The sequence below is a fragment of the Urocitellus parryii genome, chromosome 8, assembly GCF_045843805.1.
Source record: "Urocitellus parryii isolate mUroPar1 chromosome 8, mUroPar1.hap1, whole genome shotgun sequence".
Classification (NCBI taxonomy): domain Eukaryota; kingdom Metazoa; phylum Chordata; class Mammalia; order Rodentia; family Sciuridae; genus Urocitellus; species Urocitellus parryii.
Genome location: NC_135538.1, coordinates 153,499,146 through 153,571,234, shown reverse-complemented (window position 1 = coordinate 153,571,234; position 72,089 = coordinate 153,499,146). Strand labels below are relative to the sequence as shown.

General features: G+C 42.6%; 1 protein-coding gene and 2 non-coding genes across 8 annotated transcripts; all 3 read left to right on the top strand.

Moving 5' to 3' along the window:
• The first annotated feature begins 11,937 nt into the window (after positions 1-11,937).
• Positions 11,938-12,010, top strand: Trnaa-agc (transfer RNA alanine (anticodon AGC)). The gene has a single exon. It is a non-coding gene; the product is annotated as a tRNA-Ala (tRNA).
• Positions 12,011-23,116: 11,106 nt separating this feature from the next.
• Trnaa-agc (transfer RNA alanine (anticodon AGC)) lies at positions 23,117-23,189 on the top strand. Its single transcript has one exon. It is a non-coding gene; the product is annotated as a tRNA-Ala (tRNA).
• Positions 23,190-38,685: 15,496 nt separating this feature from the next.
• Positions 38,686-66,771, top strand: LOC113195965 (zinc finger protein 322). 6 transcript variants are annotated; one of them, XM_077801817.1, is made up of 6 exons: positions 38,686-38,955; positions 39,685-39,854; positions 39,953-40,038; positions 50,186-50,259; positions 50,873-50,935; positions 62,489-66,771. In XM_077801817.1, exon 6 carries the CDS (start codon positions 62,671-62,673, stop codon positions 63,868-63,870), a length of 1,200 nt encoding a protein of 399 aa, XP_077657943.1. In that variant the 5' UTR covers positions 38,686-38,955; positions 39,685-39,854; positions 39,953-40,038; positions 50,186-50,259; positions 50,873-50,935; positions 62,489-62,670; the 3' UTR covers positions 63,871-66,771. The 6 variants fall into 6 exon arrangements, with proteins under 6 accessions (XP_077657943.1, XP_026263472.1, XP_026263470.1 ...); XM_026407687.2 differs by lacking the exon at positions 50,873-50,935 and adding an exon at positions 42,919-42,966; XM_026407685.2 differs by lacking the exon at positions 50,873-50,935.
• Positions 66,772-72,089: the final 5,318 nt, after the last annotated feature.

Genomic DNA, 72,089 nt, shown 5'->3' with positions numbered 1-72,089 from the left:
AGAAATCTATTAATGATAGACTTATTAATGAATCTATTAATGAAGACTTAAGTGGAAGACCTGAATCAACAAAAGTTGTAGAAGAAAACAAGGGAAAAGACATAGGACATTGTTCTGGGCAAGGATTTTGGACAATTCACCAAAATGAGAGGAAACACAACAAAAAGGGACAAATGGGATTTGATTGATCTAAAAACACTCTGCACAAGAAAGAAAATAAAAGCCCAGAGGGAAGAGACTAACTGCCTACTAGTTGAACATACTTGGAAATCCCATGTCTCCTAGGGGCTTACGCTCAGGATGTATAAAAGGAAGCCAAACTCTCAATAGCAAGAGCTGATGGTGTAGATTAGCTGCAGACCATTTGTCATTGGAGGCAATGTCTTGGTTTGAATCCCAGGAAATGCAAACACACATTGAAAATAAAAATCAATTACAGAACACACAATAAAATTTAATTACAAAAATCCCCCAATTAATAAAGGGCAATAGACCTATGAACCCGTATCCCAGAAGACAGCTTGGGAATGTTCAACCTCAGCAATTATTAGCGTAATGCAAACCCAAACCTCGATGACACTCGAATGGCCACTGTCAAAAATTAAAAGGTATCAAAATGTGATAGGAGTGTGGCAGGAAAGAAACCCTCGAACACTGTAGGTGGGAAGGTAAATAAGTACCGATGCTATGAAAACAGTGTTTGAGAATCTAAAAAACATCACAAGTAAAGCTACCACATGATCCATTAATTCCTCCCTGGGTTTAAATCTAAAGGTTTTGAAATCAGCACGTCCGAGAGACCACTGCATTCCTACGTCTATTGAAGGAAGTTCAGCCAATGTCTGGAGGCACCTTAAGTGACCATTGAATAAAGTATAGAGAAAAAAACATATAGTAACATATAAATGATGGAAAAGCACCCATTCATAAAGTAAAATGAACTCCTGTCATTGGTGACACCATCCACTGAGCTGGAGGCACTGTGTGAAGAGAACCAAGTCAGACACAGAGACAAGCACCCCAAGATCTCACTCACAGGTGGAATAGGAAACTTTGATCTCACGGAGTTGAGAGCAGAATGGTGAACACCAGAGGACTGAGGAGGGAAGGATGGGAAATTGGATAAATGGTACATAGGAGCTAGGAGTTCTGTTGAGCTATGATTCAGTGGCGTGATCATGTATTGTTATAGTTAAAGCTTTGTCCCAGGGTTTCATAAACTGACTTCCAGACCACTCACGTATCATCGAATCAAGCCTTTATTGAAGCACACCGGTGGCGGCTGATCAGAACATAAAGCTGTTCCCCTGATCAGCCCCGAACAATTACAAGGGCACTTCTTATAAACCTGAAAACTGCAAAAGAGATGTTCAGGGGATCTAGCCAATGCAAACAAGCCAGGTTACAGAAGCGGGACAGTGCAGTCAAGCGGAGGGAAGCCTAATCAATGACAGTTAGCCCAATCACCCCAGTTACAGAAACAGAGCCCCGTTACCCTAGTTACAGAAACACTACCCCTTTAGGTAGTTCCGTGTTTTTAAAGGTTTCTATAGCAAAAGGAAAAGAACATCTTGCTCTAGTCATGACTCTTCTACTTGGCATGGTTGTTTTACAGGATGAAGTCATAAAACAAAATGGAGTCACATTTGCTCCTATTATCACAGTATAATGGTCTCAAAGTGTACATTTCAAAAAGAGGAATAGGGATTCCTTGTTTTCAGATTATATATATATATATATATTTGAAGATATGTGGGTGTGGGTGTTTGTGTGTACCCAGGTTTGAACATTTTAAAATGCTTATATGTATAGAAACATCTCATGGTACCACATAAGTTTGTGTAAATTAATATCAATCAAATAAACAAAGACCTCTGTGAAATAAAGCTGTTAACAATAATCAATGTAACTCTTATCACTAGTTATGTCACCTATTATGTTAAAAGATGCTGGTATGTACTTCTTTATTTGACAGAGGTCTATGGCCAACCACCCTGTATTGCCTGATCTCCTCTGAAATGCATTAAAGCTGGAGATGACCAACGCTGACCCTGATCTTGTCCACTGAGTCACACGTGGGTCCACAGTTAGACCTCACAAACACTGCTCACAGAAATAACGAATAGAAGGAAGGATGGAAAATCAGTGCCTTAATTTGAGAAACCATTGTAATGTTTTAAAGTATTTTATGGCTGTTATGCAAATACACTTAATTTGTTGAATGTCCAGCACATTGTGCCCTGCTTTGATCAGTATCTGAAATTGTGAAAAGAGAGAATGTTCCTTCCAAGCCACATTTACTTTGTGTGACTTTTGCTTGTTGAACACTATAAATGTTCTCACCACCATTGCTCTGGATGTCTGACATGGGGCTACAGGACTTGGTTGGTGTCTGTCCTTGTGGGATTTGAACTTCCTTTGGACCAGCCCTTCTTTCTATGGCCCTATTCTTCCCTTTTGGAAGGGGAATGTTCCCTCAGTGCCATTGTCTGTGGGGTACATGTAACTTGCTTTTGAATTTTACAGGAGCTCACATCCAAGAGTTTGCCTTCAGTGCCAGGAGAGAGGTGGGACTTTTGGCAATGCTGTTATGGTTAAGTCACGGGAGTCTTGGAGATGGACTGAATGTTGCATTGTGAGACTCCCCTTAGATTGCGGGGATCTGGGTTGTGGTGCTGTGGTTTGTAGTTAGAGCTAATGTCAGGCCAAGCAGTAACGATGGAGGTCTGGCTGCTAAGGCACAGTAAGATCTTGATTAGATCTGAGGGCTCCAATATTCTCAGCATATTTGTACATTTGATAGATGAAAAATTTGAATGTAGTATTGGCTGGTAATTGTAGGTGGATGGTGTGTGGCAACTAGAAGCAGGGTCCTGGGGAGTGACCAGGAGGACTCCATCTGACCTGGTTCCCGATTGCCTGTCCTTGTCTCCTTCCCTGCTGCTGTGAGCTGAGCAGCTTCTCTCTGCCTCCCTGATGCTCTGCCTTGTTTTTATCTCAACAACTGGGAAAGCATTTATAAATTACCCCTCAGAGAGACAAAGAGGGTAGAGAAAACGTACAAAGTTGATGTGTATGGAGAACCAGCAATTCACATTAAATCAGATTTGATTCCTCACAGTGGGTAGACGTCGTCATGGCATCTGCTCACATGAAAGAGCTGGTAAGTGCTCAAGAGGAGCAGCCCAGTCACAGGAAGGAGCTGCAGAGCCCAGGAGATGATGCAGACGTGCCTGCCGCGGCCAGTTGTGCCCAGCCTGGAGCTTCAGGTTTCTCACGTCTCAGAGGAGCTAGGAAGAGCCCCTGGGCACAGGGTGAGTTTGTGTATCTAAAAGCATAAACATAGGAACACGTCTGGACATTGTGAAAGCTCTCTATGCTAAGCCTAAGGCCAACAGCATTCTAAAGGGAGAACAATTGAAAGCATTCTCTCTAAAATCTGGAAGGAGACAGGGATACCCCTTTCACCACTTCTGTTTAACACAGCAATTGAAGCTCCAGCCAGAGCAATTAGACAGATGAAAGAAATTAAAGGGATACGGATAGGAAAAGAAGAACTCAAACTATCGCTTAGATCAGCCCTAAAGCTTAGAAAATAATGCCAAGAATTAACAAACAGAATGTTATCAAACTTAAAAGCTTCTGTACAGCAAAGGATACAATTTAAGAGCTAAGAAGATAGAACCAACGAACCATCGGTATGGGGGAAAATTTTGTGGCTACACTTCTGACAGGATTAATATTCAGAATATATGAAGAATTTAAAAACTTAACACCAGAATAAAATTCAACGAAAAATACTTAGGCATAAATAAAGCGATCAATAAGTGGAAAAAAATGAACTTTTCAAAAGAAGAAATACAAATGTCCAACAAATGTATGAAAATAAATGTTTGACATCATTAACAATCAGGAAAATTGAAATAAAAACTACCATGGAAATTATTTTCACTCCAGTCAGAATGGCATCCACCAAGAATACAAATAATAATAAATGCTAGCAAAGACGGGGGGAATATTTTGCACTGTTGGTGGGATTAGACATTATACAACCACTATGAAAATCAACGTGGACACTCCTCAAAAGAATAGAAATGGATTCACCATATGGCCTGGCTATAACACTCCACCATATTTATCCTAAAGATTTATAGCCAACATACTCATAATCATTCTCTTTGCTTCCTAATTGGGGTTCGCCCTTGCTCCTCTCAGCTCTTCTTCTCCCTTTTACCTGGTAGGCCAAGTCCCCACCATCCATCTTTTTCTCCTGTTTCCCTTGGTTTGTATATTTTTTTCTATCTTTTCTTTTTCTTTCTTCTTATGCCCAATTTTTCTCTCCTTCCCTTTTGCCCCCACATGATATAATAGCAAATTCACTATCTTTGATAGTTAAGTCTTCAACCTATTCCAGATCATCACTACAAGTTTATAATGTGATTGGAGGACCGGTGGAGAGCATTATCGACAAGTTTTTGTTTTCCCTAAGGATGACTAGTCTGAGGCTTTGATCTGAAGTGATCACCGTAAGCAGCTTTAAAGTGTCCTCTCAGAGTATGTGGGAGTGGGAACAGCTGAAGACATTCGCTAAGTGAAAGCATCAGTACCTACATATTCTCACAGTCTGGAGCTCTTCGGGAAAAGAAGTTCCCTAAATAGAATGTGAAGAAAGAACCTATGGAGTGAGAGAAGATCTCTGTCACCTGTTCCTCAGGTAAGGATTAATATCCAGAATAGATAAAGAACTCAAAAAACTTAATGCCAAAAAAAACCCTAATTAATAAATTGGCAAAAGAACTGGCGACAATTCTCAAAAGGAGAAATACAAATGGCCAAAAAAATATATAACCCCACCCAAAAAAAAAAAAGTCCAACATCTCCAGCAGTCAGGGAAATGCAAATAATAACTACATTGAAATCTCATCTCACTCCAATCAGAGTGTCCATGATTAAGAATACAAATGATATAATGCTGATGAGGAGGTGGGGAAAGGTAGTTTAAACCTTGTTGGTGGGACTGCAAATCAACCTGGAAAGCCTATGGAGATTCTCAAAAAGCTGGAGAGGGCGGGGACCCACCGCTAGGCCCTGCCAGGGCGGCTCCAGGTGAGGCTCGAACTCACAACCTCGGGGCGGCTCGCGAGCACACCGCTGTAGAAGTACCGCACGCTAACGGATTGCGCCACTGGAGCACCGCAGCGGGGCCCCGCCACTCCTTACTCGGCCCACACCGGGTCCCAGTGGCCAGGGACCCCGGGCGCGCTCGCTGGTTCCCTGGGCCACGTCTCCCCGACGCGTGCCCCAGGTGCCTGGGCTCAGCGGGGACCCGCCGGAGCCCCGGGACCTGGAGGCTCGGAGCGCCGCTGGCTGAGTGAAGACGGCTGCGTCCGGGAGGCGCGGACTCTGGGGAAACTGCCGCTGTCCCCGCGTGCCCAAGAGGACGCGCAGTGGTCTCCGTGCCCGCCGGCCAAAGTCCGGGGCCGCGAGGCGCGGAGCCCTTCGCTGGCCCCTGGCGGCTCCCCTGCTGCCCTCACCCTCTGCCCGCGCCCCGCCTCTCCCAGCCTCTCCCCTGCGAGGTTCCGTCCCTGGCCTCTCTCCTCCGAGCCTCTCCCGCCCAGGCTTCTCTCCCAGGCGCTCCCCCTGCCCTGGCCTCCCTCCCCAGCCTCGCCGGCCCTCGCCCTCTCCTGACCCGGCCTCTCTCCCCGGCGCCGCCTCCTCCCTGCGCCTCCTCCCTGCGCCTACCGAGCGGGCGGGGTGGTCCCGAGCGGGCGGGGTGGTCCCTGGCAGGAGCCCGAGCTCTGCCAAGTGGCGTCTCTGTCGCGTTCGCCCGGGCTCCCGCCTGACAAACGGGCGGGAAACCCGGGGCGGTGACCAGGGCAGCTGTGACGCTTTCTCGGCAGCCACGCGGGCCACCCAGGGTGGGTGGACGCAGCGCCGGGAGCTCGGTGCGTTCCCGGGGCCACCCACCTCCCGGGACCTGAAACGACCTACACCGCCGGTGGGGGGGGGTCGCTGGAACCCTGAAGTCTCGGTTCTGGGACCGCGAGGTCTCCGAGGGTCTGAGTGAAGGCCTCCCGCTGCGCCCTTCCGACGGGGAGGCCGTGGGCAGGTGCGCGTGCTCGGGGTCAGCCCCTGGGCCCGCGGCGGGCGAGAGCGCCGCAGTTAGGGACCTGCTGGGGGGGTTTGTTGTTGTTGCTGTTTGTTGTTTGCATTTAAAAAAAAAATCCAAACGGTACACATTTAAACTACAAGATGTACAGCCTGATACACAGGTTTTGCCACACATCACACAGACAAGCTAACTGATGTGTCCACGTCCCCCACGGTTTCTCCTGTGGGCCCGGTGAAAGCGCAGGGTCAGCTGCGGTCTCTGGACCCAGGCGTCCCTCACAACTGCGGCTCGACCCTGACCTCTGGCCACCGCGCTCCGGGCCACAGGGCTCGACCCTGACCTCTGGCCACTGACCTCTGGCCACCGCGCTCCGGGCCACAGGCCTACTCCCTACTCCCTTCTGCGTTCACGGTCTTCGGATCCACCCAGGGAGATCGCGAAGTGCTGCCTGGCTCCTTTCCCTTAGTATCACGGTACTGAGCTTCATCCGTGTGGGACTTGTTCCTCCTTTCCCTCTTTAGATCTCTGTTGTAAGGATGGGTAGTTCCCCACGGTACATTCGCTTTACTCATTTCTCAGCTGGCATCTTGTTCACATACCTCAGCTACTGAGAACAGCGTTTCCATGACCTGGGAGTACAGGTGCACTGGGGCCCTGATTTTATTTCCTTTGGGCACTTACCCTGAAGAGGGAGGACTGGATCCTGTGGTGGGCCTATTTTCAATTCCTCAGGGACCTCTGCTGTTTCCTATAAGGGCAGCACTTACTTGCATTCCCACCGACTTTTTCTCCACATCCCCACCAATATTTATCTTTTATTTTGTTGATATTCACTGTCCTAACAAATATGAAACCACAGGGTTTCAGTTTGCATTTCCATGATGGTTAGTAATAGTGCGGGTTCCTTTCACATACCTGTAAGCCATGGGTATGTCTGCTTTAAAATGTCTATTCAGGTTCTTTGTCCACTTTTAAATTTGGGGAGGTTGTATGTGCATATTTCTGTTTTGTTTTTCCCACTGAATTGTGTGTGTGTCATATATTTTGGATATTAGCTTTTAGAAGACATAGTTTGCAAATATTTTTCCAATATCGTTTCACATTATTGATTAGTTCCTGTGTTATGCAGAAGTTTTTTGGTTTGATGTAATCCTATTTATATTTGCATTTGTTGCCTGAGCTTTTAATGTCCTATCCAAAAAATTAAATAAATCATTCCCAAGGCCAATTTTAAGGAGCTCTTTCCCTGAGTTTTCTATCTTCTAGGAGTTTTATAGTTTTGGGGTTGTTTTTTGTTTTGTTTTGTTTTGTTTTGTTTTATAGTTTTGAGCCAATGTTTTGATATGTAACCCATTTTGAGTTGTTTTCACATACAGTATGAAGTAAAGTATGGGTTTAATTTAATTATTTTCCACATAAATACCCAACTTTCCCAAGATCCTTTATTGAAGGAAGTTTCCTTACCCATTGTGTATTCTTGGCATCCTTGTGAAAAATCAATAGACCACCCTATGTGCTTAGGTCTATTTCTGGGCTTATTCTCTTGCAGGAAAATGAGATAAGTAGGTAAATTTGTGTTTGATAAACCTGGTATTACACTTCTCAGGTGATTACCATGCCTATATGAAAAGTTAGCAAGACTCTGACCCAAGGTTCAATCATGTACCAGTATCATCCTGTTTGGGTTACTATGCTTTTATAATACTGATTGGTACATTATAGTTATACATTATAGTAGAATTTATTGTTACATATTTGTACATGCAGACAATATAGCAATATAAGTTGGTCAGTTTCATTCCCCGAGACTTAGTAGTGTATTTTGAAGTTAGGTAGTGTGATACCTCCAACTTTGTTCTTTCTCAAAATTGCCTTGGCCACTGGGGTCTTTTGTGATTCTATAACAGGGACTTAGAAAGGCTGACTTTGCTAAAAGCACCTACTCTTGATTTAGGCCTACAGATGCCCAATGAGTAACTAAAAGCAGGATAAAACTTGACATCTGTCTCCTTTATTACCTTGAACCTTGGGTCAGAGTCTTGCTAATTTTTCATACAGGCATGGTAATCACCTGAGAAGTGTAATACCAGGTTTATCAACACAAATTTACCTACTTATCTCATTTTCCTGCAAGACTGGGAACACCAAGAAAAGAGTAACCAAAACATTTTCAAGATTTGTGGGACATTTAACTGCCAGTCGCCTGAATTGACACTTTGAAGTCTGCAGTCATTTCCCCAAATCTGCAGTCACCTGCAGAACCTCACAGATCACCCCATGATAAGATCACCCCCAAATGGGAGCAATTATACCACAACAGGAAATGAGGCTGCCACCCCCCAGCAGAAGCAATAATCTCTGGATAACCAGACGCCCCCTCAAGCTATGCAGACTCCTCTGAGCCACCTGGGAAGAACCAGTCATGTGATAACTAGCTATGCGGTCACCACCACCCCTCCATAGAGTCCCCCACCCTGCCTTTGCTCTCCTTTTTGATAAAACCTCTAAGTTCTGTCAGTCCCTTGAAGATAGCTCTTTGGTGACTGCAGGCTTGCTGCCTGTTCTTCCTGGCCTGGCATGATTAAAGTTCTTCTCTTCACCACTACTGGCCTCTTTGATTGGCAATATTGGGTCAGGTGGTTGAACCTGGTCTGTTGGAACCTTGAGTCCAGTGCCATGGCTGAAGGACTCCTCCAATAACAGTTCCATGTGAATTTTAGAGCTACTTAATTTCTGTGAAAAATATCATTGGAATTTTGGTAGGAATTGTGTTTGATCTGTGTATTGCTTTGGACAGTGGAATCCCATGAAAATAGAAGAGAGATCAGTAGGACAGAGGAGGGGACTGAGGTGAGGGAGTAGGGTGGGAAAAAAGGTGGAAGGTGGAAGGAAATTGACCAAACTATGCTGTGTGCATGTATGAATGCAGCAGTGAGTTCCACCTTTATGGGTATCTATAACTTCCTGGTTGTCAAAAGTGCTTGTGGACACAGCAGGGGATCCAGTCATACAGACACTTCTGTACTCATGCTCCTGAGCAAGGGGTACAATAGAAAAACTAAAACAGACACAGGGACAGAGGGGGCACCAGTCAGTAATAGTGAAGAGCATATGGACAGGGGAGGAAATAAGGAAAAGAAGAAATTCCAGAGACCATAAGAAGAACAAGCCCAAATTCCCCCACCAAATGGGATCTATCCCAAGGATTCAAGGACAGTTCAAATATACAAATGAATAAATGGTATATGTACATTAATAAAATTAAGGGGAAAACCATATGACCATCTCAATAGATGCAGAAGAGCATTTGATAAAATTCAACATCCTGAAAACTCTCAGCAACTTAGGAACATAATAAATGTACTGCAATACAGTACAGGCTTTAAATGGCCTGCCCACATCTACCAGCATGCTTAAGCGCCCAGGAAAAGTGAACCCATGCCCAGTCTGGCCATTTCTATTCAGCACAGTATCAGGTACCAAAAGAACAGCAAAAGCAAGAAGACAAGAGGGAAAATAAAAGCCACCCAAACTGGAAAGGAAGAGGTTGAATGGACCCTGTTTACAGATCACCTGAGCACACAGAAAGCCCTGAAGAATTAAAAAAATATATACATACTGTTAGTATAAATGAATTTAGTAAAGTTTCAGGATACAAAATCAACACAGAGAAATGAGTAGCATCTGTGTCCACTAACAACCAAAATACTTGCAAAAGCATTTTTAAATCCCATTTACAATAGCTGCAAAAAAGTTAAAAACTTAGAAATGAATTCAACCAAGAAAGAAAGGGAAAAAAAGCTGCACACTGAAAATAAAAAACATTAATGAAAAAACTGAAGACACAGGTGTGTTAGAATGCCAATATTACTCAAAGTAATTCATATATCCAGCGCAATCTCTCAAAATTCCAATTTCATGTCTTGTAGAAATAAAAACATCTTAAAGTTCATATGGAAGCAAACAAAAGGCCCCCAAATAACCAAAGTAAGCCTCGGCAAAAAAGAACACAACTGGAGAAGACCTCACAGTACTTGACATCAAAATATTCTACAAAGTTATAGTAATCAAAACTGTATGGTGTTGGCATTGAAATACAGACTCACAGACCAACAGAACAGCATAGAAAGGCCAGCAGTTGATCTTATCATTTACAGTCAACTTATTTTTGACAAAGATGCCAGGAACACACAGTGGGAAAGAACATTGTCTTTAGTAAATGGTGCTGGAACAACCGAATATCACCAGCAGAAGAATGAAATTGGACCCCAGTATCACGCCACATGAAAAACCCAAATGGATTGAAGACAGAAATATAAGATTGGAAACTGTTAAACTTCTAGAAGAAAACACAGCAGAAACACTCCATGACGTTACTCTGGGCAATGAGTTTTTTAATAGGACTTCAAAAGTTTAGGCAACAAAAGCAAAAATAAATAAGTAGGATTACATCAAACTCCAAGCTTCTGCACAAGGAAACAATCAACAGAATGAGGAGATGACCCACTGAACCGGAGAAAATATTTACGATGCATACATCGGATAAGGTGTTAATATCCAAAATGTATTTAAAAAACTCAAACAACTCAACAACAAGTAAACAAATAACATGGTTTTAAAATGGACAAAGTATCTGGACAGACATTTCTCAAAAGAAGACAAGTGGCCAAGAGGCATGTGAAACTCTGTTCAACATCACTAATCATCAGAGAATGCAAACCCCAACCACCAGATATCATCTCACACCTGATTGAAAGGTTATCATAAAAAAATAATATTTGTTTTAAAAATACATGTTGCCCACTATGGAGAAAAGTGGATTCTTGCACAGTTTTGGTGGAAATGTAAATTGGTACAACCAAAATGGAAAACAGTCCAGCAATTTCTTTAAAAGTTAAAAATAGAATCACCCTATGCTCAAGCACGCCCCCTGCTGGGCTTGTACCTAGGAGGAGGGACACCGGCAGGTCTGGAGACGTCGCCCTGGGGTTCACTGCCGCCTTATTCCCAACAGCCAAGGCACAGAATCAACCCACGTGTCCATCGACGGATGGGTGCACAGGACAATGTGGTAGGGATACGCATGGAGTCCATCCAGCCTTTAAAATGAGGAATCCCTGTCGTTTCCAAAGACACAGATGGACCTCCGAGTCACAGAAAGTCAAAGGGCACCCATCTCCCTCACAGGTGGAATCTGAAGGCGCACGGGAGCGTAGGATGGAGGTTCCAGAACTGGGAGCGGGTGGGGTGGAGGAGGGAGTGGGAGGAGTGGTCAGAGGACCCCAACCTCAGCCAACCGCGGGTACAGCACGGAGGCCCGAGACGGCCAAGACGGACTTTGCCCCAGTACCCACGGAGCTGGAGCAGTGCCGTCTCACCAGCGGGACCCGTCATCCCTGGGTTAGGCGCAGGGCCAAGCTGCAGGCGGTGCACCCTGAACACACAGGCTCGCTGGTCAGTTCAATAGTGAGCGCACGTGTCCAGCACCCAGCCCGAGAGGAGAGGTCGCGTGGAGCTGCGGTGCCCACGCCCGCCCTGGAGCCGTGCGCCGCCCTCGGACCCCACGCCGGGGTCCCGCACCAGCCAGGTGGGCGGGCGCGCCTTTCCGGGGATCCTCAGGGGTGGCAGGTACCAGGTCTCCCTCCCTGGGGACCCAGAGGGCCGGCCGGCTCCAGCTTCGGCCCTCTCCAGTAGGTCTCAGTGGAGTCTGAGCTCGCGGATCGGCCGTGACGGTCGCGGAGGGGGGGGGGGGATAACAGGGATAACAGGGCGTGGACCACCGCGTCTTCTCCCAGATAAACCGAGGCGCCAGGCTCGCGGGAGCCGGGGGATTAGCTCAAATGGTAGAGCGCTCGCTTAGCATGCGAGAGGTAGCGGGATCGACGCCCGCATCCTCCACTTGGCTCCGGAGAAAGTTTTGGTCAATTTTGGACAATTCTTCGCATCATGCCAGCAGGGTTCCCAAGAACGTGCTCTAACTACGACAGGCGACCCTCCCCACCCACCTGTTACCAGGGAACCCTGGGACCGCGGGGCGGTACCTGGGTGCAGCGCTTACCCGCTGCCGTCAATGCCAGGGGTTTCCCACTGTCCTTTCTCCTTTCCTAGAAGACCACACGGGCCCGAGCCCTGCCCTGGACCTTGGCTAGGGGTACTGAGTTCCCTGTCCTAAGCCACCCTCCAGGGAGGACAAAAGGGACCGAGCTGAGCGGTGGTGGGGTCGCTGGCCGCATTCCAGAGGTTTTGTATTTGGACCTGGGTTCCCCAGTTGACTGAGTTCTCTATCTTCTGAAAACAACAAGGAAGCATCAAAAAGGTGGACGCAGTGGTCATTTGGACGCTTAGAACACACCAATGAAGGAACAGCAGCAGAAATAAGAAATACCTGGGGAAATACAATGGGGTTTTTTTATTCTGCTGTGGGTTAAAGTGTTTATGGTGATTAAAAGCAGAAGTTGTAATATTGTCTGAAGGAGATTAACTGTATCTAGACATACTACATAGATAACAGGTAAAGGGGTTAAATGGTGATGAAGTTTCTGTATCCAACCTAAATGGCAAGATGTCTATTTTAAGAATACTTAGACGTTTTACCCACATATGGCAGGCCCTAGACCCCTCACAACGTTAAAATAAGCCTAAAAAAAGAGGCAGGAAGAGAAACATAGAAGAATAAAAATAAAGGAACAAACTAATAAATTATTACATAGTAGGTCTACATACGAATTTTGTTAGTAGTAGTGTTAAATGTGAATGATCTAAATGCGACCATTAAAAACCAGAGAAGCCAGGTGCAATGTTGCTGAGCCCCTGGGGAGGCTGAGCGAGCAAGTTCAAAATCAGCCTCAGCAATTTAGTCAGGCCCTAAACAACTTAGCCAAACTCTGTCTCAAAAGAACAGAAATAAAAAGGGCTGGAACTGGGACTGAGGCTCAGTGGTTAAGGTCCCCTGGGTTCAATCCCTGGTACAAAAAGGAAAAGAAAAGAAAAAAAAGCAGAGGGAATTTTGGGAGGGCTGAGATTGAATTAGACCCCGAGGGACAGGTGACTTGTGACACAAGCAGGACAAGAATGGCAAAGGTCACATGCCCTTGGCTGTGGCCCCCAGTGGCTGGTGACCGGTGGGGAGGCAGGAACTCTGTGAAGGTGGAGACTCCTTCAGCTGCAGCATTGGCTGACATGACATGACTTCTTTAAAGGCTGGAGATTGGTAAAGCAGTGGTGATAGGAGAATGGGATACTTTGTGAACTGCCCCGCTGGCCTGCCTTCTTGGTGCAGCCTGCAGCATCTCATCATCTGAACGTTCTGAGTTCCAACCTCAGAAAGAGTGGGTGCTTCCCACACCCACTCCCCACCATAAAAAAGACTATAAAATGGGGAGTAAAAGCAGCACCTCCCCCCCCCAAAAAAAAAAGCCCACGACCAAGGATTTCAGGTGAAGCAGAAGTCAGTTCCCAGTGGTTTGATAAAATGAGTAGTGAAGAGACACTTACTTTACACCCAAAACCCACAAGTGTTTGGTTGGTTCACTTCTCCACCTGCAGGCAAATTCCCCTCCAACTAAATGCTTTGAAGGTCACCCTACCACAGTTAGGAGGACATATTTGCTGATGTTCTGGGTGCAAAGACTCAAGAGTAAATAAAATACAAACACATGTGCCCTCCTAGATCTACATCCAAAATTGGGAAGAAACAGATGAGAAACGAATTAAGTGCATAGCAACCTGGGTGACCTGTCTGCTGTGGGGGAGTCATTAACCAGCAAGGGGTCAGGAGAATCAGGGAAGCTACCAGTCACCTGAAGAGACAGTCTCCTCCTTCTCCAGTGGTATTGAGTTTCCTGACATGGTCATTAAGAGTAAGTTTTGCCTACCAGGGCCACTGGGGATGTGAGAGCTTTGGTTGGACTAATGGAGCCTGGGGCAGAGTCAGAGTAATAGGGAGCACTCAGCCAGCATGACCACTGCTCTGGTGTCCTTCTCCCTGGGAAAGCTGGCTTCTCATCTGAGCTTGCATCCTAGGTCACTTTTATTTAGGGGAAGAGAATCTGTAGATTGAGCTTAGAATCCAGAATTCTCTTCCTGGAAGGAACAGCCTTCCTCTGAAGTTTTATATTGTCTCTGGGTGAGTTAAGAGCCCTCATTTGGCTAGAGTGCTCTTTGGGAAAACCAGGGAATGTCATCATCTCTGTGTGCCAGGGCTTCAGGCCAGGGAAGAGTGCCCTGAAAGTCAGGATGGAAAGCAGAGACTCTGCGGTCTACACTGGAGGGGATCAAACGGTACCTGTGTTGTTTTCACATCCACCATCCCAATGCACCAGAGCACTTGCATATCAACCTTAGGAAAGAAGAAAGAAAATATGTCCCTGTCAGGATGGCAACAGCCTTTCCCGTTATTTTAGAACCAATTCACACAAGTAAGAGTGTTTCTACTCAAAATTTTACTGAAGGTTCTAGCCAGGACAACTGGGCGATAAGCTGACATTAAAAACATCCAAGTTGGAATGCAAGAAGTAGTATATCTCTTTTGCTGATGATATGACTGTGTATATAGAAAATACTTAGGAATCTACTTTAAAAGATTTGATATAACAAAGGAGTCCATCAAGATTACAAGATACAAAGGACTGAGAATATAGCTCAGTTGGTAGAGTGTTTGCCTTACATGCACGAGGTTCTGGGTTCAATCCCCAGAAACACACACACAAAAAGATGATGAGATATAAAATATTGATTGTATTACTATACACTAGCAATGAGCCATGCATAAGTAAAGTTAAAACAGTTTTTTTTAATTCTTTATTCAAGAGAATGCCATACTTTGGAAACATTAAGGAAAAAAATCACAAAGAAGTTTTATTCTTACAACTACTTATAATCATTAAAAGAAATTGAACAAGACCTAAAAATTTGAAAAGATATGCCCAAGTTCAGTATTCTCCAAATTTATCTATTCATTAATGCAAGCCATATCAAAACCTCAGATGGCTTTCTTTTTTAAAGAAATTGCCAAGCTGATCTCAGCATTTATGAATAACTGCAAGAACTCAGAGTAGCCAAAACCATCCTCAAGAGGCAAAACACAATTGGTGAACTAATATTTCCAGACTTAACACTTATAGTAAAGCAACAGTCATCAAGAGTGTATAGTACTAGCATCAGAATAGATAATATTGAGAATCCAGAAATAACCCTCAGACTTACAGCCAAGTGATTTGAAATGGGTGCCAAGGCAATTCAATTAGGAAATAGTGGTGTTTTCAACAAATGGCACAGAGGTGATTAGAAATCCACACACAAAAGAGTGAAGCTGATCCCCCTCCTCATACTATATTCAAAAATTAATTCAAAGTTGATCAAATACCCAAGGGTAAGAGCTAGAACTATAAAACTTTAAGAAAACAGGACCAAGTCTACTGGGAAGTCAAATGTTTGGTCATGTTTGCTGTTGTTTTTCTTTTTTAACTTTGTGCTAGTCAGCTTATTCACTGCTGTGACCAAAAGAACCTGACAAGAACAATTAGAGAAGAAAAAGTTTACTTTGAGGCCCACAGTGTCAGAGTTCTCATTCCACAGAGGGCTGACTCCATTCCTCCGGAGCCTGAGATGGGGCAGAGCATCACTGTAGAAGAGTGTGGTGGAACACAGTAACTCAGGACATCACAGGAGGAAGCACAGAGAGACAGTAAGCTCAGCTCACAAAATAGATACAAAGGCACACCCCCAATAACCCACCTCCATTAATTATACTCCAACTGCCTATAGTCACCACTCAGTTAACCCCTATCAGGGGATTAATGCACTGATTGCGTTACAGCTCCCATAACCCAATCATTACACCTCTAAACCTTGCATTGTCTCACAGATGAGCTTTTATATTATTGTTATCTAACATGGTTTGTTTGTTATCTAAACCACAACAACCATAACCTCAGAGTCAGAAATAAACCTAGTCATCCTAATTTACTTGCCAATGGTTGATTTAGGCATGGGCACACAAATGTGACCAACCAGAGGACAGGGCAAATCTCAGAAAATTCAAGGAAGATTTTCTTCGATTACATTAAGCCACACAAAGGGAAACAGAGATATTTCTATGGACTTTGCCTTGAGATTGTGAGACTGTAGAGAAAGCAGCTGGAGTTTGAGGGCTGTATGTTGAGGATAGAATCAGTGAATTCACCAGTCCTATAGCTTTCCTTCCCTGGGTAATATTTGTTGAATGCAACTATGAATCTCACTTATTGTTAAAAGGCCGGTAACTGTCTATATTCTGTATGTGTCTGCAAAAACCAAACAATTTAATAACTAGTAATTTTGTAAATATTAATTCCAAGTCGTTCTCATAATTTGAATTTAGAAAGATTTCAAAACCAGTCATTTTGATGCTGTAGAAATTATGGATTTGAGATGCACCATTCTACTATAGACCAGCGAGGCAGAAATTCCCATCACTTAAGAGGGCTCTCTTCCATATCAGTCTCAGTGAAGTTCAACCTTTGTAAAGAAATCAAAAGGTGACAGAAGCAAGGTGCAGAGGCAGAATGTCCCCTTGCCCAACCTGCCAGTTTTATATCAATAGGTTACATTAGGTCACTGGCATTATTGGTACATTATTTTTTATTGTATCACTACGGTTATTTATTCTGCAGTTACAGTCTACAGTATAATATGTAATGTTAGGTGCTTGTGTAGCTCTCAAGACTAAATCCATTGTTTGAAGTTACTGTTAGGTGGGCAGGTCCAGGAGCAGCAGAGCTTGGTGAAACATTGTAGTTATGGAGCAAGCAAGTTCCTTTAGTCCCAGGAGCTGTGTACCTGAGATCAAGGTCCAGCTAACAAGATTCCAGCACAGAGCCTCCTTGTGGAGAGCGTTGCTACAGCAGCTAGGCATCCTGTGTCTGCACAGAAACTTTCCCAGCAGCTAGGCATCCTGTACTTTTGTACACTTTCCCAGCCACAAGCATGCCACAGCCATGAAGTCATCAGAGACCCCAATCCCAAACACAGAACCCTTACAAACCTTCCCCTGACTTTTAATGAATGGGGCATGCACACAGAGCCACTCTAAGTCTCAGGGTTGCATTCAGAGAAATGAAACCCATCACCATACATTGTAGTCTACTGCCCATCTGACCTAAATATGCCACGTGGATGCAGGCAGCATGGATCTCACAGCCCTGAGAAGTCCACTTGGAGCATGAAACGCTCTCTTTCCTTTATGCCTGCATACAATGTATTTCTCAGCCTTCATCCACTTGTGCAGACTTTTAAACATGTGTAGCACTAAGCCATAAGCACCCTGTCCCCAAAGAGCTTATTGAGGAAGATTGCCAAGAAATGGGAATTCCCTGTAAAGGACACAAAGCAGAGGTGTGCCTGGATGTCTGGGAGTGCTGGGAGGGAAACAACTCAGAAACCAGGGAGGCTGGGAGAGGGATGCTGTCTCCCAGAAGGTGGCTTTGGATCCATCAAAGCAACTGGACAAGCAAGCATAGGTGAGGGCACCAGTGTTCTGCATGGGTGATCCCCGAAGACCTGCATGTCTAGAGTCAAGTATGGAAAGTGAAAAGAGGACAAAGAAATGCAGAATGGGCCAGAGGCAGGCCTGGGTTGCTCTGAGAGGTACTAGGCAGCCTGCCCATCCAAGGACAGCTCTGAAGAAACCAGCTGATACACGGTTTAGGAAGCCCCCTCAAGAGCCAGTGTGGCTGGGGAAGAGTTAGACACCTCACAAAATGCGAAGGATGAAAAGCCCAGGTTTTACTCCTGTGTGTTTATCCCTGGGGCTCATGGGGTTTCCTTCTGGACTCTCCACTCCTTCAGCATAGACTCCTCCTCCCAGGACACCAAACCACACAGTGTATGCTTGCTCCTCCTCTCTGTTGTTTGTTATCTCAGCACTTGTTGCTCTTAAAGGAATATAAAATCTCAGGTGGCCTGTTCTGAAGGAAGCCTTGCCGTCATTCGCACCTGGCTCTAAGCAATTGAGCTAAAGAGGTGTTAGAGTCTGTAAACAAGTCAAAATAACACCTGGTATTTTGCCAGGGGAATGTTAGAGCCGTAAACAAGTCTGCATGGTGCCTGGCAAAATGCCAGAGGGAGTGGTTTGAGAAGTAACAAAAGCGAGCCATTAAGTGTAGAGATTCTTATTGGTTGACTGATGTATCTAGTTTATGCTAATTAAGATAAGCTGTGCAAAATGTATAAATAGCTCTGTTGTCCTACAATAAACGGCTCCTACTCCTGCTGTATCAATGTACAGAAGTTGTTCGTCACCCCCCCCCCTTATTCTGCTGCAGCTGGACTGCTGCAAAGAGGTCTCTCCTTAGGTATTTAAAGGTCAGTATCTCCATCACCCAGGGAAGTCTTCTCAAATTCGTGTTGGAAAAAGTTATGATTCCTGGATTCATCCTAAGGCGGGAGTTCAAGACCATCATCTGCTTCAGCGGTTCCTGAGGAAGGGTTTCCATGACCACCTCAGAGAAACTGACGCAAAACAAAATCACCTCCCCTTCCTCTCCGCCTGCTCTCAAGGTAGACAGAAGTCGCGCTGCGGGGCCTCTCTGTGGTGGCTTCTAGCGCGGGACGTCCCTCTGTGTCTTCGACACCTTTGCCCCATAGCAAGAATCTTATTCCCCCCAATGCACTCCGTTTTTTCACCAAAACAGAGAAACCACTCTCCTATTTCTAACTGAAAAGGACTAGATAAGAACGCTCAATGACAATCCCCGGCTTACTTTTCATTTCTTAAGAAATAAGCTGAGTCTGTTGACACCACACACACACACACACACACACACACACACTCAACTTTAAAGTCCTTGCTCATGGTCTTGAGTTGCGAGAGGGTTCCCGGGCGCTCCTCCTACTGCTCCTACCCAGGTTGACACATTCTGATCCACAGAAAAAAGTCTCTTCACCACGTGCGGAGCTTACTCCAGGCTGGTGGCCCGTGGTGCAGAGAGACGGCGGCTCCTCGGGATTCCCTGAGGAATTGCGTTGGTCGGGAGTAACCCGGTCCGCAGCCCGCGACGTCCGCAGTCCCAGGGACTCGGTAGTAAAACGCACAGCAGATTCGTTTGCAGTCGTTGCCCAGTCCAGCCCACTGCCGCGCTCACCCCCGACGGCCAGGCCCTCCGCCGGGCCGCTTCGCCGACACGCTGCGGTTCCCCGGGCTGTGGGCACGACTCGCCCCTCGCCAGTCCCTCTCCCACCGGCTGGCCTTTCCGCCCCACGTCCGAAGTTTCACCCTCTCTCTCCTTCCCTCACGGGGCTCGGCTCGGACCCCGGCTGGAAGTGCCCTTCGGACGGGAAGCTGGAGGCCTCGGAGTTGAACTGTGGACAAAGCCCCGAGCAGCGACGGAAAGCGACAGCGACGTGATGGCGGAGCCAACTTCCCCATGCCGTCCGTGTGGTTTTAAAACCCGCACCCGAAAGGGGGGGGGGACAGGAAAGAAAACCCCGGGAAATCTAGAGCTGGTTGCCCTCACAAAGCGCCCAAAGACCCTCCTCCCGTGGCCATGGACGACCTCGCTCGCTGCCGACCTGTGAGCCACTCCTCAGCGACAGCAACGCCAGCCTGGAACTCCGCGCAGCTCAGCGCCGGGGCCCGACTTGCCTGGGACCAGGCGGGCGCCTAGCTGTTTCGGAAACTCCGCGGAACCCGCACTTTGCTCCGCTCCTTCTCGGCCTCTCGGTCTCCGGGTGACGCCTTCCGCGGGAGAAGGCCGTCAGAGGGATCCTTCCCTGCTAGCCCCCGAGGCCGACGTGGGTGACTCACTCCAGCGATCATCCCTCTCCACGAGGTGAGCCCCCTAGAAGGCGAGAATGTGAGAATTTTGAAGGAGTTTTAAGTCCAGAAAAGAAGAACCTCCAGCCCCAACGCAAAGACCCTGCGGCTGCTGCCAGGCCCGGTCCCCGCACCCGCGACCGCGGGTTTGGGTGCGGCCAGACCTGGCATTGTCAGCGACCCGAAAGAACCCTGACTTCGGCCTCCGGGAGAAGGACGGGGGGGGGGGGCGCTGGCGACGTTTAAGGTCGGCGGAGAGGCCAGAGCCCTGTTCTCGACGCAACCCGGTGCCCGCTGAGGTGCTGGGCGGGGAGGGGCCGTGAAGGAGCCCGCTCCGAGTCCCGCGCTTTTCCCCTCGGTGCAACTAACAATCGCCCTGAGATCTTCTTATTCTGCTATTCGGGGCAAAGAAGTGGGTACGACCCCAGGATTCTGCAAGTGCCCAAGATCAAGAAGCGAACCTCAAACTTAACGCAATGAACACGGAGTCAGCCGAGCCCTGCGCGCTTCCCAGCACCACGGTAGAAAGGGGGCGTCCCAGCTGGTTCTAGGACTGACGAGCAAGCGCAGGACGTGCGATCCACCTCTTTAATTTATCCGTTTGCTCTTTAACATTCTTATTTGTAAAACTAGATTGTTGTTCCCGATTCGCTAATGGACCTCTCAGAGCTGAAGTCCTAGCCATACGTAGCTTGATCCCGTTGGGAAGAAAAAGGACAAATTGAGGGGTGAATTTGCAAAAGCCCTAGGAGTCACAACACAGAGAGCGCACCAACCATGCGTTACAAGGACATAAATTCAAACTGTTTTAACACCAGCCTGGTCAAACCCAAATCCGATCTAACATCTCTGAACAGATGTACCCATTCCATGACTTACTGTCCAGGTACTGGGCCAGGAATTCACCCCCGCGGGTAATCTCACCAGGTCCTGCTGAGAAGGGTCTTTACAAACTCCAACCTAAAACTATTCCATGAATAACTCCACCCCCAAAACTTTTAGAGCCTGTCCCTTTTTTAGGAGGACTACAGAGATCATAGAGGTGGGCTTTTTTTGACTCAAGTTTAATGAACTCAACTTAGTAGGATCAATTTGTTTCCCTGGTCTTTTCTTTTGCAGGTGGGAAGGTCCTACAAAATGTTGATTCTGATCCATGCCTATGGGCATTTACAGACATTTCCACTCCATGGTCATGTGATTAATTATCACAGAATGAGTTTCTCAGTCTGATTATGTCTAAAAAGTATTAAATTCAGCAACCTGATTTCCTCTGAAGTAACTGCTAAATTCAACTATCTGAAACTGATCTATTAGTTCCATGTCCTGGAATTAAAGGAGGTAATAGGTTATAAGAGGTCTCAGTCCCTAATGAAGAAATCACCACAAAGACACCATGCGGAAGACGGGGAATCCAACAGCACCTATGAAGGATTGATACACTGTGGATAGAGGAGGTTGTCCTAACTATGAAAGATTAGTTCAGTATCGGAAAGTCAATCATTCCTAATGCATCACAATATCAGGCCACCATTCATTCATTTGGGGGGATCTAGTATGCTCTTTAAGATTGTGGGAGGAAGAAAACATGTTTTTTTCTCACTACTTCTATACTGGGAGTGGAGAGGAATAAATGAATGAATGAATACATGACATACACATTTGAGATGCACACAAAATAAGATGTGTGGCCAGTAAGCACATTAGATATTCAATAACATGAATCAGTAGGGAAATGCAAATTAAATTCAAACACAAACAATACTGCATGTGAACTAGAATGGTCACAGTTAAAATGACTGATAACTTCAAGAGCTCAAAGCATGGGAAGAGACTGGACCTCTCACACTTTGATGGTGGTAATGTAAATTGAATCAACCAGTTTGGGGAAAATACCTGAGAGTTTATTATCAAGTTTAGCATATCCTTTTATTCAATCCAACAATGACCTTTTCACCCAATTGAAACAAAAGCATATGACCACAAAAGCCCTCTACATGGATTTTCATGGCAGCTTTTTTCGAAGTAGCTAAGTGTCTATCAGCAGGTAGAGGAACACTGATTTTCTGTCAAACTCTACAGGGAAAGGTAAGCAGTTTTAAGAAGAACATACACTGGTATATGCAACAATATGAATAAATGTGTCACACACTGAGTGACAAAAACAGACGCAAAATAGTGCAAACTGCATGAAATTCAAGAACAGACCAAACTCAGTGACATTGACAGACATTCTACAGGCAGGTAGGTGTGTGGCAAAGGTGGGTGGGGAGTTGAACAGCAAGAGCCCAGAGGAAACACTCTGAGATGATGACTTTGGGGGTTGAACTGTGTCCTTCCAAAGGACATGTTTAACTCCCAACCCAGCACCTCAGAAATAGGACCATCATAAAGACTTAATATGAAGCCCCTCTTAGAGTGGGCTCAAAATAATATGGCTGATGTCCTCATAAAAAAGGGGAAACTCTGATACAGAGACAAATAAAGCAAAGAGGAAGGGGATGTGAGGACCCAGGGAGGAGACAGAGTGGCAGGGGTGACATACCTAAGCAATGGAACCCAAGACCCTTGGAAAACACCAGGAACCAGAAAACCTGAGGCGGGATTCTCCCTTAGAGCTGCCAGAAAGAGGCCAGCCCTGCAGAAACCTTGGTCTCCGACTCCAACCTCCAGAACCAGGACAGTGTCTGTTTAGCCCTTGGGCTTGGGATCTTTACTATGCCAGCCGTGGGAAACCGACAGAATGGAAATACCTCTAAATTCAAGGATCTGATGTTCAATAGATAAGCACCACATTCCAGATTCAAGGAGGAAGTGGGTAAGAAATGATATCGGTTCCCCTAGACGGAGAAAAAATATAATAGATACAAAAGACATTTGAGCTTATTTCCATATATGGGGTATGGCTTGGGGAAACGCGCTCTTGGTGCCATCAAGAGAGCATTTGGAGTCACTGAGCTAACTAGGGGCCCTATTCGCCTTCATCTCAGCGGGAGAAAGAAACCGAGTGAGAACTAAGCTCCCCGACGTCTGTCCTGGGTCTCCCTTTGCCGCTTTCAGTCATTACCTCCCAGCTCTGCTGCTGTGTGCTGGGCCGCGTCCGGGCTCGCCTGCTGGGAAAGCTTTCGGACGGTCTCAGCAGCCGGGAAGGAGAAGCGGGGCAGGGAAGGAGATTGTGTCCTGGCTGTAGGAACAGCCGGCAGAGGCCAGCGCGAGGGGGATTAGCTCAAGCGGTAGAGCGCTCGCTTAGCATGCGAGAGGCAGCGGGATCGACGCCCGCATCCTCCAGCTTTTGTCCCCTCACTCCACACTCCCTCTGTCCTTGGTGCCTGGTAAACACCTTCACCAGATTTGCTTCTGGCTCGGTGCCGCCCTGAACTGTACTCTTTTTGCGAAATTAGAGAAGAAAATCATATGTTACATACAGAAACAAAATAGGGAAGGATTAGTACATGCCTTACACTCACAGGTTTGTCATGTTTGAAAGCATCAGCTACAAGTTAATTTTTTTTTTTAATGAGAAAACCAAATGTTAAGCCTTTGGGTACAAAGTGTGAGGAAACAGCCTGGGAGTTGTGTGAGGGGGCACAAGGGTCTGGATGATTTTGATTTTATTCACTTTGACAAACCATGTTCAGCTCAGAATGCATAAGAGGGCGTTTGATCTTTGCAGACTGGCTGCAGGGGCTTTGCCGTCCTTGACCCTACGGTCAAGACTGCCTCTCTTCCATTCTTTTCTCCTTTTCATCACTTCTGTTCTTTTGATTCCTTTTAGCTCTGCCTATGTTGACTGCAATAGAAAAATAGTTTTATCGATGACCTGTGCCCCATATTCCGTCCTTAGGATATGCAGCCTCATAAACTGGGACCATGAAGGAAGGCCCTCCTGATGGAGCCCCAAACCCTCTGCAGTTTCACGAAGGCCGCTGGCTAATATCTGCACCCATAAACCACTCTGAAAGTAAGAATGGGGCTGGACCACAGTAGTCGTTCTCCCTACAGATCATGGGCCTCATCCACGCCTGGTGCTCAGAAATGCTTCAGGAACAAATCTACAGATTAAAATTCTCAAGTGTTCTCTTCCTGGACTCCTCCAAGTTTCTCCATCATTCCCAGAGTCCTAGAGCAGGAAAGTGAGTTTAGCCTCAAGAATGTGTGCTCTAGAAAATGTAGGAGTTCTCCACCACCGACAGCCACCCAGAGGCTTGGATCAACAAAGAGACAGGGGCCAGGAGTTCAACGTGTTTAAATGAGATACTTGGGTCAGAGCTAAAGGCTGTGATAGACACGACTCTGTGGTCAAATGGGTTGATTCCATGTCCACAATTAGAGAGAAATATGGAAGGGTTTTTGCCTATTGAACTTGGGCAGGGGGAGAGAGGGTAACCTTTCTTTCAGGTAAAGGAAACTGCTATTTCAGACTCAATGTTCCCACACCTACCCAGAGCTAGGATGAGACTGACAGCAGTGTTCTCATTCTCGAACTTTCCTTACAGTCATTCTTTAGTCCAACTGAGGCAAGGCCTGCACTCTCACTTAGACTCAATAACCTTTAAAATTCTCCCAGCCACAAACTAGTTATCTCTCTGTAGAAGAAAAATTGGATCCTTATCTTTCATGCTGCACAAAAATCAACTCAAAATAGACCACAGACCTAGGAATTAGATCAGAAACTATGCAAGTCCTAGAAGAAAATGTGGGGTCAATGCTCCAGAATAGGCACAGCATAGAAACAAGCAACCCCTTTCTCAACAGGACCCCTGAAACTCAGGAAATAATGTCAAGAGTTCGTTAAGGGGATGAGTAAAATAAAAAAGTTTCTGCACAGCAAAGGAAACAATTAGGAATGTGAAGTGAGAGTCTATAGAAGGGGAAGTATCTCTTCTAGCTACTCTTCTGACAGAGGATTCATGTGTAGAATATACTAAGAACTAAGTTTTTTAACTTCAAACCAAAAATCAATTATGCAGTTACTAAATGGGCAAATGAATTAAACAGACACTTCTCAAAAGAAGAAATACCAATGGCCAACAAATAAATGGAAAAATGTTCAACATCGTTAGCAATCGGGAATGCAAATCAAAACTACACTGAGATTTCACCTCAATCAGTCAGAATGGCAGTCATCAAGAATACAAATAATAATAAATGCTGGAGAGGGTGTGTAAAAAAGGAACCCTTTGACACTGTTGGTAGAATCATAAGTTAGTACAACCACTATGGAAATCAGAATGGAGGTTCCTCAAAAGACTAAGCATGGAACCGCCATATGATCAGCTATACCACTCCTCAGTATTTTTCCTGGAGAATCAAAGTCATCTCACTATAGTGATACATGCATACCCCTGTTTATAGTAGCATAATTCACAATAACCAAACTTTGGAAACAGCCTAGGTGTCCATCACATATGACTGGATAAAGAAAATGTGGTATATACTGAGTAATTGAGTTTTATCCAGCCATAAAGAAAAATAAAATTATGTCATTTGCAGAAAAAAATGAAAAGAACTTGTGTACATGATGTTAAGCAAAATAAGGCAAACTCAGGAGGTCAAGAATAGTATGTTCTACTGTCATATATAACGAATTAGAACAAATTTATAATTAAAATTTTAAAAAGAGTCTTTTTTTTTTCATATGCAGAAGCTGGAAAGGAAAAAAGGAAAAGGTGAGTGTGGATCTCATGAAGGGAGATCAGTAGAGGGACGGGACCAAGGGTGGGAGGGAATGAGGGAGTGGGGAAGTGCGGGGGAGTGGTAGTGGCCGGATCGCATCGTTACATTGAGCGTTGTATGAATATGTGACATCAAACTCCATAATTAGGTCCAACTATAGTGTAATGTACCAGGAAAAGAAAGGCGGGGTTCAAAAACAAACAACAACAACCACAGCAACAAACCCTCTCCCAGCCGCTGGTCTTCCCCGCTCCGGTGCGGGTCTGTGTCTCTGGGACGTTGAGGGGCGCCGGGCTTCAGACACTCAGGCTTCAGTGGAAGGCAGAGAGGGATCTGCGTCCCGCCCGCGAGGTGGCGCGGGTGGCTGAGGCGGGTCTGAGGAAAGAGGCCGCTGCACCCCTGCCCACGACCGCCGGGGGCCCTTCCCGCACGGGAAGGATGAGAGAACTGGCATGAACTACTACTTCTAACGACACCGAACTTTAACATTTGTCAAAACCCACAGAAACTCTAAGTGACAGCCTCACCCCGGAGCAGCCCCAGGCAGCGCCTCCACCCTTGGAACGGAGATCAGGAAGGTGACACTGTATCCCCCGATCTGCCTTGGGGATCCCTCTTACTTTACGCGCGGGGCTAGCGGGGCTTCGCCCCAGGCAGTGACTCTGTGCTCAGTCTCACCCTGTCTGGGGACCTACGCGAGTCCCCGCGGCCGGGAACTGGGAAGGTGGCCCGCTTGTGCCGCGCGCTCTGGCCGCTCGGCAGCGGGGGATTAGCTCAAGCGGTAGAGCGCTCGCTTAGCATGCGAGAGGTGGCAGGATCGACGCCTGCATCCTCCAGGCCTTTTCCTCCGCACACCTTTACCTCCCGGGGTAGCAGGGAACGCGCTCGAGGTAGAGCGTCCAGCATTCATCAGCCTCTAGGTTTGACCCCCAGTACTGAGCCCCTGCGCGCGCACGCACACACCTATATCCAATAGATGATGGAGTTTCTATAGGATGAAAGAATTGGCATGAATTACTACTCTGTATGATACCTAACAGTTGTCAAAACCCATGGAATGTACAGCACAGAGAGAACCTTAATGTTATTTAATACATTAACATGAGTCCATTTATTATTTAAAATGTAACAAATATTGCACTGGGAAACAGTAAGGGTGATGTGGCTTGTGGGAACTCTCTACTTTCTGCTTAATTTTTCTTTAAACCTAAAACTGCTTTAAAAATAAAATCTATTAAAGTAATAATGTTGCATTCTTTTTCTCTTACTATTTTCAAAATACAATGTATATTTTACACTTACGGCTCACTTCATTTCATCTGAGCTACATTCCGAGCACTTTACAGCCACATGCTACCAGGTCGAGTAGAACCACCTTGTGTAGTTCTTTTCTCCTGGTTTTGACTACAGCTACTATCTGAATTCTAGAGGACCTCCTCTCCTGAGTTCCAACCTTCATCCCTAAATCCCTCACTGAAAATGTTTACTTGCACACTGCATGAGTATTTCAGGACTAACAGAACATGATAATAACCTAATAATTTATCTTCTCAAACCTCTGTAGTTGAAGAATATCCACTTGGGAGAAAGGCACCAACCAGTATCCATGAAATTCTCCAAGTCAGAAAACATCTGTAGTTTTTTTCCACAACAAAGCCTAATGATTCTACTCATATCTAAATTAGGAACATTAGCTTCTTTATATTTCCCCCCTTTAATAACCCAAGCTAATTTTGTTCCAGGGCCTTTGCATAACTATTGCCTCTTCTTAGAAGGCTCAGGAGTCTTCAACGTACCTGACTTTTCACATTTTTTAGATTTCTCTCAAGATGATTTCCTTAAATCATATCAAATGTTTCACTTCCATTATATCTGGAATTATTAGCTGTTTTATTTTTAGTGTTGTCTCCTTACACAGAAATGTGAGGCTACTGTCTGTCTTGACCATGGCTGAATTATCCAGCATGGCAGGTGATACAGCTAAAGCCAGCCTGTATTAAATGTGTTGCAGGAATGAGTGAGTGTAATTTGCTCTGTAAATTTGTTCAGCATCTTTGCCAGGCTTGTGATAATGCTCTAACTCTTCCCTTGACTTTTAAACTTGACTCATCTCTAACCATCTCTTTCACAGGCACCACTGTTGTCTCCCCCCCCCCTTAATTGTAGATGGACACAATACCTTTATTTTATTTATTTTTATATGGTGCTGAGGATCAAACCCAGTGCCTCACAAATGCTAGGCAAGCGCTCTACCACTGAGCCACAACTCCAACCCCACCACTATTGTCTCTTAAAATGCAAATTTGGTCATGTTACAAATCCAGTATAACATCATTCAGTGGCAACATTGTGCTTCAAGAGAATGCTCAGAGCCCCTCAGCTTCCAAAATGTGATTCACCGACTGTTCACTCTCTATGGATTCATTTCTCTGGGACCTTGAACTTGCCTAAATCCTCTTTTCTAAGTTAGCAGTTTAGCTCCTCATCCCATAAAATGAAATTGCAATAGTTGCCTTGAAAATGATCAAAAGGAATGGGGTGAAGAGATACAAACATCGTTTTATATTTGCTGATTATAACAAGGTGCAACCTCAAGTAATTACTGCCAAAGATTTGGCTTCTGGGAGAAAAATATGAAAAAGTCAGGTGTCCAGCTGCCTGACTCAGACTCAGTCAACATTTGCTAAAACCACAAGTGTGCTCACACATGCCACTAAGAACACAAAGGACAGTGCTGCTTATTCCTTGGTTGCATTATTTAATTTTACCTTTATTTTTCATTTTGAGGCTTAAAGGCTTAGGAACATTTCCTTCCATCATTATTCTGGGTTCCTTTCCCTACACACAGTGTACCCCTGATCCCTACTCCCTGACCACACAGGTCTGTGATCTCCCAGGCAGGAGTTGCTATGTGCCCAGCTCTGGGCCTCTCTCCTGGAAGGACCTGACTGTTGGGTCTGCCCCAGTTGAGCTGCCTTAGCCAGGGTGTAAAGAATCATCCCAAGTTCCTGCCTGTAGCAGACTTCGGCAGACACCTGATAAGGCCAGATAAGACTACCAAAGGAAAAAGTGGTCTAAGTCCTGGGAGGAAGAAAGAAAGGCACTAGCCTCCTCCAGGCACCAGTGGAAGTAGGTGTTGGGAAGACCCATGGGTAGAGGCTGCCCATTTCTGTCCTTCTTGGTGTTTGTAACCCCAAAGAACCGCCTGTTTCTGGGACTCGGGCTTTCTTCCAGCCATTTTCAAGGAGCTGTCATTCCTGTCCCAAAATGTGAGCATAAAAACATTGGGTCATTTGAACAACTGACACTTTCTCTGAGAATTGTCTTTACTATAGGCAAAAAGCCACTCTAGCATATGTGGTATATTTTCTTCATGACCACAGAGGACCAGTTTATTTCACTGTCAGTGCATTCCAAACTTTGTACCACACCTACAGAGAGCAGTTTGGCAAATCTATTGAAGTTACACATATCCTTTGACCCAGCCACTCCACTTCTAGGAATTCATCTTATAGAAACCCTTAAACATGTGCCAGGAAATGTACATATGAAATTACTAATTGCAACACTCCTTACATCAAGAGACTGGAAACCCATAAATGATGTGAAGTATGGTGAAACAGAAATTCAAAATCCATTGATAAAAACAAGTATTTACACTGTATAAAAAGCTGTCAATTGCAAAAATTACATTTAGGTACTTAAGATAATTCATTGTACATACTTTAAGTAGCTTTAGAAACACACACAAGCATTTCAGAACACTGTTCGTATTTTGGTTTGGGTATCAACTGCCTGGGAACACTTGGGTCACCTTTTGAAAAAACTTGAAAATATCAAACTGTGAATTTGTTATCTATCCAAAAATACACTAAAATTTTAAATAAAGTAATTATCCTACACACTATGCTATTTTTTTCAAAAGAAAACCAAAAAGAAAAAGTGAATTCATTGTATTCTTTATTCCCAACCTCAACCAAAGTCTCTGGACTCCCCACAGCAGTCTTCATCTATAAGGACAATTTGTATGTCCAGTCCAGGAACTGAGTATGTTACAGTCCTAAAACCTTGATAAAAGAGATTTTCAAATTATTTTCCAATCCTGGTGGCACTTTTCACTTTTATCCACCAGATGCTGAGAGCAGGGATAAGGGTTGGCTCAAAGCGAATGATTAATTTTTTTGGTCAATTTATTAATTTATATGACTAAAGACCAGGATCAATATTTAAAAACGGGACATACCAGACAGAGATCATGCACCATTTCTCAGTAGGTGCCCCAAGCCTTCCATAACCATGAGGCTCTTTTGAGTACAGGATTAAAAATGAATCCATGCAACTTGTTTGGGAATATTTTGGAGAACTAGTAACCCTACATCAAAAAAAGCTGGAAATCCAGAAAACAGTCCATTCTTGGAACGAAAATAAATGATTCCTAGAATCTGACCAGGAGACAGCAGTCATTGCTGTCTTATTGCAGTGGGTGGCGCTTCAGTTTCCAAATCTAAAGGTTCTGAATTTGAATCTCAAAGTCAGCTTTTCACGTGCAGATAGTTATCTTTGAAAACGTTACACCAGCCACCTTCTCCACCTACAACTGATATTGGTCGCGCCTGCGCCTTCTGGGGTGCAGCCCCATGTGCAGCGAAGCACGAAATGTCCAGGCCCCAAACATATAGGTGCCAGCACTCTTCCCTTTCATGGGCGAACCGCTGGAACCTGGGTGGCCGCCTCGGAGTCATACACCGGGATGCAGATGCAGAAATCACAGACTTTTTGTTGTTAATTTCCTGTTTTTTATTTTATCACACACAGAAGAGGGAACATCTGTGTAAATCCGTTCTTTCTGCTTTCCCCCAGTTTCCACGCTAACACTGACACGGCTGGCCCCTTCTATAGAGGAGTCCCACAGACTACATGTGCTACGCCCGAGGCCCGGGGAGGGAGCAGGAGATGCAGGTCTGTGCCGGGCTGAGGGTCTGGGTCTCAGGGATGCGCTGGCTTCGAGCTGCCGGAGAGCTCTAATGACAAGATCTCTGCTCCTCGAGTCTCTATGAGGTTTGACCTGACAAACAAGGGCGGCCAATTGAGTTCTGTAGAAGCCAGAGCGTGGACTTCGGACTTGGGGAAGATCCGAGGTGCAGAGTGGCTTCACCGCAAAGCACCAGTTAGCCAAAGGAGGGTCTGATCCCAGTGGAGCCTGTAGAAAACAAGTCTACGCAGCAGAGGGACAGTGCAGCGCTGGAATGTCTGCCCTTATCTCAACTGCAAAGCCAGGCCTGAGCAAAAGCCTCAGGACCTTCAAAATCATAAAAGGAAATGAGGAGGCCAACGCTATTTTCATAACGTCAAGACCATTTACTATGAAAAAGGCTGATGGGTGACAGTCCTGCGCTTCGTGTGGGTCACGGCAGCCACACTCTGTGATGCCAGTGGTCACCAGGTCCACAACCTGGACAGCTGCTGGAGACTGGAGAATATGTTCGTTTTAATAAGTCTCCACCTTGAAGCACTCATCTTTCCAGTATTCTGTGTGTATAAATGGTAAGTGCAGACAAAGCACCTCTTCTAGGTACCTAAATAAGACGCTTGTCTTGGTGGCTTCTGAGCTGTGAATCCTCCGAGCTGTTTTGTTTCATTGCACATCATCTATATTTGAAAGAACAAGTAACAGTCAAAACTATAACAAATGCAAATTTTGGTTATTGGCATTGTCTGGGGGGAGGGGGAAAAGAGACTGGGGAAATAACTGGCAGTATTTTTTCTTTATTTATTTTAATCAGTTACACATGACAGTAGAATGCACTTTGATACATCATACATAGTTGGAGTATAATTTCTCATCCTTCTGGTTGTACATGATGTAGAATAAAAAAAATAGCATTCAAGTGAAATTCTTCATTTAGATAACTTTAAGCTTTTAACATCCAATCATTTTTCCTGATGAGACTGTATTAATGAATGTTCTTTTATACTTGTTTGATATTATATACTGAAATGTTTTGACACTTGGAAGAGCTAAATACCTCAGTGAATCAATATTACCAAGATGTCACAAAATCACACATCAAAGTTAGTGATATCACTTTAGACTCTATGTTATTAACCCAACCCTAACGAAATTACCACCTGTCAAATCAAAAATTCAAAGAATGTCCATAATTACCTGGAAAATATGATTTAAAATGTGTTTAAATCATACAATGTGAATTGTATATAATTAAAATGTGATTTTTCTCTGACCACAGAACTGTGCAATGCCACTTTTTTCCTATTTATAAAAACATATCTCAAAAATTTAAATGTGGAAACAGAAAAATATAGCTGTCTTCCAATAAACTAGTCAATAAAGAGTTAAAAGTTGTTCTTTTTATGTTTGCTTCAAAAATACAATATAGGTTGATCATTATTATTTCAAACAAAACTAACAAACATTTTAAAAGTTTCAGTTTTTATTTTTAACATAGTAAGTATTGATAGAGATCATCTACAAAGACCTTTGGGTTCACAATATTTTTAATGTGTCAAAAGAATATTACTTATAGTTTCCTGATCAAGGTTCTGGGGTTGTTGAATACACAATCAGAATGACTTTCTTCCCCTCCTCCAACCTGGTTCTCTTTCTCTATTTTCTGCTATTATAATTTTTTTCTTAATTAATGCCTTTGTGAATATACATAATGGCAAACTTCACTATGGTATATTCATATATGCACATAGGAAATTTAGGTCAAATTCATTCCACTATTCTTCCTAATCCCTTCCCCCTCCCCCTGAATCCCCTTCATCTAGTCTACCAATCTTTCTCCTATTTTAATGGAATTTCACCCCCTCCACACTTTTTGTGGACCCCCTCCCCGCGCCTTTATTTTGGACTAGCTTCCAAAATTGACTTTTGGGATCTGACTTATTTCACTTAGCATAATATTCTCCAGTTCCATTCATTTACTAGCAAATGCCATTATTTCATTCTTTATGGCTGAGTAACACTCCATTGTGCATATATACCACATTTTACTTATTCATTCATTTGTTGAAGGGCACCTAGGTTGGTTCCGAAGCTGGGCTATTGTAAATTGTGCTGCTAAAAACATATATATGGATGCCTCCCTACAGTATGCTGATTGTAGAGCTTTTGGATCTATTCTGAGGAGAGGTATAACTGGATCATACGGTGATTCCATTCCTAGTTTTTTGAGGAATCTCCATACTGCTTTCTGGAGTGGATGTACTAGTCTATAGTCCCACCAATAATATATGAGAGTATCTGATCCCCCACATCCTGTTGTGTTCTTGATAACTGTCATCCTGACTGAAGTGAGATGAAATTTCAATGTAGTAGTTTTTTTTTTTTTTTTTTTTTTTGTACTCAGAATTGAACTCAGGGGCACTTAGCCACTAAGCCACATCCCCAGCCATATATATGTATATATATACATATATATTTTTTGTTTTAGGTGGACACAATATCTTTATTTATTTTTATGTGGTGCTGAGGATCGAACCCAGTGCCTCGTGCATGCCCGCTACCCCTTGAGCCACACCCCAGCCACCCCCAGCCCTATTTTGTATTTTATTCAGACAGAGTTTCACTGAGTTGCTTAGCGCCTCGCTTTTGCTGAGGCCGGCTTTGAACTTGTGATCTTCCCACCTCAGCCTCCCTAGCCGCTGGGATTACAGGTATGTGCTTCCATGCCCAGCTGTATTTCTTGTTTTGATAATCAAAATAACTTTTACAAGTACAAGGGTCCTAACACCAGAAAGCCTGAGAAGTGTTACAGAATACTTCTACAATCTCTCTTGAATGTCTCTCTTCCTTCTCATTCCATCATCCGTTCCACTCATAATTTATTGAAGATATGGCCTATCTCAGGTCTACATGAAGTTTGAGGGTCCAGAGGGAATGGAGCCATCCCTTCACCTTAGGAAGTGACAGGATAAGCAAAGTTTCAGTTCCTGGTTCTTATAGCAAAATACATTCTCCTAAATATTTCATTTTGATAATGTAGAGAACTCTTCAGCTCATACAACTTTACTAGGGCTGCCATAACAACCTGGCAGAGTGGTTAAAACAACAAGAATTTTTCCGCATAAACCTACACAGAGGCCTATATTTCTGTATTCTACCTGACAAGAGATCTGGCCTGTATCATAGAGTAATTATTCTCTATAGCTGTCACAGGGTCGTTTACCCTTTGCACCAAGGGAATCCCAGAGATCACTTTCAAAACAGATGTCCAGATGTTGCTAAATGTCACCCGTCAAAGAAATCTTATACCCAGTATAGGCAGACATGTCCAGCAAGAGGCTGGCCATGAGTTTGAAAGCCAAGACAGAAGCTTGACTTAGTTCCTTGAGTTCTCCTTGGGAGAGAGAGATGTTCTGTGAGGAAGGAGTGGGGGCATTAATGAGATAGGACAAGATATATTCAGGAATATCCTTCTACTATTTCTCCCCTCCAAACTTGAGTTCCTTCCACTTGAGCTCTTTTGTGAAGAGACCAACAGACATACCAGACATGTGGCCTCACAGAGAATAGGTCTTGTGCAGACCCAAGAAGGTGGCCATTGGCAGGCTAAGGAGATAGACCTTAAGAGAAAGCAAACCTGCCGACACTTTGACCTTGGACTTCTAGCCTCCTGGACTTTTGAACAGAGCCTTCAGATATGGCCAAATCTCCACTTGCTTTCGTCCAGATTTCCAAAAAGAAGTTTTGCCTTCTCCATTCTGTCCTTTTTCTGTAGTCTTCTCTGATGCCCACTGCCCTGCACCACTGCCCAGCAGAATAACTCAATTTCTCCAAAGTGCTTACTTGTCTGGTATATAGTCTAGTGAATTAAACCAGGCCCAAGGATAGAAAATCAGAGTTCAACCTGGTGGACAGTGGATAATGAATAGAAAAGGAACCTGAGCTTAAGATTTTGTTGAATAAAAAAGAAAGTCACTACTGGTGGTTGTTGACTTCCAAGATTACAAGACTAGTATTTTTACCCATCGACTTGCTACCTCTAAACTAAGCATATTTTTACTTCATTTTCAATTATGATTTTAAAAGGTAAGAATCAAGTTTTTAATTTTTGTTTCCAGTGCTCAGCTAGATTATATGGTAGATGCAAATAGCACGGTTTAAAGATGAGCTCTCTAAATTAACTTTACACCAACTTGCTCATTCTTTTTATACCTGAGTGGGAAAATCTGATACCCCAGAAAATCAGGTGAAAAGCAAAATTCTAGTTGAACTTTTAATGGTGATTCATTTTTGAAATGTTATTAACTTTGCATCAAATCAGGATTTTTTTTGTGAAAATGTAACTCCTCTGAACCAGGTTCTGGTAAATGAGAACAGACTGGGAGCTTGATGAATATGGTACATGTGGCCATTTGGGGCTCCTCCCTCCAAATTCCACAAATAGGGTTACAATGACCAAAGCAATAAAGATTATCTTTCCATTTAAGGCTGATTCCTTTTCCTTACTGCAGATTCCAGACTCTGTCCCGTGGGCTTCTCTTTATCAAATGCCCCTTTCCTGAGTTTTCATTCTTCTCTACTGACGTTTTCCTGTTTGTAATATACTCACATTTCTCCCCACGCCCCGCCCCCCAAGCCCTAGGCCCTGTCCCTGTGTGGGTCCTGAGTCCTATGGCAGTTAAGGGCTCTCTGTTCTCATTCATAGTCAAGAGTTGTTTGTAACATACTCACATTTCTCCCCACTAGGCCTCTTATCAGCTGTATGGTTCTTGCTTAAATCACTAAACCTCCCTGAACCTCATTTTCCTTTACTGTAAAATGGGGCTATTTTATTAAATCTCATAAACTGCTTGATAATTCAAGGTTTAATAGAGCATTTATAACAGTGTTTGGGACATAGTTCATATCATGTAAACATTATCCAAGTCTTTCATGTTTAATCTCATCTAATATCTCTGCAACACTGCTGACAATACCTTCTTAAATGAAATGTTCCTCCCTTAATAATGACCTGTCTTTGTTTTCCTCATTTGCTTGCTGCTTATTCTTTTTTTTTAAATCAAAATGTAAAATGTCATCATTGTCTTTATTTTTTGGACACACGTTTATTAAACAAACCAGTTTTACATATGTAACTGTAAAATCTAAAGAAACAGAATAAATTTTAAAAAAATATTTATTTCTTAGGTGTAGATGGACTTAATACAATGCCTTTATTTTTATGTGGTGCTGAGGATCGAACCCGGGTCCCGCCGGTGCTAGGCAAGCACTCTACCGCTGAGCCACAATCCCAGCCCCTAAATTTTTAATAAATTCCTCATCAATGTAGTTCACTTTCAAAGAAATGTTTAATTGGCAGAGTAGAACAATGTGTTTCCACATGCTGATTGATCAGTGCAACACTGACAATTACAGTTAACATAGTCAAGAAGCTGAAAATTGAGATTTATGGAAGACAAACTTAAATCCATCTGTTTAAAAAAAAGGGGGGGGGATAATTTAAACTTGTAAATCACACACTTTTCATGCAAAAACAACTACTTTTAATCCCTATTTTCATCTTAAATGACCATTGAAGAATTAAACAATTTTGGGAAAAATTCAGTAAAAATTAAAAAACTAGTAGTATGCATTTAAAAACTGCTAATAGGATAAATAAAACCAAATACTATTTTTCACTATACCATGAATATTGGCACTGTTTATTTCATATTCATGTCAGTTTCAAAGCTTAAAAATCCTAATAAAATTAAATGGTTTGATCAGTCCAGTTTTCTTCAACAAAGGAATCCCTTACTTCTAGATTACAGATTTTAAAAACCGAATTATTGCCTTTGAATTTTCATACAAACAAAATACAAATGTATTTCTTTTATGTTGGTGGTACTATAAAAGGCAAGAAATTCTGTTAATGTTGTCCTTAAAAGTACAGAATTAAAATCATAATAGAATCCATCTAGTGCACCCATAAGTGTGCGTTTTGATTTCACATCCTTTTCTCATAAAAACTGAGAATTCATAATACACATCATGTGGATATTTTGGGGTTAGAAAACCCATGGCTCTGGGCATTTTAAATAATAATTCCTGAGTTTCTTCACTCAGGAATTGCATACATTTTTACCTTCCCTCAAAATAAAACACTGATGATACCCTGGCAGAAAAACTTACTAAATTATCTTTAAAAGTAAAAAAGCAACATTATTTTCAATTGTCTGAATAGAATTATTATAAATGTTTCAACTTTCACAACCCAGGCTTTTTTCTACCTAGTTTCAGGCACCTCATGGTTCTCACTCCTTTTTTCACCCCAGGCTCAACAGCACCAATTGCAACATAAATGATAGAATTTGAGGTCATCCACCTCACTAGAAAGAAAAAAAAAAAAAAGGAAATATGTTTCCTGTTTCTGGGCCACAGTGAGGTCAGTCATTTGTCCGTTAGCAACACTTCTTCCCATCTCCTGCTTGTACACTTTTTCTGTTCTTTCTGCAACATTCCTTCAGGTATAGAAAGTCTTCACTGCAATGCCCCAACTTGTCAAACAGCTTTTTCCAACCCTTTGCCCAAAGATTTTACTGAAGGCTCATATTATTAAATAAGATCTTCTGAAAGCACCTCTGGAATTCCAACTTGTGAGCCAAAACTGGTTGCTTCCACAATCGCCAGGCAGTGCTTCTATAGGGGACGTATAAAGAAAAACATGTCCTTGGACCCAGCCACTTCCAACATCTTAGCTCCCAAACACAGACTGTCATGTAGTTAGTGTCTTTCTTGTACTTATTCCGAAATGATTCTCATGGGCCCCTCTTCTCCAATAATGAAAATTTAAATCTGGATATTTCTGGTTAATTTAGGGATACCACTAAGAAAATTAGTCTCCTCTACAGGCCACACTGAGATGATTAAGGATCAGTTCCTACAGCAACCCAGTTAAGATGTGTCCTGTTACCACTGAGTTCCATGGCTATCTGTCCTTATTCTCTATCCCTAGCTCCACACTTACAGAAAACAAACAACAACAAAAACAACAAAAACACTTCTTAAAGATGTTTAACCTCAGGGATAGCTGAGCTAGTTCCATACTTGAAATTCCAGGAAAGGTTTTCATTTCCTATAAAGCCCACTAATTGGGATCTTATTCTAATATTTCTGGGACTTATTTCCTGTCTCCTATGCAGTCTCACATTCAGTTAACTCTTAGTTTATATTCATTTACCATACTTTCTCTTCTAGTCTTTTCTGACCTACGTTCCCAGACTGCCCTATGCAACTTCTACCTCACACTATTTTTTTCTAATTTTTATCTGTTCGTTTCAGTTAACATGACAGTAGTATGTATTTTGACATTTCATATCTACACGGAGTATAAATTTCCATTTTTGCCTCATATTGTTTTTGACACCTAAGGTCTCTATACTAGGTTGTGAGTCTTAAAGAAATGGAACTGAGTCTTACTTGCTTTTAAACTCCTAATATCCAACATAGTATCAGGTGCTTAATAAGTGGTATATACGTGACTGCATGACCAAAATGATAAGGAAGGGAGGGAAAGGGAAGGAGGGAGGAAGGAAGCAGGGAAGCTGTAGTCCTCCGCAGAAGACTGCGCGTGCAGGGGGTGCTGTCCCGCCCCCGACCCCAGGACCAGCTTCAACCCAGTTTCCCACAGTCCTGGCCCTCAGCCTTGCCCTCCGAGGTCTCAGGGCTGTCCACAGCTCCCTCCACGGGACAGCGGGCCAGGAGCACGCACTACGGAAAGCCGCAGGAGGTCTCGGCTCTGCTCCGGCCGGCCGAGAAGCCCCGCCAGAAGGGCCGGGACCTCCGCAGCCCTCCGCACCGCTCCCGCAGGGGCGCCCAGTGTAACCTTGGCGGCCGTCAGGGATCGAGAGCGCCTGCGCGCCTCGGAATCTGGTCCCGTCCACACCTTGGCTTGCGTCTCCACGGCTGCAGCATCCAGCGGGCTCGGGTCCAGGCCTCAAGACCCTCACGCTCCGCGCCGCCCCCTCAGGAAGCTTACCCATCGCAGCCGCAAACCGCGCACGCGCGCCTGAACCCGCGTAGGTCCCGCCCCCGACGCCCGCCTCCATTGGCCGAGAGGCCCGGCGGCCCGTCTTGGAGCGGGCGTCACGTGACTGAGGGCGGGGCTGAGGCGGCTGCTTCCCAGCTGGGCCCGGAGGGCTCCGCGCTCAGCCGTCCCGGTCGGCCCCGAGACCCCGCGGACTGCCGGCCCCAGCCGAGCGGGGCGGCGGGAGTGGCTCTGGCTGTTGTCGGCTTTCCAGGCCCGCTCGCCTTCCTTCCGGAAGCCGGGTAGTCGCTCCCCGATGCCGAGGCTGCGGTCGCCGCGAACCGGATGCGAGCCTCTGAGACGCACCGGAAGTGTCCTCTGAGGCCGAGGGGCGGCGCGGGCGGGTGAGCTACGGGCCCTTGTGGGCCGGGCGGCGTGCGGGTCTGTGCGGGGCGGCGCTGGTGAGGCAAGGCCGAGCCGGGCCCGCGGCGTGTGGGGTGGCGCAGTGCGGGGAAGGCCGGACCCGGCCGGCGGCGTGCGGGGCCGATCGGGAGCGGACAGCCTCTGCGCCTAGCGGGTCCTGCGCCCGCACTCACCGGGAATCGTGGAAGGCCTCAGCTGGTTGAAAGCACGGTCGCCGGGGGTGAGGGCGGGAGACGCTGCTGCAGGCGGACGCGGCTTTTGCGGACGTGGACGGCCCCTGCCTCCTGTGCGGCGGCGCCTCGCGCTGGGCCGAGCCCGGGTGGTTCGTCCTAACCGTTGCCTGGTGGACACCGGCATCACAGGTAGCTGTTACCTACACTGGTCACGGCGCGTTGCCGTCTGTAGGATCAGAAGAAGGGGTCCTTGACCTGGAGGTTGACAGAATGACGACCAAAGCAGTTGGCAGAAGGAGAGGGATTCAAAGCGGAAAAGCAAGGCCTCGGGCTTTGTTAGGAAATCGAATGCCGAGCGAGTCTTGACATTCTGTATGGAGCAGGTCAGGAAGGAACTTTCTAGCAGGTTTGCTTACAGGAAAACCATGTAGGCAGTGGTGGAAAGAGGTGTAAGGTACGCTGCAAGGATGCTCACCAGACTGGAGAGTAAATGCGACCAGTATTTATTAATTTTTTTTTGTTGTTGTTGTTTTCCAGCGCTTAAGATGAAACCGAGGGCCTGCACGTGCTAGGCAAGTACTCCACCACGGAGCTACACCTCAAGTCCTCTTATTATTTAATTTTGAGACGAGGTCTGGCTAAGTTGACCTGGCTGCCCTGAACTTGTGATCCTTCTGCCTTAGCTTGCCCAGTAGCTGGAATCAAAGGTGTGTGCCATGGCGCCTAGTTTGGGACCAATATTTAAATAGCACTGGAAAAATTATAAGTCTCACGAAGTTATCTTGAACGCTATTTTTTCTTTTAGGAGAGGGAGGACTTGAGTATTGTGAATAGTTCTGGTCTAGAGACCTTTTAGAGCCAAAAGGAATACAGTCTTGAATCTTTCTTATGGTAAGTGGCATACCAGATTTTTTGTATATTTTCTTCTTCTTCTTCTTTTGGTGGGGGCGGGTTGAACCAGGGGTGCTTAACCACAGCCCTTTTTTTGTTTTATATTTTGAGACAGGGTCTTGCTAAGTTGCTGAGGCTGTTTGATTTTGTGATCAGCCTCCCAAGTTAAGCTACCAGGATTATAAGCCTGAGCCACCGGCCTGGGGTTTGTTTTGTTTTGTTTTGTTTTTGTAGTACTGGCCTTTTATTTTGAGACAGGTCCTGCCCAGATTGGCTCAAACTTATGATTCTCCTACTTCAGCCTCCTGAGTTGTTGAGCTTAGATGTGGGCCTCACCTGCCCTAAGCCCTGCGTTCATATATAACTGTGGATTTGAGGGTAGGACAGAAAAGAATGGGAGAAAACCAGTGGAGAAAGAATGTTCCTAGCCCTTAACACAGTAAAGCTGTAAGACTGAGCAGTGTGCCCTATCAATTCAAGAGTGTGTTCTAATTCTTTCTGTCTTGCCAGCATTTTCATGATAGACTTACAGTAATTGCTTCTTGATTAATATGCCACACAAAGAACGTAATATGCCCAGTGCTTAGGCAGGCTCTGGTGTCAGAAGATATATACTTAACCCCTAACTAGCTTTTGGGGGTGATTAGCTAACTGCCCTGAGCATCAGATTTTCTATTGAAGATACACACATTGGTATTAATATCTCTTTTATGGGGTTCTTGGGAAGAATAAGTGAGGTAATCCCCTGTAATCAATGCAAAATAAATTAGCTTATTCCTAACCAAGGGCCTATAATGTAAGCATTATTTATTTTTTAGATAATGCTTTAATTAATGACTTTAATTGTCTCATACATACTTTCACTATAAAGATAACCTTGAACTCTTAAGCTTTGTGATTCAGCCTGTCTGCTTGGGAGGCTTTTTTTGCCTGTCTGATGATTTTGTACACTTTGACCCTGCGCATGAGAATACCAGTCTCTTCCTAGGATGGAGAAAGAGAAGCGTTGTAGAGGGAGGAGGGTATTTGGGTTTGCCTGATGGACCAGTTGGGTCTACTGGCATAGCCTGTTGTATTGCTACTGGAGATGAAAGGATGATAGCCCTTTTTTGTTCTGATATTTGTTTCTTCATATTTTTTATTAGCAAATGTATTTTAGATGGTAAGGATATTGCAGTGAAAAAAAGACTAGATCCTACCCTTAATAGATGTTACATTCTTTTTTCTTTTAAATCAGTTGGTGTATTTATTTATTTATTTATTTATATTTATTTTTTAGTTCTCGGGGGACACAACATCTTTGTTGGTATGTGGTGCTGAGGATCGAACCCGGGCCGCACGCATGCCAGGCGAGCACGCTACTGCTTGAGCCACATTCCTAGATGTTACATTCTAATAGGAGAATCAAATAAATGAACAAAAATAAAATGTGTATTACAAAGTAGAATTGAGAAAAGTGCATGAAGAGAAATAAAATAGGACAAATAACTTGTGCTATTTTTAGATAAAGGTAGTCAAGATGTGCTGCTTTTTGAGGAAGTAATTTTCAGGCAGAAACTTGAGTCAAAGGAACAAACAACTTATAGCAATTAAGCAGAAGGAAAAAGTGGTATCTCTGAGGTATCTTGTGAGACTGAAGGGAGGCAGAGATGACACATTTTGTAGGGCAATAAAAACTTTGGCTTCTGTCTTGCCTGCATTTTCTGAATGTGATAGGAAACAGCATTTAAACTAGGAAAAATGTCATGGTCTGCTTTGAGTTTGATAACCCATCTACATTGTATAGATGCTGATATTTCAAACTTAATACATGAATGGGAAATTAATATCTTTATTTTTTCAATTTTTTTCTTCTTGGTGCCCCATACTTTCTTGGTTATTTATGTCAAATGTGATACTTTAGATTTATTACTTTAGGGAATAATTTGATTAATTTGCCAGCCTATGATCAAACTCAGAAACCTTTATATTGAACTCTCCTTTTGAACTTTACCACATTTCAAAAGACAAAATACCATAAACCCATCATTTTGTACCACCTATTTGTCTACATGCCTGCATATCTATTTAGTTACGATTCTGAATTGAAATTCTTCCCTTCTAACATTTCTGCATATATTTTTCCCCTAATATTGCCATGTCTTTCTATTAATCATTAACTGGCTGAGTCTTTTTATTTAGTTTATTATCTTAGTGGGTTTTGAGCCAGACTTGATACAAGAGTCAGGTACAAAGGATGAGCTCAATAAATGTTAGTGGTTAGCGTATGCCTATAATCCCACCAATATGGGAGGCTAAGGTAGAAGGATTGCAAGTTCAAAGCCAACCTCAGCAACTTAGTGAGACCCTACCTCAAAATTAAAAAAAAAAAAAAAGAGGACTGGGGATGTTACTCAGTGATTAATTGCCCCTTATCTTGGTTCTCATTGTAACGCCTTGAAGCATGTGTATTACCTATTTTATCAAAGAAGTTGGGAAATTTAAGTAACTTACCCAAGTTCTTCCATCCACAAAGGAGCACAGTGGGAATTTGAACCAAAATGTGATTTCAGAGATTAACCTTTTAATATTGAAATAATTTCAGGGTTTTTTTTTATAGTTGTAGTTGGACATAATACCTTTGTTTAATTTATTTATTTTTATGTGGTACTGAGGATGGAACCCAGGACCCCACATGTGAGCCCCACACGTGAGCGTTCTACCACTGAGCCACAACCCTGACCCCCTAATTTCAGATTTTTTTTAATTGCAAAATAGTACAAAGAATGCCTGTATAACCTTCACGTGTGTTCTCTAAATGTTAACATTGTATCACATTTGCTTTATGATTTTATATGTCTGTATATACACACAGATATGTACTTTTTTTTTGTTTTTAAGAATTTGAAAGTGATCTGAGGACCTAATGTCTCTTACACTGTGAAAGAAGTAAGTCCTGAAGTCCTAACTTCTCTCCTATGTGTACATGCACAGTGCTACTAGCTACCTGCCATTCTTGGGAGAATTGAGAAAATAGTTATTTAAATATATTTTCTGTAGTACTTCATTCTCTCCTGGAACCCTAATTGAGGAAACCTACCTAAATACTCAATTGCTTATCACATTTCAAAAGACAAAATACCAAAAATATTTCCTTCAATTAACAATATAATATTAAAATCAAGAAATAAACATTCATATAGTACTATTATCTAATCTCCAGATAGTATTCAAATTTAGCCAGTTGTTCCAATAATGTCCTTCTTAGCAAAGGAGGGGTGTCTGTGGTCCAAGATCTAATCTGGCATTATTCGTTTTGTTTAATTATGATGTCTCCTGTATTGTGTGACATATTCTCAGACTTTGATAACCATGGCATTTGCTGATAAGAGTATCCCTTAGTCTGGGAGTGTCTCCGGCTTCCTTGGGTGGATTCAGGTTCCTCTTTGGGGCATGGTGCCACAAAGGTTCTGTGTTCTTCTCTGCACAATGTTAGAAGGCACCTGGAGTTGCTTTATCTCGTCACTGATGAGGTTGACCTTGATATTTTGGATAAGGTGAAATCTTTCCAGTTTCTATACTGTGAAGTTATTCTTTATGGTCTTTGTGACTAGGAAATGTCAAGAGTTTTATATCTTGGGCTGGGGATGTGGCTCAAGTGGTAGCACGCTCGCCTGGCATGCGTGTGGCCCAGGTTCGATCCTCAGCACCACATACAAACAAGGATGTTGTCCGCCGAAAACTAAAAAAAATAAATAAATAAGATATTCTCTCTCTCTCTCTCTCTCTCTCTCTCTCTCTCTCTCTCTTAAAAAAAAAAGAGTGTTATATCTTGATCATCATAGTCACTTGATCATGTAGTCACTTTTCACTAACTAGACTGTTGTCTGAGACAGTACTCTTCTTTTGATTAGACATGGTGATTTTTTTAAAAATTCCACCATTTCTTTTACATGTAATTGCTGGCTTTTCTATGTAAGAGACCATCTTTCCACTTATTTATTCCTCTGTGAGTACAGATGCCTGGATTCTTGTGTTAGTTCACTGCTGTCATGACTTGTTTTGTTCTACTGTGTCTTTTAGATTTGCATGGTGGCAGCTCCTTCATCTCAGTTCCTGGGTTGTTGTGGTACATCATTGCTTTTTGAGTACTTCCTTACTTTCTGGCCCAACAGGCTATTCCAACCTCATCTTATAGCTTCCAACCCTATAATCAGCCATTTTCCAAGGAATCCTCTGTTTCCTTTCCATGGAGAAACCAAAATCTTGGTCTTGGTGTATTCATTGCCACTAGGATTTCATTTCTGTGACTTTTCAGCAGACATTACTAGGAAAAAAACCACGGACATTTCACACGTACAGTACCTTCCTGTCTTCTCTCTGTGTACTTGAAATTCTGAACTCGTTCTGATACCGGTCTCTGATTCCAGTTAAACAGTAGAATTCATTCTAACGTTTTCTGTATCTGTAATTTCCCTGACAGTGGGGAATCTGGGTGGCATTTTTACCCTATAGCACATCCATATTTACTTATTTGTTTAATCCCAGGATGAATGTTTAACTAGTATATCCTACCACCATGAGGAAAGAAAACAAAAATACCAATTAGTTTGGTAATTTTTTAATGAATCTATTTATTTATTCTAATTAGTTATACATCACAGTAGAATGCATTTTGATTCATAGTACACAAATGAAACACCATTTTTCACTTCTCTGGTTGTACACAAAGTAGAGTTGCACCATTCGTATAATCATATATGTACCTAGAGTAATGATGTTGGCCTCATTCCACCTTCTTTCCTACCATCTCCCCTCCCCTTCTGTCCCTCCCCCCAGCCCTTTTTTATATTTTATTTAGAGACAGAGTCTCTCTGAGTTGCAGAAACTGGCTTTGAAATCAGGCTAGCTTTGAACACGAAATCCTCCTGCCTCAGCCTCCCGGGCTGAGGGATTACGGACGTTTGTGTTGCGCTGGGCTCTCTGTAGTTGATTATGGTTATTTATCTTTAGTTTGAATTTATATAGTCCCAGCACTGCATTACTGTGTTTAAGCGTTGTTCTACCCTTTTCTTGATGGTTGTTATTCATTTGAAATACAAACACATTTGGTTTTTAATTGTTTATCTTTTCTTAATTTCTTTTTGGCCAAATAGACATTCATATAGTTTTAAATTTCTTCTTTCTTACATAAAAGATGGCATTTTTTTGCACTTTTCTTTTTAAAATATGGTAGAAGTCACTCGACTTTGTTCATAAAGATTTCACTCAATTCTTTCTTATATCTGCATAGTACTTTGTTATGTTTGGTTATACCAATCAATGAGTATGGAGAGCTACCTCCAAAATGCATGTAGCACAGGGTCTCCCTCTGCTGAAGCCCCATCCTGGAGTGGTGCATTGGTGAACTCTGCCTGGAATGAACCTGTGTTGCCATGTTGTCATCACACAGACTGCATAGTTTACCTTAAGGTTGTATGCTTTGGGATTTTGACAGATGTATATAGGTCTATGTCTTCCCTTTGTTCTAAATGGCTGTTTTCCACCTATTTATCCCTCCCTTCTCACCGGGTAACCATTGAACTTTTTTACTGATTCCTTACTTTCACCTTTTCTAGAATGTCATATAGTTGGAATCACATAGCATGTAGTTTTTTTAGATGACTTCTTTAATTTAGGAATATTCCTCCATGTCTTTCTGTGGTTTAACCTCTTCTTTTTAGTACTATAATAATCTGTTATTTAGATGTACCACTCTTTATTTATTCATTCACTTACTGAAAAATATCTTGGTTACGTTCATGTTTTAACAATTATGAATAAAACTGCTATAAACATTTGTGTGCAGCTTTTTGTGTGGACAGTGCTTTTCAGCTCACTCAGGTAAAAATCGGGGTTTGTGATTATTGGGCTAGTGTATGTTCTTCCCACAGTCTCACCAGCATTTGGTTTTCAGCCATGCTAATGGATGTGTAGTAGTACCTCGTTGCTGCTTTAATTTGTAGCTCCCTGATAATATAGGGTGTTGAGCATCTGTTCATATGCTTACAAGTGGTGACTTGTGTGTCTTCTTTAAAGAAATGTCTTTTATGTCTTCTCCCTTTTTTTCTTGCAGGGGTTTTTTGTTTTGGGTTTTTTGTTTTTTTTTTTTTTTTTTTTTTTTGGTTTGTTGTCTTGCGGTACTGGGTGCTGAACCCAGGGCCTTATGCCTATTAGGCAAGCACTCTACCACGGAGCTATATCCCTAGCCCATTTTATTTTGAGACTGGGGCTCACTAGTTGACCAGGCTGACCTTGAACTTGTGATCCTGCTGTGTCAGCCTGCCCAGTAGCTAGGATTACAGGCTCTGTACCAGTGCAGCACCTGGCTTCTTATTGAATTATACAAATTTGTGTGTGTGTGTGTATAAAATTGGCTCTTATCAGATTTGTCATCTTCACGTGTTTCCTTCCAGTGTGGTTTGTCTTCTCATTTTCTTGACAGTGTCTTTTGCAGAATGGAGGGGTTTTCATTTTAATGAAATTCATCTTATCAGTTTGCTTCCATGGATTGTGCCTTTGGTATTATCCTTATCCATAGTTATCTAGTGATTCTTTTATGTTATCTTAGAAATTTTATAATTCTGTTTTACCTTTAGATTTAAGTCAATTTTTGAAAACTAATTTATTTAACAGTTAAAATTTGTGTGTGTTTATTAATGTACAAGATGATGTTTGAGATGTATATACATACACACATACATCAGGGAATGGCTAAGGCGGGTGTTTAATGTATTATGCACATATTTTCTTGTGGCAAGCATCCACTCAGAAATTTTCAAATATCACTTTATTGACTATTAATAACTATAGTCACCAGGACATAGTAATAGATCTCTTAAACTTAATTCCTAAGTGAAATTCTGTATCTTCAACTAACATCAACCCAACATCTTCCACTGAGCCACTAGTAAACACCCACTTTGCTTTCTGAAGTAAAATGAATTTAGTTTTAGCTTTTTTACACTCTGTATTAGCGACATTGGGTGGAATCTTTCCTTCTGTGTCTGCCTTAACTCAGTTAACATTGTCCTCCAGATTCATCTGTGTGGTTTCAAATCAAAGCATTTCTTTTTCTGTAAAGCTGAATAATATTTCACTATTTGTAGGTAAGACATTTTATGTATCCATCTATTCATTGTATGATCCATTTTAAGTTAATTTCTATAAAAGGTGTAAATTTTGTGTCCAGGTTAATATTTTGCATGTCCAGTTATTCCAATGCCATTTTTGAAAAGTTGTCGTTTATTATATTTCCTTTACTCCTTTATTAAATATTGGCTTTATTAAATATATACTTAATGTGTATCTCTTTAGCTTCTCTGTTCTGTTCCGTTGATCTATTTGTCTGTCACTGGTACCCTGTCTTGATTACTGTAGCTTTATAGTAAGTCTTTTTTTTTTTTTTTAGTTTTTTTAAAATTTGTTCTAATTAGTTATACATGACAGTACAATACATTTAAGCACTTTGATATATCATACATAAATGGAGCATATTTCTCATTCTTCTGATTGTACATGTTGTAGAATGACACTGGTCATATAGTCATATGTACATAATGTAATAATATCTGTTTCATTCTACTAGCCTTCCCACCCCTGTACCCCCTCCTCTCACTCCCCTTTATCTAATCTAGAGTAACTCTGTTCTTACCTAGCTCACCCTCCCCTTATTGTGAATTAGCATCCACATATCAGAGAAAACATTCAGCCTTTATTTTGGGGGGGATTGGCTTTTTTAATTATCATGATATTCTCCAGTTCCATCCATTTACCAGCAAATGCCATAATTTCAATCTTCTTTGAGTAATATTTCATTGTGTATATGTTCCACACTTTCTTTATCCATTCATCTGTTGAAGGGCACCTAGGTTGGTTCCATAGTTTAGCTATTGTGACTTGAGCTGCTATAAACATTGATGTGGCTGTGTCACTGTAGTATGCTGATTTTAAGTCCGTTGGGTATAAACTGAGGAGTGGGATAGCTGGGTCAAATGATGGTTCCATTCCAAGTTTTCTAAGGAATCTCCACACTGCTTTCCATGGTGGTTGCACCAATTTGCAGTCCAACCAACAACGTGTGAGTGTACCTTGCCACATTTATTGTTGTTTGTATTCTTGATAATTGCCATTCTGACTGGGGTGAGATAAAATCTTAGAATAGTTTTGATTTGCATTTCTCTAATTGCTAAAGATTTTGAACATTTTTTCATATATTTGTTTATTGATTGCATTTCTTCTTTTGTGAAGTGTCTGTTCAGTTCCTTAGCCCATTTATTGATTGGGTTATTTGATTTTTTTGGTGTTAAGTTTTTGAGTTCTTTGTGTATCCTGGAGATTAATGCTGTATCCTGAGGTACATGTGGTAAAGATTGTCTCCCATTCTGTAGGCTTTCTCTTCACGTTATTGTTTCCTTTGCTGAGAAGCAGCTTTTTAATTTGAATCCATCTCATTTATTTGATTCTTGATTTTACTTCTTGTGCTTTAGGAGTCTTATTAAGAAAGTCAGATCCTGGGGCTGGGGTAGTGGCTCAGTGGTAGAGTGCTTGCATGAGACACTGGATTCAATCCTCCGCACCACATAAATATAAAATAAAGATATTGTGCCTACCTAAAACTAAAAAATAAATATTAAAAGAAAGAAAGTCAGGTGCTCCTAAGCTGACATTATGAAGATTTAGGCCTACTTTTTCTTCTTTTAGGCACAGTGTCTCTGGTCTATTTCCTAGGTCCTTGATCCACTTTGAGTTGAATTTTGTGCATGGTGAGAGAGAAGGGATTAATTTCATTTTGTTGCATGTGGATTTCCAATTTTCCCAGCACCATTTATTGAATAGGCCAGCTTTTCTCCAGTGAATGTTTTTGACACCTTTGTCTAGTATAAGATAACTGTATTTATGTGGGTTTGTCTCTGTGTCCTCTATTCTCTACTACTGATCTGTATTTCTGTTTTGGTGCCAATACCATGTTTTTGTTTTTGTTTTTTTGTTTTTGTTTTTGTTTTTAGTGGTGCTGGGTGTTGAACAGTTTGGGGCCTTGCAATCCAGGCAAGTGCTCTATCGCTGTGATATATCCTCAGTCCTTTTTTTTCCCTTTATCCCCTTTTCTTTTCTTTGCTAAAACTGATCTTGGACTTATTGATCCTTTGGCCTCAGCTTCCCCCCCAGGGAGCTGAGATTACAGGCATGTGTCACTGCACCCAGCCCTTGGCTTGCTCTGGATGTTAATGGAGATGACGCCAGATTTTTTTCACTTAAGCTACTGGGCTTAGATTAATCAATTTATATTTTTTCATGTTAGAAACCAATGTTCATTAATTCCTACTCAGGGTGTTTTCAGCAAGAATGAATGTTGTTTCTGTTGTGAATAATTGTGCAGCATCTGTGGAGATAATTATATGGTTTTTCTCCATAGATCTATTAATATAGGGTATTATGTTAATAGGCTGCCAAATGTTGAAGGATTTCCTGATACTGACCCAATCTTGCATTCCTTAAATAAATCCTACTTGTTCATGGGGTATTATTTTATTAATGTGATGTTGATCTTTGTTAGTATTTCTCATTAATAGTGATATTGGGCTGTACATATTTTTGTGCTCTCTTCATTGGATTTAGTTGTCAGTGTTATTTTTATTTCACATACAAAAATGTTGTGATTTTTTTATTCATTTTCAGTCTTTCAAAAACATTTTTGAATCAGTGGGCTTATTTGTTGTTTTTAGATTTGTTAAATTTCCCTTGTGAAATAATCTGTTACGATTAGTCTGTGCAAGTCAGTATTTTAAAACTTTCTATATCTAGTAGGGTTGATATTTGATAAGTTATGTTTCTTGAGAAAGCAGTATATTTCAAAATAAAGATTTTCAAAATAAGCAGGATTTTTATGTATAATTAGTTTTGTTGTTTTTCTTTTCTCTAGTTTTATTTTTGTCCTTTTTTTTTTTTTTAAGAGTCATATGGGATGGTTTAGGAGTATGGTTATTCTCTACACAGTTGAGTTTGAGGGATTACATACAAAAAATTTATCTCCTCCCCCTCATTGTTAGATCCTTTGAGAATAAATGAGCTAATGATGAATCCTCCCACTTACAGCTTTTTGTTCTTTTCATGTCCTTGTGTTTTACAGAATGCTATCTGCCTTGAGAAATCAAATTCTCAGGACCAGGAAGTAAATGCAGCTTTTCTTCATCTAGATTCTAGGTAAGCTAAAGTTTCTTCAGTCTTTTGAAATGTACCTTCTCTCTCCCAGACCAGGGCCTATCCCTGTAACATTTTGGTCCTTTCTCCTTATCAGGTAAGGAGTGAGTCAAATTTCAATGAGAATCATTCATGCACAGCACATTGTTAAGCACTAACTTTATGCCTAACACTTTATACTGGAGAAAGAACACCAAACAAAATAAGCGCCCTTTCCAAATTTTAACAGACAATAAACTAATAAGGGAATTATATTGTTGAGAGCCACAGCCGAAGGGGCCCCAGCAAACTTCCAGAACCCAGAAAAGTTCCAGCTGCCAGCTGACGATTGGCTCACAGCGGCCCCAGCAAACTTCTACCTGTCAACTGATTGGCTCCTCTGCGGTGATGCTCATTGGGCTGTTTCCCCGCCCTTTTAGACCACGGAGCTGCTCATTGGGGGGCTTTTTTGGCTCCCCCCACATGACCCGGCCAATTGGCCTCAAGAGCAGGAGGAGTGGGGGAGGTAGAGAGGCTTGTGGGAAGCCAGTGGTGGCAGTTTGGCTCTGAGGGTTTTCCTGAAGAGCTGTGTGGTTTGGTGTGTGTTCTAAAAATAAAGTTCGTTTCCTTTGACAAGTGGCTCCTGAATTGTGCCCAGCCAGACTGCAGCATTTGGTGGCCCATACAGGAATGACTGAGGGTAAGTGATAAGGTAAACTGCTCGCCCCTGAGGGCAGGGCGAGAGGATGGGTAGCCATTTTAAGATTCTTCTTTTGTTTTGCTTCACTTTTGTTTTAAGTTGCCTGTCCCTGGGGATGTGTAAGATGGAAGAAAAACCGCTCACATCTGAGGAACAGATAGGGAGAAAGGATGGATGGACATTTCAGGAGGATAGAAAGGCTTATATAATGATTTTTTTGTTGTTCCAATTTTGTTTCACTCTGTTTCAGTTTTGTTTGGCGTTATCTTGTTGGGTTGTATTATAGTAGAAAAATTCAAGTAAAAGAGAAGGTCTCTCAAGCTAGTCAGAGAAAGAAATTCAAGTGAAAAAAAAGGTCTCTCGAACTAGTCAGACAGAGGAAAAAAATAAGTAAAAGAGAAGGTCTCTCGAGCTAGTCAGACAGAGGAAGAAAGTTTAGAGCAGAAAAAGCCATCAGGGGAAAAGTTACAACAGGAGACTGCTACTCACACCTTTCTATCACCAGAGGACGGAAGTGTCCAACCAATAACATCACCTCCATATGCTGGGAGGCCCCCAACCCCTGCAGTTGATAGATGGGATCCTGAGACAGGATCTCAAGTATTAACATGCCCTGTATTTGAGTAGGCAGGAGGGCAGCGAATTCACCATGCTTTAAATTTCAAAATAGTGAAGTAGCTAAAAGAGGCTGTAACAACCTATGGTCCTCAAGCACCCTTCACTGTAAGCTTGATCGAATCCATTACCAACTTGAACATGATGCCAGCAGATTGGGCTAATATGTAAAGCTGTGCTAAATGAAGGACAATACCTGTTATAGAAGGTTGCCAATGAGGAATTTTGCAAGGAGATGGCTAGGCGAAATGCAGCAGCTGGTTATCAGAGAAATCTAGATATATTGTTAGGAAAGGGACCTTATGAGGATCAGCAGCAACAAATTGCATATGATCCTGGCATATACTCACAAATTGCTGCAGATGTGGTTAGGGCATGGAAGACTTTACAAGGACATGGAGGTTTACAAGGTCAATTATCTAAGGTAATACAAGGAGTTAATGAACCTTACGCTGAATTTGTAGATAGGCTTATTCAAACAGCTACCAGAGTTTTGGGGAATACAGAACAAGCAATGCCATTAATAAAACAACTGGCTTATGAGCAAGCGAATTGTTGGTGCAGAGAAGTCGTTAGACCATGGAAACATGAAGATTTAAACACATATATTAAATTATGTAGAGACATTAATGAACAAGGGCAAATCGTGGCAGCTGCAGTACAACAGGTTTTAGATGCCAGGCCAAAAACATGCTACAATTGTGAACAAACAGGACATTTTAAACGGAGTTGCCCCATAGGAGGAGGGTTTAACAAAACTAGGTATCAAAGGAGTAGAATACCAGGTATTTGCCCACGATGCCGTAGAGGGAGACATTGGGCTAATGAATGCCATTCTCAAACCACCATAGAGGGTACTCCATTATCAAAAAGGAACAAGGACCAGGTGTTTACCCACGATATCATGGAGAAAGGCATCGGGCTCCATTGCCAAAAAATGGACAGGGGGGCCCAATGCTCCGGGGCCCAAGACCACAAATATACGGAGCACTAGAGGAACCCAGCAACCCCATCAGGGTAGTGCCCAGGACACATTGTCCATTAAATCTCTCACTAGACAAACCAGAGGAAGCACAGGATTGGACATCTGCGCCTCCGCCAGAACAGTACTAACTCCAGAGATGGGAGATCAAATCATTCCCACAGGGGTAAAAGGACCTCTTCCCAAAGGAACAGTAGGCTTATTATTGGGACGCAGTTCTTCTACTCTAAAAGGACTTATCATGATAAGTCCTGGGGTAATTTGCTGCAGTCCGGCTGCAGCAAAATAGCCGGGGGGTGACGAATAACTTGTGTACGTTGATACAGCAGGAATGGGAGCCGTTTATTGTAGGGCAACAGAGCTATTTATACATTTTGCACAGCTTATCTTAATTAGCATAAACTAGATACATCAATCAACCAATAAGGAATCTCCACACTTAATGGCTCGATTTTGTTACTTCTCAAACCACTCCCTCTGACATTTTGCCAGGCACCATCCAAACTTGTTTACGAACTCTAACATTTCTCTGGCAAAATACCAGGTGTTATTTTTGACTTATTTACAGACCTTAACAGTAATTGATCCCGATTATGAAGGTGAAAAAAAAATTATAGCCAGTTCTCCAAAGGGTATATCAGTAATTTCACCAGGAGATAGAATAGCACAGTTACTAATAATACTCAGCCTACATGATAAATTTTCCAGATGTATTGTAGAAAGAGGTTCCAAGGGATTAGGCTCCACAGGTGTGGATTGGGCTATGCTTTCTTTAAATTTAGATTGTCGCCCCATGCTAAAACTAAATATTCAAGGACATGAATTTAATAGGCTACTGGATACAGGTGCGTGTGGGCCACCAAATGCCGCAGTCTGGCTGAGCACAATTCAGGAGCCACTTTATATAGTATGTTAAGAGGCAATAAAGACCATGAAGAAAAGTAAATCGGTATAGGGACATAGGTAATGCTGGAGTATGGGTGAAGATATGGTCATTGAAGGAACTGAGAGGAGCCATGCAAGTAGCTGGAGGAGAAAGGCTGTAGACAGAACAGAAGGGCAACAGCTCCAAGTGGAGTGTATCTGGATGAGGAACATCTGGGAAGCAGTCATTATGGGGAGGCGGCCAGTGCCTCATTAGGGGGTTCTTCTTCCTGTTCAGGAGCATGTAAGCCACCTAAGAAATTAAAGTCTAGAATAATTAGGAACCAAAGACAAAAAGTCAAAAAGAATAGTTTTGGGGGGTAACGTGAGATACTGGGGATTGAACTCAGGGGCATTGAGCCACATCCCCAGCCACATCCCCAGCCCTATTTTGTATTTTTATTTAGAGACAGGGTCTTTCTGAGTTGTTTAGTACATCGCCATTGCTGAGGCTGGCTGTGAATTCATGATCCCCCTGTCTCAGCCTCCCGAGCTGCTGGGATTACAGGCATGCACCACCAAAGGGAGCTTGGAGTACCTAAAAGATCCAGCCCACACAGAAACTGGAGCTGGACAATTAGAAAATGATTCCCGTGGTTTATTTAATGGAGTCCATCAAAGTCAGGGGTGAAACATCTTTATCGATTTTGTTTGGATGACCTATTGATGATACGGTATGTTGAAGTCACCAGTATTATTGTATTGGGTTCTGTTTGAAATTTAATGTCAAGGTTTTTTTAATGTAATTAGGCACACTTGAAAGAAAAGTGGCTCAGGACTAATCACACACACCCAGGATAAGAAGTGGGTTTATTTTCAGGAGCCTGACGAGGTTGCTGTGCCAAAAGAGAGGGACAGCAGCAGCAACTCCCCCTTGAATGTTACCTTTATACGCTAGAATCATGGCCACCGGCTAGGGGTGGTGGTTTTAGCCTTGACTGACAAAGTGAGCATCCCCTGAGCTTGTGGAAGGCAAGTTTGTTTCTTGGGAAAAAAGACAGGCAGTTTTCCTATCTCTCAGCAGGGGGGTGAAGAAAACTGGCAGGTCCCTTTATCTTCTCAAGGAGAGAACAGGGAAACCAGTATGTTCCCATCTCAGGGGCTGGTAAGTTGTCTCCTATGTCTCAGTGAGAGAACAGGAAGAAACCAGCTAGTCTCCAGATTGGTAGGTTGTGTCTCGGGCTAGTTTCTATTACTTGGGAATAAGAACAATATTCAAAAAGTGGGAGTGGGGGAAAGGAAGGTGGCCGCAATTATGCTAACACTGACATTTGGGACATATGTATTTTCTGTTGTTATATCTTCATGTTGGATTGTTCCCTTTACCAGAATGTTGTGGCCTTCTTTGTTTCTTCTGTTTGATCTTTGCTTGAAATCTTTGTCAGCTATAGAGTATAACTACGCTTGTTTCCGGACTTTGTTTGGAATGTTTTTCTGTTCCTTCCCTGCAGCCTGTGAGAAGTGTCTTTGCCTATGAAATGAGTCTTGTAAACCGCACATAGTTGAGTGTTGTGTTTTGATCCATTAATCTACCCTAACTCTTTGAATTGGGGTATTGAGACCATTTACATTCAGTGGTGTTTATAGATGTGTGTTGATGGTTTCCTGCCATTTTGTTTTGTTTGCTGTATTTAATTCTGTCTTGATTCTCATTCAGGTTGTTATTCTTCTGTTGATCTTCATCTGTTTGGGAGCTTCAGGATTTGTTTGTGGGTTCCTCAGTGTGCAGTATATCTTTTGAGTATTCTTTATAGTGCTGGATTGGTGGTAATTCTTTTAATTTATTCTGGTCGTGGAAAGTTTTTATTTTCCCATTGATTTTGAAAGATAGCTTTGCTGGGTGTATCAATCATAGTTAGTAATTTTTTTCCCCCCAGAGCTTGGAATATCTTATTCAAGGCCCTCAGCCCTCTCTGACTTCAGGGTTTGAGTTGAGAAGTCAGAAGTGAGCCTTATTGGGGCTGGGGTTGTGGCTCAGGGTGGAGCGCTCACCTAGCATGTATGAGGTACTGGGTTCAGTCCTCAGCACCACATAAAAATAATATAAAGATATTGTGTCCACCTAAAACTAAAAAAAAAGAAGTGATCCTTATTTGTTTGCTTCTGAATGTTTCAGTATTGCAGCTTTAATATTCTTTCCTGTTTTCTACATTAGGAGTTTTGTTTATTGATGTGTCTTGAAGAGCTTGCATTTTGATCTGGTATGTTTGGGGTTCCATATGCCTCCTGTGTTTAGATGTCTATCTCATTTTTTATATAGGGACAATTTTCTGTTATTATCTCATTGAAAATGTTCTTAATGTCCATAGCCTCTGTCTTTAAGATTTCTTCTATCTCAATGACTCTTGGGTTTGGTATCTTGATTATGTCCCAGAATTCTTGTATATTCTGATCATATTCTTTCCCGCCTCCCTTTTTTGCATACTGAGTCCTCAAGTTCATGTATAAGTGAATTTTTAATGATTTAGTGGGTCTTTAATTTCCAGGAGTTCTGATTGGTTTCCTTTTAATATTTCTATTTCTCTATGGAAATGGTCTTTCATCCCTTATATTTGCTCTCGATTTATTCCTTAGATCTTCTTTTAATTCATTGCACATTTTAATAATCAGATTCTTATAATCCTCCTAGAATTTCATCCACTTCCATGTCTGTGGGATCTTTTGTTGGGAAATTGGGAGAGATTAGTTTGCCTGTTTCCTAGTGTGTCAGAGGTCCTGGACTTGCACATCAATTCAGAATGTGTTCTCTTCTTCTTTTACACACATGTCCTTTGTGTGTAGCTATCTTTTTTGTTCTGGGACTTCTCTTTGTTTTGGGTACATGAATTGATGCCTGGTGGTTCTTCATTGGGGCCTGGTTGTTGGTTTGCCTTTTTTCTCTCTCCACTTCTATGAGTTGAAGTAATGTTGAGGCTCAGGTGGGGCTAGATTATGTGTGGGGTGAGAATCACATTGCTTGACTCTCCTGTGTGAACTTGAATTGCCCCACAAGAAAGAGGGAGCCAGGAATAGCACTAACATCAGCACCAAATGCATAACCTTGAGATAAATGTCTGGTGTCTACTTTGACATCTGTAACACTAATTACCCCCTATATTGGAATGGTGGGGTCAGTGTTACCAACAATAAAACTCAGAACTATATCAGGCGTTCCACAGCAGGTGTCTACTACATTGTCCACTGAATTAATAATCCAGCAATGTGAATAGGATAGGAATTACATAAACTATATAATTCTATTATTTAGTGGGATTACAAAATAGGGTAGGAAGGCAAAAGAAAATTTGAAATATTTCAAAAGTGAACAAAGGAGAGGAAGGAGATAGTTTGCAGATGTAGACTCTAAGGAAGAAGGAATAAAAAATCAACTGAAGAAACAAGAAGTGGAAGGAACAGGAAAATGTGGCTGTTAGTGAAGAAGGGGCAGTAAGAGGGACAAGAACCAAGGTATGAACCGATCGTCAAATAGGTGCAGAAGAAAACAACGAATTTGAAAGTTAAATTATACAGATATATATTTTCTGAACATATCCACACAGAACACAACATGACATGCACACAATCTTGCATAGTGGAAAAAAGTAAAAAATCGTGTGATGTTTGAAAAAATTTTAGAAAGTTAAAAATTTTTTAAATAAATACAATCAATGGAATATGGAGGAAAAATAAGGAAAAAGAAAACATGTAATTAGAAATAAAAGGCTTGGGGCTGGGAATGTGGCTCAGGCGGTAGCGCGCTTGTCTGGCATGCGTGCGGCCCGGGTTCGATCCTCAGCACCACATACCAACAAAGATGTTGTGTCTGCTGAGAACTAAGAAATAAATATTAAAAATTCTCTCTCTCTCTCTCTCTCTCTCTCTCTCTCTCCTCTCTCTCTCTAAAAAAAAAAAAAAAAAGAAAGAAATAAAAGGCTTGTTTTCTGCTCTGGCGGTTAGAACTGTCAACAGAGATGGACTTCTGTTCGTTGTGTTCTCATTTTTGTCTCAGCAACCTTTGGGTCCAGGGCTGGGGTCACGTCTAATGTCTGTGTGTTCCTCACCTAACTGCCAGCCAGTGTAGTGGCTCCCTACGTCCAGCAGGGGTGGGTAGACTGGGGAGTGCTGGCGACCATGGGCTGCTGTAGCAGGGATGGTGCCGAGTTCTGATTGGAAGTCCCAGTAGCTGGGGTTTTAGTCTTGGCTGACCTTTGGAAGTCAGTATTGGAGATGTGATCCAGGCCCCCTGTTACTGGGGACGTGCTATCTCTGCTGGACCTCTGGATCTCTAGGGCCTCTGGTGGAATCTCACAGGTTTCCAGTTCACCACTGTGGAAGTGAATTACTAGGAATCTGCCCTGGAGTGCAGAGCTCCTGTGTGGCCATTGTCAGTGTCTTCCCAGTAGCTCCTACAGTGCACCAGCAACCAAGACACTTTCTAGTCTGGTATGGGGAGCCTGTGCGAGGCAGTTTTCTTTGTGCCTGTTTCATTCACTCTGGCTCAGGCACGCTCTGGAGGTCATGGCAACTTCCTTTGTTCCCAGTCTTCTTTTTAAGAGGAAAGTGAAAAACTTTATTAAAGGATAGCAGAAAAGACACCCCACTCCCCACACCAGGAAGAAGGGGACCCAAAAGGTGAATCCCTGTTACCAAACTTCTGACCCTGCTTACAGTGGTACAGCATTTACAGATAGCTCCCAGGCCACGCCTGAGGTCGTTTCCAGGCCAGTGATCTTGATTCCCTCTGAACTGTGGGCCGTGCCGTTTTTTGTAGCTTTTCACTGAGCCACTTCCCCCACCAGCTGTGTCCATAAACATCAGCCTCCCTCTGTGATCCACAGGTTTCCCCAACCTTTTTTTTTTCCCCTCCCCTCAGTGGCACTGTACCTCTGCAGGCAGTGGGCACATAGCTCACATTTTTTTATATTGCTCTGACTTTCTGTGCTCTGTGGTTAAAGTTTCTCCATGTGGCCTTAGTTACTCGCCTCCCTGAGTAAGTCTGGCTCTGAGGAACTGCTGGCAAGTGCATCCTTCCTCTAACACCACCTTTTTCCTCTTGAGGCTCCTCGATCTCTCTCCTTGACCCACTGATGGCCATGTCTCGCTGTGTCCTCGTGTTGCCTGCACTCTCTGGGTGTGTATCCTTGGTAGCTGTGTATCCTAAACTCTTCTTAGAAGGACACTAGTCACATTGGACTAGGGCCACCTGATGTCCTCATTTTAAGACCCTTCTGAAGACCCTGTCTTTAAACATAGTTACTTTCTAAAAATAGTAGGGGTTAAATCTTCAATATGTGAATTTGAGAGGCAACACACAGTTCAGCCATAATAGATGAGAACCAATTAGGAGGTTACTGTGATAGTCCGTGTGAGAAATGAGAGTGGTTGGGGCCAGGATAATAGTAGCAAAAGTGATGAGGAGTGACTGAATTCCTAGATTCATGTGTTTTGAAATGGAGCCACCAGATTTGTTGATGACTTGATTATAGGGTGTGAAGGAAAAGAATGCAGGAAGACTTCAAGATTTTGACTTGAGAAAATAAAGGATGGATTTTCTATGAACTGAAATGAGACAGGTGTTGGTTGGAGTTGACCTTAGTATCAGTGTAGGTCCTTTAATGGCTTCCTTTGACTTGTTTCAGTCAGCTTTTTTGTTGCTGTGACCCAAAGACCTGCAAGAATAATTAGAGGAGGAAAAGTTTATTTTTCTCACAGTTTCAGAGGTCTCAGTGTGTAGACAGCCAACTCTATAGCTCTGAGTCCAGGGTGAGGCAGATCCTAGGAGAAGTGCATGGCAAAGGAAAGCACCATGGGACATGGCTTCCCAAGGAAGCAAAGAGCTCTGTGCATGGACAAAATGTGAAACACCAGGTGCACCCCCAGTGACCAACCTCCCTCCCTCCTCCAGTACACCTTACATGCCAACAGTTACCACCCAATCATGAGCTTTTGGGGAACACCATATATTCAAACCAAAACAGGCTGTGTAAGGCACGAATAGATCCTAGGCATTTAGCTCTGTAAACTTAATTTAATAATAGGAATAATGAATAATGTTCTGATACTTTTGACTTTGAGGATTTACTATGGCAGGGACAAAGTATGCTCTGGGGCTTAATACTTTGTATACTGTTGTTAGCAATTTTCCTACTAACCGTAAACTAAGAGGTCCTTGGTGCATAGATGAGCAATGCAGTGTTTTTCATAGATACCTGCCATTATAGTAATCCCTGAGACTCAGACCCATGCGCATGAAACACGGCAAACTGACTCATCATCTTGATAATAAATGCACAGAAAAGTATTCATTGTCTGATAGGGGCAGAAACATGCTAATTTTAATGATATTTTATAAGCTCATGGGTTCATGTGATGGGTCAAGTTGTATACATGGATTTCCTAGGATACCCATTACCAAATGAGGAGAGAGTGAAGTACTACAAATGGTTTTGTAGTTTAAGGGGTTCTTCTATAATACCATGAGGATCCCTGAATGATATAATTTGCACCAAAAAAGGTATATATGGTACGGTGCAGCAGTGTATAGAGACATGTTAAATACTTGAAATGTGAGATGTAGCCACTTTGTTTATTAGCACTAGCATGGCTATATTGTTTACTTTCTTTCTCAGCTGTTGGACTTCCTGATTCTTGTTAGCCTTCTAGACACTTTCCTCTCTGTCCCTCTTTGGTCACAGTTCTGTATTTCTTATGAATCTGTATGTCTTAACTGAAGAAATTTCACTACTCTCAACCCATTCGGTTCTTACTTCTATCCTCTATAACTAAATTTTAGAACATTCTGAATTGGCATTTGAAGGCTGGATATGTCTTTTTATATCTGTAAATAACTTTTCTTATTGCAAGAGTAGTCTCTGTGCTTTGCATGAGGAAAGCATACAGGTTGCTGAGTGAAGATTACACAACAGTAGTTAAGCAAATTGGTGAAGGACAAAGCCACCCATCATCACATTACCAAGAGGTAACACAATGTGTGAGGATTCTAGGTCCTATGACTTACTATCTTCTATGAATGTTTAAGCTCCAGTCCAATATCAGTTTTGTAGTTAAGGGCCCTTTCTGATGAACTGAGGACTCTCTCCCCAGAATAATGGACAGATTCTGAACAGCATTTTGTTACACATCAGTTAAAGGTTTTATGGGTTATCTAAGACCCTCCACGGATGCCAAATAAGAGCTTCCATTCCAAGCTGGAATATCTATCTGTATGTGCCAGGCACTGTCACAGGTGCCAGGGAAACTGCAGTGCACAAAACAGACATAAAACAAATTCCTGTCCCTTAGAAGCTTACTTAACCTTCTGTGGAGAAGAGCAAAACAGGAGAGAAGGGGTGTTGTTCGTATGGGTCAGCTGCAGTGGAGATGTGTTATAATTTAAAATAGGATGGTCAGAAATGGCCGCCTGAGAATGTGACAGTTGTGCAAAGATGGGAGGGAGGTTAGAGAGAAAACATTGATGAGACCCGGAGGGAGAGCCCTTCATCCAGGGAGGGACGGCAAGTACGCAGACCCTGAAACTAGAGAGGATCCGACTCAGAGTATCTGAAGAGCAGAGAACCCAGTCACAGTGGTGACCTCAGGCAGACTTCTCTGGGGCTTGTAGGTTTCTAATGGGCAGTTCTAGGGGAGTGGTGAAGGTGTCTGGTTAGGGTATGTTCCAGAAGCCTTGGAAGACAAGAAATGGAGACAACAGACTGATTTCTTTTGAGGAGTTTTATGTAAAGAGTAACAGAGAAATGGGACAATAGCTTGAGGGTGAGGGGGTTGAAAGAAGTTGTCTTGTTGGTTGTGCTTTTGTTGTTCAGAAGAGAGATACCTGCCAGTTTGCTAATTAGAATGATCCAGTAGAGAGAGAGAGAAAACGAGAATGCAGGAGGAGGGTAGAGCAACATCCTTGTGGAAAAGCGGGTGGAGTCCAGCACCAGGGGCAAGGTTGACCATGGATTGCGTGGCTAAGGGATGGTGGGGTGCTTGACAGGTGACAGGCTGGCTGAAGTGTTGGGAGCCTGCAAAGTTGTGTGCCTCTGTGTTTATGTGTGTGTGTGTGTGTGTGTCTCTCACTATTTTCATTTTGCTTCCGCTTTCTTAGTAAAACCAAAATCTTCAGCTTACACTGCTTAGATGAAGGATGGCCATGCCAGTGTGTACGGCGGGGGTCAGACATCAGAGGTCATGAGGGAGTAAATGGGAAGGACACAGAAGATTCTCCCCTCTGCTTTGCTTTCTTCCTCTACTGAACATGCCTATTAATGTTATTAGAGTCATCTTAATCTTTCCTCTGAAGCAATGAAAAGAAAAACCCTGGTTTTGAGATCACCCAGGTTCATATAAAGAGCTTTTATTGGTGGTTTCTCATATGTATGTCTCATTTTTATATTAGCAGAGAGGAAAACCAAGTACAGATTGAGCATTCCTAATCAGAAGCTCCTAAATCTGAAATGCTCCAGAATCTGAAACTTGTTGGGTGCCAGTATGATGCCATGAAAATTCACAGTGAAACTTTGTGTTCCATGTACAAAATTATTAAAAATATTGTATAAAATTGCCTTTAGATTACGTGTATAAAATATATACCAAACAAATGAATTTTGTGTTAAGACTTTGGTGCCACCCTCAAGACTTCTCATTATGGGCTGGGGATGTGGCTCAAGCGGTAGCGCGCTCGCCTAGCGTGCGTGTGGCCCGGGTTCGATCCTCAGCACCACATACAAAAAACAAAGATGTTGTGTCCGCCGAGAACTAAGAAAAATAAATAAATGTTAAAATTCTCTCTCTCTCTCTGTCCCCCCCCCTCTCTCTTTAAAAAAAAAAAAAAAAGACTTCTCATTATATGCATGCAGATATTCCAAATTCTGAAAATATCCAAAATCTAAAACACTCTGTTTCCAAGCATTTTGGATAAAGGATACTCAGTCCATGCAAAACATAAAAGACTTACAGATTCTGATGCAGGATTTCGATCTCTTCTGTAGTGATTTTAATTTTAAGGATTCTTAATGTAGGAATTTAAATGTTATTTCTACCTTGTCTTACAGGTTTAGAAATACCAAGTAAGAAATTCATGTATATGATTCTGGAAACTTGGAAAGGCAAATTGCTCATGACTGAAAGGCTTAACATAGATGAACCTTCCAAGTTCTTAAAAACAGAATGACTAAGAAGACAAAGATGGGTCAAGAAGACCAGTGGAAGACTCCCTAGGAGAGAGCCATAGAAAATGTACACTTCAGAAGAAAGATGGGATCAGAGAACTCAGAAAAGGAAAGTATATCATGTATACCCTCAAAAGGGTAAAAAGATTTTTATTCATGTGCATCAGATTACTCCAGTAGATAATCAAATATACGAGTGCCTTGAACGTGAACGAGACTTCTGTGAAAACTTAGCTCTTATTATGTGTGAGAGAACCCACACTGGGGAGAAACCTTACAGATGTGATATGTGTGAGAAAACCTTCATCCAGAGCTCAGATCTTATTTCCCACCAGAGGATCCACAATTATGAGAAACCTTATAAATGCAGCAAATGTGAGAAGAGCTTTTGGCACCACTTGGCCCTTTCAGGACACCAGAGAACACATGCAGGTAAAAAATTCTATACATGTGACATCTGTGGCAAGAATTTTGGTCAGAGCTCTGATTTGCTTGTTCACCAGCGAAGTCATACAGGCGAGAAACCGTATCTTTGTAGTGAGTGTGATAAGTGCTTTAGTCGAAGTACCAACCTAATAAGGCACCGAAGAACCCACACAGGTGAGAAGCCATTTAAGTGTCTGGAGTGTGAAAAAGCCTTCAGTGGGAAATCAGACCTTATTAGCCACCAGAGAACACATACTGGTGAAAGGCCCTACAAGTGTAACAAGTGTGAGAAGAGTTACCGACACCGTTCAGCCTTCATTGTACATAAAAGAGTTCACACTGGGGAGAAACCCTATAAGTGTGGTGCCTGTGAGAAATGCTTTGGCCAGAAATCAGACCTTATTGTGCATCAGAGAGTCCACACAGGTGAGAAGCCCTATAAATGCTTGGAATGCATGAGGAGTTTTACTCGCAGTGCCAACCTCATTAGACACCAGGCAACTCACACTCATACTTTTAAATGTCTTGAGTATGAGAAAGGCTTCAGCTGTAGCTCAGACCTTATTGTGCATCAGAGAATTCATGTGGAAGAGAAACCACATCAGTGGTCTACATGTGAGAGTGGCTTCCTGTTAGGTATGGACTTTGTTGCCCAACAGAAAATGAGAACTCAGACGGAGGAGCTACATTATAAGTACAGTGTGTGTGATAAAAGCTTTCACCAGAGCTCAGCCCTTCTCCAACATCATATTGGTGAAAAACCATATATCTGTAATGTGGGTGACAAAGCTCTTGAGCTCAGCCCCGCTCATGCATCAGAAGCCTCACAAATGTCCTGACCAGGGAAGAAGTTATGATACCATGAAAAATTTAATTACAGATCAGAGCTCATTAGGATGAATCTAGGTGAATCTCAGACTTGGCCCAGAGTGCAAACTTCAGTGGGGACCAGAGAGCCTGCAATTGTAGGAAGCATGAGGAATACTTCACCCAGAAGAGCTGCCCTAACAGCCACTCCAGTGAGAAACTCCACAGGTGCCCTGAGTTTAGGAAAACCCTTAGTCTGAGCTTGATCACCTACAGGGTTTGCACAGGTAGGAAACATGCACTGCATATACAAGCTTTCTTGCAGTACCCAGCCCTCCTCATTGTAAGGGAATTCACACCAGAAAACAGCTTCTTAATAAATGCCTTCAGTGTCAGCAGAGCTTCAGACAGTATGTACATCTCGTTGGACACCAGAAAACCCACCTGGGGAGAAGCCCCAGCAAGTGTGGAAAGGCTTCTAACAGAACTCTGACTTTCTTACCCATCAGAGAAGGCATACTGGTGAAAAATTATATATTTGTCTTGAGTATGGCAAAAAAAGAAAATAGAAAAAAAATCTGAGGAAAGATAAGTGTCTGAATGAGAAAAAGCTTGTCAGTGATCAGCTCTTGTGGTATATCAAGGCGCTCACATAAATACCTTGAGTCTGGAAAAGCCTTGCTAGTAGCTCCTATTTTATTGGGCCCAAAGAACCCATTTTGCAGAGAAGCTTGCCTCATTGAGAGGTCTGATTATAAATTGTGGGTGAGAATCTGTGTATATATAGTACATGTAAGAACTGGTCTTAAATTTAGTTGACCCATGGGGTAGAACTTTAAGTGGAGTCAGTAAGGAAATCATTTTTTTAGATACCCAGAAGCTTGTTCTGGGGAAAGCTGGGGCGGGTCAGAGTAGACCTGTTGGGTAACTCAGGAAAAGATGCTTTTTCTTTTATCTGAACCACTTAATGATTGCTTTATTTTCACTTTTTAAAATTCAGAAATTCAATAAAGGAAAGGACTGTAACCTTGTAATAGAAGATGTGGCATGTGTTACTCTTGGGGGGAAGGAAAATATTGATATATTTTTTTTTTACTCCTTTTTTTTTTCATCGTTGGCTAGAATGGGACTAGTGTTTTGATAGTGACATAGGAACCCTTAACTGGCTGTGAGAAGCTCCAAGAAGCTAGGAAGTAGTTATCCTAAATTAAAAGACTCCCAATAGTTTCCCCTTTGCAGGATCAGCCTCATAAAAAAGCAGAGTACTCAGCTGTAGTGTATATTGAGGCACACCTTCCGAATTTCTCTTTTCCCTAAAATGTCTTCTGGGTTATCATTAGTATTTAAATTTTCAAATTTAGAAATTCATCTCTTTGCAACTCAAAATGTAGATTCCAGGATAATGGTTGTGATGTGGTCAGTGTCTATATTTTTTGGCCTGACTTATTGTTCCTTTCACTGATAGGGCATAGATCCCGTCATTCGGTTCCTGGCTGAATGGCCAGGGGAAGGCTGGAAGGACGGTGACATCTGAGCGAGCACAGAGTAAAAGACTCCTAGTGATATTTGTCAGTGGAGGACCAAGACTGTTTTCACTTGGAGTATCCTGACTCCACAGCTGGTTTTCTTTTCTCTCCACTGTCTTGCTGTTTATAGCAAATCAGGCCTCATAATGATACATCTTTTCGTTTATTTCAGTTCTTCCAAGGGAAGAGAAAAATACATTTTAATCCCAGGGAAAGGATTGCAGTCATCACAATATAAGGTGTGTGTATATATATACACACACATATATATATAGGCTTGGAATGCAGGATTCTAAATGCTATAAGGGAATAAGTAGTTGTTGGATCCATGGGAAGTTTAAGAATAAATACCGTTTCCCATTTAACAGGGTAATAGTTATCTTTAACGGTCTGTAGAAATACTATTATCTGAGGATCTAAAAATGGTCACTTCTCAGCTTTTTTCCTCCCATCAGATTAAAAAAAAATATTTAAGATAGTTACTTTCAAATTCCTACAGTATTTGGGACTCTGCAGGCAGGTAGGTGGTTAGAGTCCTTTGTTTTTGGTTTTCTTAGCGGACCCCTGAACTCCAGAGGGTATTGGCACTGGATTCGTGGAGTAGGCCCGCGGCTGCCTTGTATGCAACTGTAAGCCTTGCTCCTGATGGCGGGCCAATGATCACCATAGTTGTAGGGTCAGTGGCTCTAACTCCTAATGGTAACAAAGCATCTGATTCTAGGACTTTTGTCTTTTAGAAAACATCCTCTAAGTTTTATTTGTTTTTACATGTTTCAACAATGTTTACCGGTAGCTCTTATATCATGAAAAGTTGCCCAGTGTGATAAACATACAAGATGTATTTTTTTCTTTCTCTTTGAGGAGAGTCATGCCTGTCACTAGTATGACAATTGTAATACTTGGTAGTATGGGGTGTATGGCATGGCAGTGAAAAAAATGCGTCCTTATGACTGCTTATTAATTATTAGACCTTGGAGAAGGGACAGAGTTGGTGTCATTAGCAGGGCAGTACCTTGCCCCTTCTCTCAACTAATCTTATTGGTAATTTCTCTAGTCCTTAAATGAACCATGGGCCATCCTTCCAGTGGAGAATTTGGGGTGTGGAACAGGTCTGAGGGTTTAGCCATGGGGGAAAGGCATTGGTGTTATTCATAGAGCAAAACCTGAGGTTGGAGAGGACCACTTGGGAGCCTGTAACCAAAACCAGAAGGTCACTTTTGGGATGGATGGAGGTTCCCTTGAAGCAGTGCCAACCTAAATCTACCTCAGGTAAGTAGTTAGAGTGACTTTTTCAAGATTTCAGACCAAATGAGATAAATTGTATTCAGTCAATGTATTCCTATGCTTACTGTTTTTGTTTCCCCTTAATTCTTAAATAAACATTTGTTGTGAGAAACTCCATTTTTGTCTTCACTATACTCTAAGAAATTAGCATTTACCCTACACTTGCATTGGAGTAAGGCAGATATTCAGTGGTACTTGGGCGTGGTGGTGGTGATAGCCAGTGGGCAGCCTCAGGGATTTCAGGAGTGTTTGAGGCTGAGACAGGAGTGGATCCTGTAAGAGCTATCCTGGGTGCTCTGCTTTTGTGCATTGGATCCTTGTGGCAGCTCCCCCACTGTGTCGTGAAAATAGCACAGGGAGGAGCAATAACTTGAACTGACCATATTTGGGGTTCTGCTAAAATAGAGTAGCAACAAAACTATGTACTTGTGGGTAATTGTCACCCTCAAAATTAAAGCAGCATTTTGAGTTTGCAGTTCCTGGCAGAATCCACATTTTGCTCCACTGCTGCTTGTATTTTATCACTTGTTGAGTTGGAGTGGGGTAGAGGAGCTGGTGCCAAAATGGTATGCCAGGTTTTTGCCCTTGGTGACGCTTTCCCAGGTTGTATCTGTTGACTCTGCCAACAGAATAGGTCTCAGCTTTCACTGTGAGAAGAAGGTGAGGTAACACTGGCTGAACGAAAAGGGGAAGGCAGGAGGGTGAATTTCAAGTGTGTTCCCTCCTGCCGTTCACACAGCAGGGTTACTAGACCAGGCCTACAGCCTTCAGGCTTTTTTCCTTGCTTAAAAACTGATGCTACATCCCAGCATTGAGGTGAGAAATGTTTCTAGCAAAAATACTAGTCATGTCCCTAGAATAGCTGAACAGGAAAGGGTCCCAGCCTGGGAAGTGGAGAGGGAGAGTGGCTCCCAGTGTGCACACTCATCAGGTGATTCTCCACGTTGCTCTTTGAGAAAAGAAACCATTGCAGTGAAGCACCTGCGTCATCTCTGACCATCACACTGCCTTCCATCTTCTCCTGTCACGTTGTCTTTAGTGACCTCTGGAACCTGTCTTGTCTCCTCTGTTGATGATTTCCTTCACTAAGATTTTTCCTGTCTTGGGCTGGGGATGTGGCTCAAGCAGTAGTGCGCTCGCCTGGCATGCGTGCGGCCCGGGTTCGATCCTCAGCACCACATACAAACAAAGATGTGTGTCCACCGAAAACTGAAAAATAAATATTAAAAAATTCTCTCTGTCTTTTCTCTCTTTAAAAAAAAGGATTTTTCCTGTCTTCACATATGCACAGGTGTCCTTTCATTCTCTGTTGAAAAACAAAAATGTTGCCCTAAATATTGCCAGTTTTTTCTTTTTGCCCCCTTTCAGAATTCACCAGCTTGAAACTATTTTTTAGGGCTGGGGTTATGGCTCAGTGGTAGAACGCTTGCCTAGCACATGCAAGGCCCTGGGTTCGATCCTCAGCACCACATAAAAATACATAAGTACTTAAAAAAATAAATAAACTTTATTTTTTATTTTAAGACAGGTCTCACTAAGTGGCTAAGGCTGACCTCAAACTTGGAATCCTCCTGCCTTAGCCTCCTTTGAGGCACAGTAGAAAATAAGCCCAACATTGCAGACCAGTTGCCAATCCCCCCTCCCCTTCTGTACTTAGCAGTACAGTACAGTTGGGTACTGATTCTGATTCCAACCTTTTTTTTTTCTAACCTAACTTTTTAGGCATCTGAAACTTTTCCTTTTACACTATACCATGAACAGTTAATGTAGAGTGAACATTTTTGCCCTCATGCATTATGTAGTAGAATGTGGATTGGTTAATTGAACCCAACACCAGATGTGAAATGCCATTTCCTTTTCAAGTTTAGTTGGAAGATTAGTCTTAAACTAATTTAGGACATAGCATTGTCATGATTGGTGATTCTGGTCTGGGGTAGACACGCAAGCTAAACCAATTAGACTAAGGGAAGACTCTTGTAAACCCTTCCCCTCCCCACCACCCCACACTTCACAGGCACAGACTGGGCAGTGGCAGAAGACAGATGGCCAAGGAGTGTGCCTGAAGAGGCATGGCCTTCCAGTGACACAAACAGAGGAAATCCCTTTTCACTATGCCTCCTCAGGTTGGGTTCGTTATTTCTGACTGAAATTGCCTTGACACTGCGTAAACTCTCATCCAGGTAGGCAGTTTTCCTTCATTCCCTCTCTGTTCTGCTTTCTGTACCTGGACACTGCTAAGTGCTGCTTTCCGTCTACTCGGCTATAAATATATGAGTATAAATACCAGTGTGAGGGCTGGGGATGTGGCTCAAGTGGTAGCGCGCTCACCTGGCGTGCGTGCGGCCATGGTTCGATCCTCAGCACCACATACCAACAAAGATGTTGTGTCTGCCGAGAACTAAAAAAAAATAAATATTAAAATTCTCTCTCTCTCTCTCTCTGCCAAAAAATAATAAAGATATTGTGAAAAGAGTAAAAATATTTTCAGGAGAAGTACTACAAAAATTAAAAATATTCTGATAGAATAATCCCATAGGGTGACACAAACAAGCTTCTAAGAGTCTTGGCAGATAGATCCTAATATGATCTGCATGTAACAGACTCCCGCAGCGACCAGTACCTGCCAGGCCCCCTGGTGTGCTGACTTAATCCAGCACTGACACCCCCAGAAAAGCCCCGGAGCTCTTGGGTGTTCGGCTGTGCAGACACGGACACATGTCCATACACACGTTTCTCCCTTCTTCTCGCTTTTAGCATTTTTACAAGTTATTGCTCCTGCCGCACCCTTTGAGGATCAGGGTATTTAGTTTGTTTCCCTCTTCCCCCCTTTCTTCTGCTAATAGCCAAATTCTCTTGCTCTCTCCATCCTCCCCCTTCACTCTGTTTATCCTGTTTTTTCTCCTCCTCCTTTATAGGCATCACTTGCTGCATCTCTTCTGCATTCTCTCTGTTCACCGTTTCAACTCTTTTCTACGTTCCTGTCACTTTTTCTTCTTTCTTTCTTTCTTTTGTACCAGGGATTGAACCCAGGGGCGCACAGCCACCGAGCCACATACAACTGGGTCTCACTGAGCTGCTGAGGCCAGCTGTAAACGTGTGATCCTCCTGCCCCTGCCTCCCAAGCCCCTGATACTACAGACATGCCACCTGCTGGCACACTTTCTTTATTGAACAGAACTGTATTTTTACCATCTTTTACAACTATTTGGTTTATATAACTCCTACCCCCACCATTCATAGTGTTGCAATTATTGCTGTTCTGGATGACACAGGTAATACCTGCTGTTTACTTTCATGCAGATCTAGCTCACAGTTATTTATACATTTTTGCTGTATAAATGACCACTCCCGTTTTGTGGTAGTGTTACACATGTCAGAGTAGGCACCAAGTTTTTATTTTAAGGTTATGTATCATTTGTGTCAGTTGTAGATATTGTTTCCCACCCTTTCTGTGTGAAATTCACAGGGACACTACAAAGTCACAGGTTAGAAACTGTTGCTGAACTAAACCCAGCAAAAAGACAGCACACCTCACTCCACACACAAATGACACTTGATCTACAGCTATACATTAATTCAAAGATAAAAACCCAAACTAATGAACAAGTACCAAGCAGGACTAGCTAGGGATGGGCCCTCAGGACTCAGGGATATCCACTACCACAGCAAAAACAGAATCAACACAAAGGCTTGGGTACCACACCGACCAAGGGTCTTAATCTGGATTGCTCCCATGCCATTAACATACAGAGTTATTAAGTCTGGACCCTCAATCTAAACCCCTCTAGGACATTTTGGCAACAGAAGGCCATGCCCTAAAAAATTCACAGATAAAAATGGGAGAGAAATTCATTCTAACAGATGCTTGCAACTCAAACAGCAATGCAAAAAATATGAAAAAACAAGGTAACATGATGCCTCCTAAAGTTCACCAGCAATTGACTGCAAAGATACTGAAGTATAGAAATATCAGATAAAGAATCCAAAACAGGGCTGGAGATGTGGCTCAGTGGTAGCGCGCTCGCCTGGCATGCGTGCGACCCGGGTTCGATCCTCAGCACCACATACCAACAAAGATGTTGTGTCCTCCAAGAACTAAAAAATAAATATTAAAAAAAAAAATTCTCACTCTCCTCTCTCACTCTCTCTTAAAAAAAAAAAAGAATCCAAAACAATGATTATAAAAATGACCGATGAATTCCAAGAGAACAGAAAAACAACTGAATGAATTACAGAAGTGAGTACAGTATGTGAATAAGAAATTCAATAAGGAGATGGAGATTTTGAAAAAGAACAAAACAAATCTTAGAAATGAAAGACACAATAAATCAAATAAAATGTTCAACTGAAAGTCTCTCTAATTCTGAAGACAGAATCTCAGAGCTAGAAGACATAATGACCAGTCTCAAATATTTAGACAGCATTAACGAAAAGAAAATAAATAACCATGATCAGAGTATATAAGAACTCGAGGATAACATTAAGAGACCAAATTTAAGAATCACTGAGATTGAGGAGGATAGTGAGATGCAGGCTAATGGAATGGATAAGTTTTTAGAGAAATAGTAACAGAAAATTTCAAGACATTGATACTAAGATGGACATCCAAAAACAGGAGGCATTCAGAACCCCAAATACACAAGATCAAAAAAGAACCTCTCTATGACAGAACCTCTCTATGACACATCAAACATAATTAAAGTGACTAACATACAAAACAAGGATAGAATTATAAAAGCCTCAAGAAAAAACATCAAGTCACATTTAGAGGAAAGGCAATCAAAATACCTGAAACTTCTCAGCACAAACTCTAAAATCCAGGAGGGCTTGTCATGATATGTTCTAAGTCTTAAAAGAAAATAACCGTCAGACTGGGGTTGTGGCTCAGTGGTAGCACGTTGGCCCAGCACGTACGAGGCCCTGGGTTCTATCCTCAGCATCACATAAAAATAAATAAACAATAAAATAAAGGTATTGTTTGAAAATAATAATAATAATTTTTTTAAAAATAACTGGCAACCAAGATTGCTATCTCCAACAAACCTATCCTTCAAAATTGAATAAAACCTTCCAGATAATAGTAAAAAATTATTTTGTTTCTGCTTAAGTCAGTACCACAGAAAACACTTAAAGAAGTACTCCACACAGGAGAAATTAAAAAGTCCCAGAGCTCACAAATAATAATAAAAAAATCTCATTTGAAAAATAGCTAAGCAAATGAGATACAGGGCCAAATTAAAAATAAATCAGAATGGCAGAAATTAATAAATATCTCTCTATAATAACATAGATTGTAACTGGTCTCAACTTTCCAATTGAAAAATACAGACTGGCAGAATGGATTAAAAACAAAAGCCAACTATCTGTTGCTTACAAGAGATTCACATTTTAGGCAAAGACAGGCATAAAATTGAAAGTGAAAAAATGGAAATTGATATAAT

What these genes read in the sequence shown, in the direction of transcription:
- LOC113195965 (XM_026407688.2), top strand. Translation starts at nt 62,671, where the DNA reads ATGTACACTTCAGAAGAAAGATGGGATCAGAGAACTCAGAAAAGGAAA.